Below are 72,089 nucleotides of genomic sequence, written 5' to 3' on the forward strand. Positions count from 1 at the left end.
CCATCATTTTACAATAGGAAGATGCCTTCTCTTTCTCTGTATGTTAGCTTTACTGAGTCAGTGTACAAAAAGTTCAGCACCTTGTGAATTGGCTTACAAAGTCTGTCATACTCAACTTATCCAAACAACACATTTGATTAAAGTAATGTAAAGATAAAGATATGGAAGTCCATTTTCGCCAATGTGATGAAAAAAAAGTTATAATGAAAAATTATAATGAGAAACTTTCTCAAAATAATGACTTTGTAGCTCAAAATATCAACTTAGTAACTCTAATAATGACTTGTATCTCAAAATATTAACTTAGTATCTCAAAATAACGAGAAACTATCTAAAAAATAATGACTTATCTTATGACTACTGAGTCATTATTTTAAGCTACAGTATGTTATTTGTCATTACATTGGTAGAAACGGGCCTCTACATAAAGACCTGATAAGACTTCATAACAGTAGCCGCTTCACTATCACTCCATTGGCCAGTCCGTCTGTCAATCAACCGCAGTCCCGGTAAGTGAAGCAGAGCACGCGCTGGGTCTGGCAGTGAGCGGAGCGCGAGCAGCAGAGCGCGAGTACAGCAGCAGCGCAACTTGTCAGTGAAACTTGCCAGTCACAATGCTCCTCTCAGCTTCATCATCTGCCTCTATACTCCACCATGCTGCTGCGACTCTCTCCTACGTTAACTAACACTCATTCTCAGTCACGCCAATGTTTTATTGAAGTTGTCTCTCAGCGTTTAGTCACACGTGTCGTTTAATATTAGTGTCGCTGCTGTTTTTGTAGAGATATTCAGAGTTTTTTTTAAGCTAACTTTAACGTTTGAACGAACCGCTCCAATTTAAACGACGCCATGATCCCTGAACGTCCCGGAGCCGGGGAAGCGAGGAGCCGGGTCCGCCAGCAGCACAGCCCGGCAGCAGAACCGAGCCAGAGCCGCAGCGTCGGAGGCTTGTTATCCCAAATTAAGAGCAGCATCAGGAGCGAATCTTTCACCGAACACTACACTATCATCCCCGGTAAAGAGCTGGGAAGGTAAGACGGACAACTTAACGTTAAAGTTCATTCAGTCTACTGTTATTTCTGTTTATTGTTCACATTGCGTGTGTGTATGTGCGCGCGCGTGTGTGTGTGTGTGGGGGGACATGCTGTACCTGTGTGTTTGGGGGTAAACATGAGTCTTTAGGACAGTGTGTGCAGTCTTTTGAGCAGATGAAATACCTTGTTGTATTTGTTGGCAGTTAGACTGTTTATCAGGCTCCTGTATCCATGACAACTATGTTTGGAACTGAATGCCTCACTTTATTTTTTGATTATTATTTACTGTAGCCATATTTTTCCAGTTTATGTAGACTTTTCTGACTTTCCTCTTATCATGTATGCGGCGATTCATTGCTTTGATGTTAAGTGATATCTGTTTTTCTCGCTGAGTCAGCGTTATTGAATATAAATTGGAGTATTTTGATTGATTAGTTCATTAATTGACTAGTTGTTCAGTGCATAACATGTCAGAAAGTGGTGGAAAAATGTCTTTCACTGTTTCTCAAAGCACAATGTATTGTTCTCTAATTGTCCACAACTCAAAGATATTCAGTTTAATGTCATAAAAGAAACCATAAAATAGTCACATCCAAGGAGCTGGAATCAGAGAATTTGGAAATTCCCTTCTTAAAAAATGACTCAAAATTCAAATGAACTATTACCAAAGTTAGCAAGTTATTTTTTTATCCCTTGCATACTTTTTAATTCTGTACCCTCACCAAAGTCATCACATTTCAGACATTTGGGATGTTTTTACAGCTGTCAAATGTCAACAGAATTTAAGAGTTAGAAATCAGCAACTAACTTCATTGCATGCCTGTAACTTAGACATTGTATAAAAGTCATCAGCTCAGAAACCTAATCTGTACATATCCTGTAATATTCCATTCAAGACCTCAAATGTTTATTCTCAGCGATACAGTCCAGAGACAGACCGTCTCTATTTGTCTTGGACACTTGCAAAGTTAAATCCAGTCCATTGTTTGACACCCTTTTCAAATAGCTAATGTTTCACAGGATTTATTTAAAGGTTAATTATTATAGGAAATGCCCTCCATCTCCATCCTGTAAGGCTCAACTCATCTGTGATACAGGACCTTAACAAAGTCACAAGGCCAATCCATTTTTGATTAGAAGATGCTTTTACCATGACTAATCAGCCACAGAGGGACCAGAGTCACATTGTTGGTGTGAATTGGTTTTCTGTCGGCTTTCTGACAGAGAAAACAATATTGTGTGTGTGTGAGTGTGTGTGTTGACCTAGGTACAACCTCACAGATAGGACCTGAGTTTAGACTGGGCTCAGTCAAAGTTATTTCAGTCAACAATCTCCAGTTATACAGCTCTCTCCCTCTGTGTGTGTGTGTGTGTGTGTGTGTGTGTGTGTGTGTGTGTGTGTGTGTGTGAGAGAGAGTCTTAGAGGGCCTCCACAAAGGTTGAGTTGCGTGTGCTTTGCGTCGTATGACCTGACATTGTGACTGAGATTAGCAGCCAGAACAACATGAAAGGTTACATTAATCTGCAGTACCACTCTGATCTAAAGCATTGTAGTCGGCAGATCAGCTGACACAAGTTCATGTGTTCAAACTCATATGCACCAAAGTACTTCATTGGGAACCCACTTTTTCAGTATCAATTAATGTATGGATTATTTTCTTAATTAGTCAATTAGTTGCTTGATCCATAAAATGTGAGAACAGTGTGTCCTCTATGATTTCTCTCAGCAGTGCAGACTGTGACGCCACCGGCAGTGGAATAACTTCAAACTAGCTCAGATCTGTTACAGAAAGGTTTATCCATGTCTACAGAGTCGTGTGTGTGTGTGTGTGTGTGTGTGTGTGTGTGATCATTTACAGCAGCCTTTGGCACTAACAGTGCTCTGGAGGTGCAGATAAGTGTCACTGTAATAAACCTTGAAAAGTGAAAAACCTCAACACAGTCAGGAGGGTTTGGATTTCCTTTCCCAATAAAATGTTATTTGAGTACAATCTAAGCATTGTCACATCATGGAGCATTATCATTACAATATTATTTATAAATGAGAGATTTATTTCACGGTAGAGTCAGACAAGAAGACTGAAGTAAGCACTATGTCTTGAGGTCATCCTAATTCACAGCAGGATTAGATTTTTTAAATTATTATTATTATTATTATTATTAAAACTAAACATTGTTCTAGAGCAGTTTCCAAGAGCAAAATCATTATCATAATATATATATATATATACAGTCAAGCCCGAAATTATTCATACCCCTTTTGGACATGCCACTTTTTGTTCAAATGTAAATAAAAGCTGACTGAAATATTTTTTTTACCACAATGATGCCTTTTGTACATCGTCTTTTTATCTTCTTGGAGACGCCTGTGTCAAAAGTCAAAATTTGCCAGGGGTATGAATAATTTCGGGCTTGACTGTATATATATATATATATATATATATATAAAACTCGATAATATCTCACTGGAAACATCTGAAATGTCAGTAAAATACATTCTATTCCTGACATGAAAATACAGAGTGAAGTTTAGAAAGAATGAAGAACACAGACATCAGTCAGTATGGGTCATTCCTGCTGTCCTCTGTCCTCACTGCTGTAGGTACTGATAGTAGAGGTAGGGGGCGCTGTTATCTCAGCCAGTAACCAAGTTAACAAGAATTTGTCTAATTCTTCGACATGGCAAACTAAGCTAAACATTAACAGAAACTACATACCAAGAACAGCTTTTAAGCCAATTTAACATAGTGGCCAAACAGTGTAATTACATCCTGTGATGCTACTGGACCATGTACATCTGCATTATAAAAGAGAAGTCTGTGTATCAGTGGAGCATTAAAATGTGATCAACTTTTCAAAAGTCCACAAAAGCCACACAGTTAAATTGTTTTATCCTCATTTAAGTTAACCAGAGGGCTAAACTAGAAGTAGCCAACTTGTCCAGTTTAAATTGTATTAGCGCCTGCTCTATGGGCCCAGCGATACAGAAGCTACAGTAGGTGGAGAAGGACAAACTTTTTTGGCCTTATGCACCACAGCTTTCATAGCAATGAACAGAACTCCACCTCCAACACTGTATCCAGCTCTGTTTGTACATCCATGCTACACACAGACAGCTCTAGTTCTAGCTTGTTTGTAACAGTTAGCTGTTAGCCTAGCCTGCGCTTTGGTTGTGTTAAACATGGCGGAGGTGGATGGGAGTCTGCAGGCAAAGTAGGTGAAATCATTTTACTACATGTTTCTGCTTTGTTGAACAGGTAATTTGATAAAGAATAAAAGTATTAATGTTTAGTTTGTTGCACCACTAGGTGGTGCTAAATCCTAAACACTGCACCTTTTTAAAAGAAGTGTTATTTGCTTATTTATTTAATTTAGTTTACTTAGTTAATGTATTACTGACTTTCATTAGCTTCTCGAATCCCTCATTTTCAACAATGTGCATCATCATGCTGGGTTTTAGAATAAAAAAAAAGCAACAGCATGTGTTAAGTTATGCTATATTGTTTCAAGCATCGTCATGGTGATGTGCACGTTAAATGTCAAGTAGATCCACTTTTTTGCTGTATCTGATGAAATTTCCTGCATTTTTCAATGTCAGTTTTTTTCTACATCATGCAGGTCTAGCATGTATTTATATGTCAGTGGTTGTTTTTTTTGTTTTTTTTGTGGCTTTTTTGTCACATGGTTTAACCCTAGGAAACGCTGACAGGACAGTTTGTTGCTGGAGCTTTTCTCTGTAAGCGCCTGCAATCTGCCTGCTCTATTGGCTGATAATATATTATTATTATTATTATTAATGTTATTATTATTGTTAATATACAGGTGATGAAATAAGTCTGTGGTGTTTCCTGTTTCAGTCATTATGTTTTCTCATTTGTTATTATAATCATACAGATAGGTGACTGCAAGATACTTTCAAATTCATTCATTCAAACGCAACTAAAGGTTGCAGGCTATTTATCAATGTGTCTGCCAGTTATGTGTCATAGTGTATTTCAGTGGAATAAGAACTGTGCAAAAATATGCCTATAGATTCCCACCTAGTTTTCCATTGAATCCTCATAACTGTAAGACTATTAGCTTCATCTGGCTGCTAGGTTACAGCTCCACCTTCTTGTTGGAGCAGTAGGAATCAAACCAGTTTGGGATGCAGTCCAGCTCTGTTCTCTTTGGTCCAGTAGACTTTTCACTGTGAGTGTGTCTCAAAGTGTTTAGAGCGTTTAAGTTTTAGCAGGAACATTGTTCTGCTGCTTAATCAGTGTAATAAGATGAAGGGGTTACCGTTCTCTGGCCACACAACTTGTGTTTGACTCTCAGCCAGGTCTCTGCTTCAGCTCTCTGAACTCTGCAGTGGAATTCCATTTATGAGAGCTGTTTAAGAAAAGCTGGACCATAAACTGAGCTTCCATACACCTCTCTGTGCTGCTGTTTACTCACACTCACTACATGAAGAGATGTAGAAAGAGAGATGTTGTACCTTACTTATTCGTTTCCTGATTTTGGTCATTTATTTGGAGTTGAAACCTAATGTGTTCATCTTGTGTAGAAAGTTCTGTGAGTGGTTTGTCTCCAGCTGTACAGCAGGGCTTAAAACGGAAGCATGATCATCAAACAATCATGCAGAACATTCTGCCTGTTGCAGAGCGTTCTAGCAGCTTGTGTGTAGTGTGTTTGCGTGTGTTTGTGTGTGTGTGTGTGTGTGTGTGTGTGTGTGTGTGTGTGCGTGCGTGTGTTCATAAAGTGTGAAGTGTGATGTGCATGGTGAGCAGTTTCCGGACTGAGATGTTGGATTGATGCCTCTCTGCCCGATCGCCCTCCCAGCATTCCTGCCCTGTGGGGAAACTCCCTCTGTGTGTGTGTGTGTGTGTGTGTGTGGTTGTGTGTGTGTGGACTGAACCACAGATTTTCCTCAGTATTAGGTGGACCACTCAGTTTCTTACTAAGCCTACAAAGTGGTATGATCAAACTGTGAACACATGAACAAGACACTGTAAGAGACCTTTTACACCTTAATTCAGCCTGTAGAAAACAGCTGATCACTATTTTAAAGTGATAACACTCTTATTTTATTACCAGTTGATATGAAATAGCACCAGCATCTTTGATGTGTCTGATTGATTGATTGATGATATCCTTTGCTTTGTGGTAATTCATGTAAACAATTCATAATATCAGGGGATGATGAGGCAAAACTGATGAGCTTTTACAGGGGCCATGCAGATCCTTTATGTTATTTATTATTATTATCACTATTTTCTCATCATTAAATGTGCAGATGTACTGTTTTTAAAGTTTAAAATTTGAAGCACATAGAGGAGTAATATCAGTGAGCTACTACATTATTGTTGAATAGTTCTGAATCATTGACTAGCGCATCAAAGCCCACAATCCTCCCTCTGCTCATTCTTCAAAGGACATCAATGTGAAAGCTGCAGTTATAGAGAAGTGTAGCTGCTTTAAAGCAGTGGGTGTGTGTGTGTGTGTGTGTGTGTGTGTGTGTGTGTGTGTGTGTGTGTGTGTGTGTGTGTGTGTGTGCTTCAGTGAATGATATCAGAGCAGAGCGAAAAAAAATTAGCAGCAAGTTAATGTGTGATACTTTATTTATCTTGAAATAAATTGAGGCATCCAGTAGCTTATATGACACACACATATACGTATACTAATGCAAAAAGCACTCAGAGAATACAAAGGAAGCCTGCATAGTGGAAGTGGTGTAGTAGGATGCTGTGGTAGAATAGAATGTGTACCATGGTGCTAGTACAAAAAGAGACAGAGTAAGGATATTACCAATGCAATTACTGTATCTGATACAGAATACAAATACACAATATAACAATACAAGAATGTTAACAGCAACGACATAATACCAAATGTATCATGGTGACATGTAAGTGACATTCAGATGGTATTATCAGGGGCTTCTTTCTGGGGCTGTAATTTCACACTGACCTAAAAAGTGGAAGACTCATGTCATTTCTCCACCCACAGGCCATAACCATGAACACACTCCATCATTCTATAATTAAGAGGAAAGACAAAGAGAAATCCAACTTGCTGTATTACAGTATTTTACTTTGTGATGAATGTTTTTAAGTCTGCTCTGAGGGATTTGTTTCCTTGTACTTGCACATCAGACTGAAGTCATGTTTTGTTCAGTATGCTGTATAATGTTAGTACTCACACTTTGTGTTTTTAGCTTCAGCTGTTTTTTAGAAGCTATGATAGAAGATTTGAAAGGAATCATAAACAAGCTACATAATGTGAAATGTGTTGTGTTTGGTAGTCTCATGCTGTTTGACCCCCACTAGCTGACCGCTTGTCATGTTGGAGGATGGTGGGGGGGTTTAAGGTAATACCCTCCCAATACGTCTATGCAGTGGGAGTCCCAGATGGCTCTCAGCCAAGCTCATTTAGTGACTGCGACAATGGTGCAGCAGTCAGTGAATTCCATATGGTTAAGACCCAAAGCTTTTTCCAGGATGGGACTTAGTGACAGAAATGGCCACTCTCTTATTAGTCCATATGGCCCTGAGCAGAGCTCTTTAGTGATATCAGCCCCACCCCCCCACCCCCCACCTTGTCATCTGGCTAAGATATCACATTAGTAGCCCATCGTCATGACTACGGTTACATCGCTTTACTCTTTGCAGGGAAGTAGACCAATTACAATGAGATCTCTGTTGACACGTTGTGACATCATTTCCTCTTCATAACAAAATTCTTATCAGTTGAGTCTCAGTTCATCACGAGATTGTGCTTGTGAAATAGATTCTATTTATAAAGGTTAATTGCTTTATGCTTCAAAAAAAAGTTTAACATTGTGCATGTTGTGTATTAATTATTAAATTATTTTTTGAAACTTCAGAAAAAAAAATTGAAAATGATCACAGAGGAACCTGTTGTACAAGAATATGTTTGAGTTTGCTGATAACAATTTAATTAAGATTTTCATTAATTTAAGTTTTTTTTAAATATATATTTTTAAATCTGCCTATAGTATATAGTCATGAGTGGGATATTTTTCTGATGTTAGCATGTAATTATTAAAAATGCTGCAGCAAAACAACATGGGACATCATTACAGAGATAACTAGAGACTGATGAGTGATGCTAACAGGTTGTTTTAATTCATTTATGGCATTTTAAAAATGTGAGTCTTTAGCAGCAAGTGGCTGATTGGTTTTACTCTGCTGTGTGATTATTAAAACAATGCTGTAGTGACACATGTAGAGCCACCATCGATTTTAAAGGAGAGGGAGATCAATGTTAATACAGTGAGAGGCCGCCACAAATAAATCAATGTGTGGGAAACACTGAGTTGACAGGAGGATGCATGCTGTCACCCGGGCCGGGCGTGCACATGGAATCTGTTGATGCTAGTGGGTCAGTTTGGCAGCGAGCCAGCGAAAATCTTTATTTGATTAAACGCGTCCAGAGCTGGCGTGACTGTCACAGAGCCACCACACATCCACTGACTCACTCACACTACTGACAGATGATGTTTTGATGCAGGTGTGAATGCTTAGCTGTCCCTCAAGGGAGCTACGCTACTTTTATAACACATTTAAGTTTAGAAAACATTCTAAAATGCTTTTTTTTTAAAAATCCCTGGTGCTCAGGCCCAGCAGGGGGTCAGCTGAGGTCTGGCAGGGTGCCAGGTTTGCAATCCACTGATGTAAACCCTGAATATAGTGTATGAGATGCTTAGATTGTCCATTAAAGACAAGGACAGAGAAAGGCTTCCTGCTGCCAACACTTACTGTATATAAATATGGCCATCTTGTTTTGGAGCCACAGTCCCTTCTGCCCTCTCCTCTTACCCATGAAGGTTTGAGAGTGGTTGTCACAGCTGTCAATCATGACGTTAAATAACACAATAAAAACAAACCAATCAGAAAAATGAGCGCTTAAGAAGTGATAACAACGACCTAAATGGCTGAAACCATCTTTGAGAAATATGTATTAGACGTGTGCTTTGATTTTTTTTAGCTTGGCTCATGTCCCATCCGTTAACATGGAGGAGGTGGGACTTATGACCTATACTGCAGCCAGCCACCAGGGAGCGATCCAGATGTTTTGGCTTCACTTTTAAGGAGCTGTCATGACAACCATCTTACAGTGCATGGTTGCCAAGCATCATTGTATATCAGTTAATACGACAAGAAAGAAAAGAGACCACAGTATATTCATCATGTCAGTGAATGCAACATGAATGATGCTGGATTATAAGCTATGATGTATATTTCCACAATACTGACAGCATGGCTAATGAAGCAGCATGAGAAATATCAGCCTACAGGAGTCAATGCTACGTATAAAATCTAGAAAATAGACCTGCTGTGATTAGTCCATTAATCCATCAGTTGCCAACCATTAAATTCATCAATAAATTCAGCAGCTATTTTGACACAAAAAAAATCCAATGTCTCCAGCTTCTCAGATGTGAATATTTTCTGGTTTCTTGAGTCTTCTAAGACAGCAAGCTCAATCCGTTTTGGCCATGAACTGTTGTGATCAACATTTTTGTACTACATGCACACTAAAGATTTCCACTGGCCAAACCTGCTAACTTCCAGTTAGCACCCTGCTAGCTTGAATATGGATAAAATAATGAAATCATACAGCTCTTCTAGACTTTCTAAATGTTATCGGACTGTACGGTCAAATTCTGAGTCATTTCTACAGGAGCAGGTGTACAGGTGTAACATTCAAAACAATTTATCCACCGTTCACCAACACACTTTTAGCAACTGGGTATGCTATGGTGTAGCCCATGATGTAAGCATGTAATTACTTACACTTACCCTTAAACTGATAGACTTTGTTTTGGTTGCACTTAGAAAAATAATGTACCATAATGTCCCATATTTTAAAAGTGAGAACAGAAACATTCTAAACCTTTACTGATACAAAACTGTGATGTTTAAAAGCATTAATATAAAGGTTAATATTAACAGTTAATCGCTGCATCCCTACTGAAAAACTTCATTATGATTTGACACATGTCTAAGCACGATTTAATTTGTCACACTAGTCAAACTGGGGAATAACTCAACATTGTCACAGTTAAGCTCACTGTAACAACAGTGTGTGTGTGTGTGTGTGTGTGTGTGTGTGTGTGTGTGTGTGTGGTGCAACCTGTTTTAAGATCAGGCTTGTGTATAGCTTCCATTAGTGAACACTCCCACTATAACTAGGCCATGTTAGAAGCTATAAACAGCTGGTGCGACCCTGCTGCAGTTCTCCATTAGACGTATTGTATTCAAAGTTAACCAGCGTGTTAGCTGATGTTTAGCTTTCTGCTGCTGCTTCTCTTCAGGCTCTGACCTCCCAAAGCCTTCCATCCATTTACACTGCTGCTTTACATTAAATGTAACCCTGCCATCACCTCTGCTCCGCTCGGTCTGTGTGTACACAAATACAACACACACACGCACACACACACACACACACACACACACACACACACACAAAGCCATCTCTTTCAGGGTGTAGTCTGTGAATGAGGCTGCTGGCTTTGGAAATGTGCTGACGCGGCTTTAGAAAAGGCTGTGGTGGCCCAGTATGGTTTCTAAAGAGCAGGCCCAGACTCCCAAACCAAACAGCATGTATCTGCTGTTCCCAGGCACAGCCACACCCACACACACACACACACACACACGCTGTTGCACTACTCTTTAAACCACCAGCACTAAGAGAAGCATGTTACAATACTTGTGCTTTTTAATAACTAACCATGTGAAAACACAATCAGTCCAGATGTTCTACCAGCTGTGCAGACATATTGACTGGTAAAAGAATGTGAAATAGAAAAAATCAATTGAACAAGTGATGAAGTTGTATTCATTATATTAGATAGTAATGAAGGTTACTGTAGTGTGCATGCATTAAACACAGGCCTGCAGCAATCTCTCTCTCTCTCTCTCTCTCTCTTTCTTTCTCTCTTTCTTTCTTTCTTTCTTTCTTTCTTTCTTTCTTTCTTTCTTCCTTTCTTTCTTTCTTTCTTTCTTTCTTTCTTTCTTTCTTTCTCCTCTTCACCTCTTTCACAGTGTAATCATTAACCAGTCAGTGTTTAACGCACTCTTGACATTATTTGTGGATTATTACATTTAGAGATACATTTCAAACAGGGAAATAGAATTTGATGTGTCATTTTCTGGGCTGTCTCCGTTTTTTTTCCACCTCAAGTTAATGTTTAAAAGATATAGTTGCTTCACTTTCTTCTGACCAAATTCAGTTTCAAGCGCTTTTAAATCTGTGTTAAAAAAAGCACATGTAGAAACTGACATGGCCTCCATAAGCTGTGTGTTATGTCCTGTGTGTGTTAAAGGTGAGACAAGAGGCAAGTGAAAGTCACTTGTGTCTGCACTATATAAAGTCTACTATGTGTGATAACATTGTTTAATATTACTAAGTATTTAGTTCCTGTCTTTCTGATGTTCACTGCTAATATTGAGGCCAAACATCAAACAGCACATGTCCATTGAGTAAAGAAGTGAATAATCAAAGCTTTAACATTATAAGTGTGTGACTCATTGTTTAACATAGAGTCAAACAATGCCTGCTGCTTTCTCCTGTGTATAAATACAACACACTGATCCTTGGACTTGACCTGTTGACCAATCAGTAACCAAAGCTGCTGCCCTCTGTTTTAACTGTGTTACACATAATGTGAGGACTTTCAGTAAAGTCAGCTGATTAATCACAGCGAGGGCCAGGGTTCTACTTTATGGATTGTAATTATTCAATTTATTACCTTTGATGTGTCGTTTGTACTTCCTATTTGTATTTGAAATGACCTTAGTATCAAATTGATTAGGCCTGCAACTTGCTATTTTTTTTCATTGTCTATTGATCTATAGATTGTTCTCATCATTCAATGATTAGACCATAAAATCAGAAACTGAAAAAAAAAAGTTTTGTCAAATATATATTAAAAAAAAAAAAATTATAAAAAACTGTACTTTAAAAAGTCAGATGATCCAATCAATTATTGATTAATTATTGTCTTACCACTAACTATGAGTCTCTTTGACTTATCAGGAGTTGAGAATTACCGTAAAAACTGGTATATAAGATACACTGTTTTTTATTCCCTTTAATAATGGGCTGCATCTTACACACTATACAGCAGTAACATGAAGAGAAAGTTTGGATCTGGATATGTTATAAGTCTGTAAAGGAGCAGGTTTTTCTACTGGATGGAACAGAGGATGGTGCTGAGTTTGACTCTGAGGACAGTGAGCTTGATGAGACTTACAGAGACTTAGGAGCAATATTTACACACAGCTACAGCTCTGGTGAAGAGTTTTTAGGATTCAAGTAAGCATACAGCTACTCACTGTATCAAATATGTGAAGTTACTGTGTTGTTTTAAAGGTTTAATTCATACTCATAGCATTGCCTGAACTGTTATGAGTTAATAGCCTACCTACTGGTCCAGTTCAGTTCAATCATTACCAGACCATTAACCAATAACCTGACACACTGTTTCAGGTGGAATATGTGTGTTTTATTATGTTTCAAATAAAAGTAGATTGAAAAAGTGTTGGAGTAACTTTTAACACGTGTTCATAAATGAATAATTACTGGTGTGTTCAAGGGTTAGGGTTAGGGCTGAACATATGGTTTTTATCTTCACATATGTAATGCAGTTGAAATGACTTTAAGAGATGGGAAACACAGTTGCAGTGTTACAGGAATAGTGTGTAACAGGTCTGATATGAAAACATGTGTACATGCAGTAATGTGTGTGTGTGTGTGCCTCATGACTGTCACATGAGAGCAGCTGAGGAAGAATCAGCTCAGTGCAGAGCTTCAGGCTCAGTACTGCAGCCTCATACACACTCTCTATCATTGTACTTTCATATCTCAGTTTCTCTTCTTGCTCTCAGCTGTTTGATAAAGAACGACGTGAATGACTGTTTTTGGCTCGTTCTATGTTTTTACTGTCCCTGCAGCACACAGTGATTATAATACTCTGCTTTGTCAAAGATCTGCGAACCCTCAAGTTCTGTTGGTTTATCTTAAAGCCCTTTCATTCTGCACTTTAATGAGTCTCATTTATCCTTTTAATAGAAAAGACTTCACTTTACATCTGCACGTCACATCTGCCTGCACTTTCTGCCTGCAGTAACAATGATAGACATTGATTTCATCGGGCAGGTAGATAGTGTTGAAGCTTCTGGAGAAGGCATGGTTTCATTTCAATACACAGCAACTTGCACATGTAGTTGGAGAGGAGTTATTATTTTTTAGTAACAATTGAATGACTGAAAGAGTTTGAAGTATCAGTCATGCAGGTGAGCTGAAAGCAGTTGAAATCAGTTGAACTGCAAGCATATCAAATCTGTCTAAAAGTGTTGAAGTTGAAGCTATGGAGTCAGTTGAATGGTCACTTTGTATACTGTAAGTACTGACAGAAGTTGAACATTTGGAGCAGCTGGACAACAGTCAACAGACATGAAAGCAAATGAAGTGTCAGTGTGATGTATAAGAAGTGAAAGAAGTTGAAATGTAAAAGTAAAACCAAAAATAGTGTTTTAATGTCCACCTAGAGATCATGTGTTGTGTGTGTGTACCACTCTGACGCTCCTCTATATGGAATGATTGAATGGTTCAGCCAATCAAGTACTGAATCATTCAGTGCTGATACTCCCTCTTGTTGTCTTTAGGTCAGTTTTGATACAGGAGGACAACATGCGTTAAGTCAAAAATTAGATATAATTTCATTTAAACCAGGCACGTTGACTATAATTTCCAAAATATGCATAGAACCTGTGGTAATAAGTTAGAATTGGGTGATAATTTAAAGGGACTCAAGGTCTCTGGCAGCAGGATTGAGAACTACTACTCTACCCAAAAACCTCAAACCTGGCTACTTGTTCTGCTCATGCTGGCAGCAGATCCACAGTAGAGAGTAAATTTGCTGGGTCACAATGCCAGTGTGGATTCACCACTACCCCCCCCCCCCAGCCTGGATTATGATCTCACTGTACTGTATGAACTACCAAGGTCACATAGAAGTCGATGTGTTTAAGTTTCAGCTGCCCTGATATTGAAATGTGTCCTTCTAGTTGTTCTTTCAATGAATTTTCACATCGTCACTATAAATATCTACTGTAATGTATGATGTCATATCTCTTCCTTTATTTACATCAGGTGACAGAATGAATGTGAGCCACATTTACAGAAGCAGGGTGCAGTTTTGGCGTATCAGTGAGGCTCGGCTGTGGGTCAGTCAGCTCCAGCCAGGCTGCTCCTGCTGCTGATGATGATGATGATGATTATTGGAGCATTGACTGCTTCCAGTAGCCAAAGGGAAGTGATGATGTGAGCCTGTCATCTCCCATCACCAGCTGCTTTTTAGAGATTTCCCCCCTGGGCTTACATGCACATGTGCACAGAGCTATGTGGTCCTCACATGAGACCACCTTCCAGCCTGAGATGAAACTGGGTCAGTTGTCATGAAAAGGGAGCCAGGGCCACAAAAGATGTCTCACATATGTTTTATATTCAGCATTAACAGCAGACACACATCTGTGCAGCTTTTGCTTCACAGTTAGTCATCAGCTGTATTATTAACTGATAAATATCTGATGCTACAAGCAGTTAAACATGTTATAATAATAATTTAGTTTAAATGTGTTATTCCAACAATAAAGGAGAAATATTTTTCACATTTCAATATTTATAGTGCAGAACATTTTTGCACGATTTACAGTTTCCTGTTTCTTTAAGGCCCCCCTCTGTTCTAGTGGTTAGCTCCTAGAAGCCGGGTCCCACTGACCTCAAGTCTGTTGGGAGGCTACGTCAACAATCCATGAAGCAAACTATAGTAGTAGGATTTCACTTTTTCTCATGCTTTACTCAAAACTCAAACACATCTATACATGTTCAAGCTGAAATATGAACAACACATGGATACACTTTGAACAATGACTTAACAGACACACATTTATGAGAGTGTGCCAGAATGTGAGGTCAGCATGCAGACAAAATAGGAAAAAAAATCACATTATTACATATTGTTTAACATAAATATGTGACATCATAACAGGAAATAGAAACACAGAACAGAAAGAAAATTATAATGACTCCTTTTTAAAGAAAAGTGTTTTTTTTGTTTTATTTTGGAACAGTCTTTTAAAAAGCATCTCAAAGCCCATGTGTTTTCTTTGGTTCCTCACAATTTTATGATCTTTAATTTTTGGATTGTACTCTTTATTCTTTTTGTTACACATTAGCTCCTCTGTTACTTTCCTGTTTCCTTTTTTTTGTAATTGTGTGATTCTGTCCACTAACAGTAGTCATGTGCAGTGAGTGATCATAAACCTCATTTCTAACAATAACTAACTTCACCACACCAGGATGCACCTGCTCCTTTCACCTCATCCCATCATCACACACTGCACAGTTTGAAAACCTTGTCTGCCTGCTCATTTCAGTCAGCATCATTAGTGTGATTCTGTGTTACAAATCAGTCCAGTTAACACACAATCAAAATTTGTTTTATTTTCTGAACATCTAACTTTGTATTCCTCATCCAGTCATACTGGTAGCAGCTAAAGGGAAAATGCTGTGGACATGAAATCATTCAGGGCAGTTGGTCTTGTTAATTTAACATTCAACAGAATAAATGGGGGCATAAACAATTAGTGAAGGGACATTTAGCCCTGATTCATTATGTCTTGATGGATGAATTTCTGGGTTGTAGTTGCTTCTCTTCTAACTTGTATACTTTCAGGGATACTGTGTTATATCTAACAATGAAGGTAATGAACTAGAAGCAGAATTCAGAAGAAAGAAGTTGTCTTACTGAACCTAAACATGGCCCTTGTGTTTATTAGGCTTTACGCCGATCTGATCGGCTATATCGGATCGGCCGATATTTAGCATTTTATGCAATTGGTGAGATCGGCTGTAATGTCTTAATTCGCCGATCCGATCAATGTCGTCATGTTGAAACTTTTTGCAGATGCTCCCGTTGCATAGATTACAGATGGCTTGTGTTTTATCTGTCTCATTTACTAGAAGTTCCACACCACAGACATGTTTGTTTGAATCTGACAGTTTTGAGCCCTGTCACGATGTGAAGGACAATAAAGTTTTTTGAATCTTGAATCATGAGCTGTCGGATTCAAACAAACATGTGGGTGTTGTGGGCAGACAGATAAAACACAAGCTATTTGTAATCTGTGCAACACTAAAGAACCTCGTTGGGAAGCATCTGCAAAATGTTTCAACAGCACAAATGTACCTGGAGGGAACACGAGGAGGAGAAGCCGCGTTTAAGAAACGAAGCGTGGACAAAGAAGACGTGATCGGATCACTAATCGGTTTATTTAAACTCACTGATCGGTCATCGGCCCCAAAAATCCTGATCGTGTAAAGCCTAGTGTTTATAGCCCTACTGTTGTTCTTGTCTTCCAGGGGGAAGTTCGCCGTGGTCAGAAAGTGCGTGGAGAAATGTACGGGTCACGAGTACGCAGCAAAGTTCATGAGGAAGAGGCGGAAAGGCCAGGACTGCCGGATGGAGATCATCCACGAGATCGCGGTGCTGGAACTGGCCACGGCTAGCTCCCGCGTGGTCAACCTCCACCAGGTGTTTGAGATGGCCTCTGAGATGGTGCTGGTCCTGGAGTTGTAAGTATCCAACCTGTACAAAGTCACCCAGTGTTCTCCAGAGGTTCATGTTGGTGGAATAAGAGATGAAAAGCAATGAGCCTAAGACAACTGTGCCTGTCTACAATGAACCAAAAAAATAAAAAGTCCTGGTGGAATTTAGTTTGTAGCTTTTAGCTCCAAGAGCACAAAAAAATGCTTTCAAACATGAAGATAATCTCATAATTCAATTTTTTTCAATTCAGTTGTATTTACATAAAGCCAAATCACAGAGCATTAAGAGCTTTGTAGGTGAGGAGGATTTAAAGTTCTATTCTGGATTTTACAGTGAGCCAGAGCAGAGAAGCTAAAATAGGAGTAATATGATCTCTGTTTTGTTTTTGTCAGTGCACGTGCAGCTGCATTGTGGACCAGCTTTAGAGTTTTTAGAGACTCATTGGGGCAGAGCAGTGATGCAGCAGAAGTAACAAATGCCTAGTTTTGTACATACCAGTACTGTTTGTACTGTTTTGTACATACCAGCTTCCGTAGTAGCAGCTCTGCTTAAAAGCACAGAAGAAGAGCTTTGGTGCATCTATTGTTTATGAAGAAAATAGGGCTGGGTGATATGACCAAAATCCCATATCCTGATATAGGTCATTTCATATTTAGATAAGAATACCTATCAAGATATAGCACATCTTTATTCACGTAATAAACAGTTTGTCAGTTAACAATATATTCCACACAAAAGATGGACAAACCTCAAATAACGAAAAATACTCCAGTACAAAATAAATCATCACATGATATATATGGTCACATCACACAGCCCTACTTCTGCTTCAGACAGTGACCCAGCCATCCTAGCTTCCCAGCTGCTCAGGAACTACCAGAGGGATTGTAGGTGCTATGCCTCGGGGGGGGGGGGGGGGGGGACGACTGCACTGGGAGCTGGATAACTATATGCTAATGATGGGTTTCCATGGTCCTGAGCCTCGCTTCAAATTCACTGAGCCTCACCTCCAATAATACTGCCTGAATGGCTGATATACTACATTACGCTATATATTTTATTTTAGAAATCCTAAATGTCATATAAATTGTACATATGACAAGATGTATTTCTCTCTGTCACACTCTCTCTGTCACTTACACATGCACACATGTGATCCAGTATCATGTTTACTACAGTAACCGCACCAGTTGTCCATGATCTCATCTCACTGGTCATGCCTGGGCCATGCTTGACCTGGTTTCTACAGAGGAGGGGGAGAGAGTGTGTGTGTGTGTGTGTGTATGTGTGTGTGTGTGAGAGAGAGAGAAAGAGAGAGAGAGTTCATGGTCAAGAAGGTCTCTCTCTCTCTCTCTCTCTCTCTCTCCCTCTCTCTCTCTCTCTCCCTCTCTCTCTGTCCTTGTCCCTGTCCCTGCACACGCTATATTGGATTTAGCCTGCATCTCTTACCGTAGTGACATCCAACCCCACCCCCCTCCTCCTCCCTCCCTTCTACACACATGAACATCCTCAACAGTTTTCACACTGAGCAAATCATTTAAATGAGATCATATTGACACATTGTGTATCAGCTTCCATTTGTTTTGACCTGTGCACACACAGCAGTTCATCACTAACACACAGACATACAAACATCTGGAGGCAAATATCCCATCAAAAAAAGATCACACACATACAGTGTTCCACAAAATCAGTGTTCCTCTCTGCTTTGCCTCTGTGTTTACATGCAGTGACAGAGGAGTAGACAGTGCCAGTGTAGTGTGGATCATAGTGTTTTACAGGATTATGTGCTGTCAGAAGCACATGCCATACAGTGCAATCTGTCCCGTTAAGGAGATCCCATAAATGCCCCTTTAAATGCTCCAATCCCCCCCCCCCTCCCCCACCTCAGTCCATAATCCCAATCCCAGCCATTGTTCATAAAAAGGATAATCCTAGAATTAACTGCTGCCCTGCTTGAGGGTAGTGCTCCTAGCCACAGACACACAGTCAGCTGGCACATAGTCATACACACACACACATTCAAACCACACACACACACACATACACACACACATTCAAACCACACACACACACACACATATTCAAACCACACACACACACACACACACACACAGGAGATACTACACATACTACACATACAAAAATAATAACCATTACCCCAAAACTGAAAAAATGTAATCAAGGAATAATAGATGTGAGGGATTTTGGAATGGGGATTTCCATCTTGATCTCTCATAATTAGGCTCCTGTATCAGACAACATACTGTATATAAATTCATTCACTAAGCTCAGCTCTGTCTACGTGTGTTGATCAGTTTCGAGGTCCCTTAAAAACATGTTGCTGCATGTCTCGAGGACATTTCTGTAACGTGATCTTTCATTCCTTAGAATAGCAAGAGCTTTACAGGATGGTATTATTATAGAGTCTACAGGCTTTACATCTGCCTCCACCTACTCCTATGACATATATGAATTGAATTTATGAAACATATTTAGCCAATTACGTCTATTTATCTCCAGTTACACTTGAATGTTGGCTTATATTTTCTAACAGTAGAGTGACGTAAGTATACATTTCATTATGTTATCTACTTATCATACAGTAACATAATTATCAACATCATCATGTCTATATATGGACTTATCATATGATACATGGACATGACTTTGATCATTTTTTTGACCTCAGTATCACCACATTTCACATTAGCAGCTAAGAGTCTATTCATGTCACATTGGCTAAACAAGTAGTGTCCTCCATTCCTCACTGTGTACGTCCTGAGTGGAGACTGTAGAAGAATTAAAGGTAAATAACTCTGTCCCCAACCATAATGGTAGTCTGTTTTTACTCTCCACCCCCCTATTATACTATTATATCATCATTATATCAGTGGTATAAAATGATCTTCAAATGACAATAATATCGTTTATCACGATTATTTCTGAGACAATATATTGTTCAAACAGAATTACTTATCGTGATAGACCTAAACTCTTACACTCTTATTTTGATGACCACAATCACTGAATAAAAGCTGACATAGTAATTGAAATGGAAGCGGTGAGATGAGCCGACACATGATTCTCTAAAGTTAATCCATTCAGATACAGTTGAAGTTCAAACTGGAGTTTCTCCTTATTCTCCAATTAAATTCAAAAACTGCACAAATGATGGTGTATATAATCAATTAGCATCATATCTGTTAAATAGTAAAATAAGAAAGAGTAGCAGCATTATCAGCTTCTGTTAAGTAAATGAGCAACTTCCAACCTTATAAAACTTCTCAACAACCATTGGAAATGAAATCAGTTGAAGTGTGTCTGATATGAGGAAGTGAATGATAAGAATAAAGGGATGAGTGTCTCTATGTGATTGTCAGAGCTCGTGTCAGCACCATTCAATCCAGAGAATCACCACTGATCTACCCCCCCCCCCCCCCCCTCCATCCTTCCTCCTCCTCCTCCTTTTTTTAAATACCCCCCCCCCCCCCCGGTGCTTTTTATACCAGGAGGGAAATAGAGCAGAATGCTTTCATTCTTTCAGTGGAGAGATGTTGACAACATGCTCTTGTCTCCTTCTTTTTTTCTCTCCCCGTCTTTTATTCGGCGGACAGCTGACAGATATTTCGGGCAGTGGGGCAAATGGTGATGAAGGATAGATGGAGGAGTAGATGGATGCGATGGGGGGAGGAGGAGGAGATATTCTTCAAATGAGGGTCAACTGGACATAGAAAACTATTCATGCCATGATGGGAGAAAGGGGGGGGGGGGGGCTTTTTTCAGACTAGAAGAGAGAGAGAGAGAGAGAGGAAGGAAGAAAGAAAGAGTGAGAGTGAAGATGAGAAGCTAGGGGAAGAGACAGAGGTGAGAATGGTGTAAATGAGAGGGTGATGGAGAGAGCAGTTAAACAGAGAATGAATGAGAGCTCTGTGGCCTCATTGCTGGCTGAGCTCCAGCTGGGAGTTCATTATGTCAGTTGAGCCGCACAAGCGCACGTGAGCAGCCAAAGCATGGCCTCTCGCCCAGAGAGAGAGAGAGAGAGAGAGAGAGAGAGAGAGAGAGAGAGAGAGAGAGAGAGAGAGAGAGAGTCATACAGTGGGACAAACATTGGAATGACTTGTTAATATTCACAGTTCAATAACACACACTGTTATTGATGTTTCCTGTTAACTCCTGGTAGACTTTGTCACACATAAAGACTTGTATCCATATACTGTTTTAATTCTATTACATTTCTCAATTTATTAGGTAATAATAAAGATGTATTGCTTAAATATAAACAGTAAAGAACAATAAAAACTAGAAGGTAAAAGAGAATGTTTGATATAATGTTCACATGGTGCACATTCCTAAATAAATGAAACAGTGTCTAATCAAACTGTCACAAACTGTAACAGCAACCCTGTTGCAGCTGGATACTTTATTATATTATCAATCAATCAATCAATCTTTATTTATATAGCACCAAATCACAACAAAAGTCATCTCAAGGCATTTTACACATAGAGCAGGTCTAGACTGTACTCTTAATTTAATATAAAGAGACCCAACATTCCCACATGAGCAGCACTTGGCGACAGCAGCAAGGAAAAACTCCCTTTTAATGGGAAGAAACCTCAAGCAGAACAAATTATATTAATGTATTCTAATCAAGCTTTCAATTAGTAAGTTGCAATTTGATATACAGTATACTGTACATTTGCAACCACTGACCTTCACTTTAAAACACATTCAATTTCAGCTTAGAACCTTAAACATAAAAGAACACACAAAAAATAGAAAACACAATAAAAAATAAATCAGAAATAAAAATACAAGATGATAAAATACACAGTGACAGTTAGACACAGTTAAAAGCTATGGAGTAAAAGTAAGTTTTAAGGTTTTTCTTAAAACTCAATGGTGGGAGAGAAACGAATGAGGGGAGGAATAGAGTTCCACTGTTTTACCGACAGCAATGATGAAGACCCTGTCCCCGCAGCACTTGGTCCTGGATCTGTGGACAGACAGGACAATTATCTGCCAGTGTGGTATGGGGGCAGGAGTTCTGTTAAATACAGGGGAGCAAGTCCTTTCAAGGCCTTATAAACAACTTGACAATTGTGCCGTAAGTATTAAAACATCCATTGTGTTTTCAATCAGCGCCACACAGACATTAATGGGCTTAATGAATGAATTATCCCTATTTACACTGAGCTTTTTTACAGCTTTTTTACTCTGAGTGCAAACACAATGAATCAGGCAATGCTATCAAAGTATCAGGCCTGTGTCATATGAGGCACATTTTAAATATGAATAGTTATTTACAGACTGTGTGAGCGAAAACACACAATAATTCACTACATGTTTACAGTCTGGTAAACTAACTCATTAAAAATATGCAATCATTAAAATTCCCCATCTCCCATCCTTATGAAAGGTCCTGTATTCCAGCATGGGAATACTGATTAGTTTGTGAGGCTCTGGGAAAAATGGATTTTGAAAAACGTGTGTTTATGTGGAGGGGTGGCACAATAGGGGCCCACAGCTCATTTTTGGCCTGGGGCCCCATAGAAAGTTAATTTGGCCCTAAATATAATTACTGGTGATGTCAGATTTCAGGCAGTTGGACTAATGTGGTCAATGCTTGAGTTCTAGTTTGAGAGGACCACTTCTCTATTCTACATGGAGCCGTTTCCATGTGGGAAAGTCCAATTTGCTGTACATGAATACATGATGAGTGCAGGACGGAGGGCTGCTCCGAGGCATTCACTTGACCTCACTCTGACTTTATCCCTCCGCCTCTCTGTCACGCACGTTTGTCTCTTTGTCTCTGCTGTCCTTTGTAGATGTAGTTATTCTCCTCCACTTATCTGCTTCCGTTGGAGCATTTCTATCTACCTGAAGTTTGATGGAGGAATCAGAGTTTGATCATTCCCATATCTGCACTCAGTTTATGTGAGGCATTCTTGTAAAGGAGTGTCCAGTAAGTTCATACTTGCCCTGTCTTTCATAAGGGCTTCCTTCAGATAATAACACATTCCTACCATTGTTTTGAGGGTGTGTTTGTGTTTATGGTATGTCTGAAGTAGGTCAAATATGAAGCAGATTATTTAGGTCAGCTGACGTTCACGTTTGCTCTTTCTTTTCTGAGGTTGAGGGTAACGGGTGCAGATCAAAGCTGGATTGATCCATTCCCACAGTACTGTGCTGACACTAATTTCATTAATTACATTAGCAACTCGCCAATCAAACTCTGACTGCCCTCTGGCCTGCATGAACCTGACCTCTCACTGGGCTTCAAAGCTACTGTCAGGCTTCAGAGGAAACACACAGCCAGCAGGCCCATCTGCTTTTGTTTGGGACCATATGAATGGAGGTGATGTCTGTTTCTGGTGCTGTAGATTGCCCATTTAGTGAGCGTGCTCGGCCATTGAGGGCCAAAATGTTTATTCAAAAGTATATTAATTGATTGATTTAGAGAGTTTGCTTGTGTTTAGGAAGCCAACAATGATGAACATTATGAAGGAAATGTAATTACTGCTTTGATTCTGTTCACTGGCAATGCGTTGTCCAGGCCAGGAATTAATAAGTTCTTTGTACCACACAGAACTGGTAGAGAGGTGGTTGGGGATGCTGTTGGGAGAGTGAAGATGGCATCATGAATCTCACACGTGAGTCAGCCAGTGAATGACCATTTAGGAAATGGTTAAACAGTTAGGTTTGTGGTCCATTTTTTCCCCCAAAATGTAAAAGGATGAAAGAGTTTTTATTTATTTTTATTTTATGATCAATCTGGATCACTGCATCCAACTGTCTGAACACAGTGAGACAGCACATCCCTGGGCTCCATTCATACAGGGGATGCCCAAGTGTCATTGTCCTTGATTGGGAAGCTTTCCATCGTTCCTCTTCTATAATGAATTTTGACTCCTAAATTGCACCGGGTGATCTCTGCAAGCTCATCAATCAAGTGGATTTGGTTGCATGTTGCCACTGTGCTTCTGCAAGGAAATAGCCCAAGACACCGGATTCTGGATTGGAAAGAGTTGATGTTAATTTAAAGCAATTTTAACTGAAATATGATGTTCACCATTTAATATACTTTGAAAAACATTTTCCCTTACTTTCAACCCCCATTCATTTGTAATTCCAAGTGGACATCTTCCTGCAGAGTGGACAAAATACATAGAGATTTGAAACCACTGTATGATTGCTCTGAAATGAGTGCAAATCAACATATTTCAGCCTCAATACCCCAGAAAAATGTGGTCTAAAATGACCTATTCTCATCAAAGGGTTATACCTACACCTCTCAACCCCTTTGGAGGTATAAAAATTGAGCCCAAGGAGAGCATCTGCTCTAAAATGTGGGGTCCCTGGGTGCTTTGGAACCCATTTCCTGGTCGTATGAAATTTATGGCAAATTAGGGTTGGCAAGAACTTTTTTCTGGGGCACCCAGAGCTTCCAAAATCAGCACATTGTAAGCTCTGTCCCCATACATGAAGGTCCCACATTTCCGCTTTCAAATATCAATGGTTTTGGAACATTTCAAATGTCAATGTTAAAGTGCTGCCAGTGGACAGAGCAATACCTGAGCCATTAAGTTATTGCTATCAGTCTCCCCTGTCCAATACCTGGAGACTGAGCCATCTGGTGGATGGAGGACACATTGCGCCAAATTTCTCAACCTAGTCATCTAGGGAAAATCTAGTTTATTTAGGGCCTTCTCCTGAATTTTTAGGACCCTGGGAAAGCCCCCAAAGGGAACTGTTCAGCCTGCCCAATTGGGCCCCATGTTAAGGTATTTGAATTCTATGCCAGTTCCCTGAGGGGGGACATACTTGTATTAGAGACGCGTCCTTATTTCTAATGTCTTGCTCCTTAGTTAATGCAGATGTAACACTTCCTCCATGTTGACCTGTTGTCCTGATACAGCATCATACATTTCCACTGCACTCATTCCATCAGTGCAGCCACATCTGTGTCAGGTGTTCTACTTTGTCTTTGCTTCCATTAATGAACCATTTTGCTTCATGACAGTTACTTCATGTAGCATACTGTCTGTTAATACTAATTTAGCCAGGTAAACGGCTCAAAACAGCAAGTTGGAACAAAACACGTAACCTGCAGGTAAGACAAGATGAAGATGTATTAAAATATCGAAAAATGATGAAACATGCTGATTCGGTGGCTGGTGAACAGACACTAACATAGCAAAGCATTAGCTAACGTTAGCCAAGCCTCACAAGACACTGTTGTCAGCCGGATACCGTCTGCCCAATCAGCGCTGTTTTAATGACAAACCATAGCAATATAATCATCTTCAATATTTTGATAATAATGATAATTTAAAAGCCTGCCTTCTTTAGTTATGTGTTTCGGTCAAACCTCCTGTTACTGATGAAGCCATTGCAGACTTCAGAGTTGTTGCCTCCACTGTTGTTTATGTTGAGAAACTCTTCAAGATGTTCTGGAAAACTCTGGAAACTTGGAACCAAATGATAAGATGTTTTAAATACTTGATAGTATGGAAGCAGTTTGGTCAGTAAAGTATGGAAGTTTGGTGCCAGCCCTAACCTTTCATGTATTAAATATGTGTGTACACTACAGTGCTCTGGCAGCTTTCTACTACAGAAAGCTGTTTTCACAGTTACACAGTCTTGAACAAAGCAAGAAGACAGTATGGAAACATGAGGTTAACATTCAGATGTCTAGACTTTGCAGCTGTTTTAAAGATGGTCCCACTGACTTTAAGACTTTGTGAAGAGACTAAGATGTGAAAGTACACCTTTCTTTACAGGCTCTACACACAGCTAACTCTGTGTAGATACCGTCATATGTGAGGTAAATGGACCATATGCAGTTTTTAATCTGATCTCAGTGGTCACACTTAAATTCATCTATGTGTGTAGTATTTGCAGTAAAGCTCCTGTGAGGCAGACCTTCCAGAGCAGGAAGTGTTTTGTTGTTTTCTGTATGTCAGACTGGATTAGTTTCTGTCTGATCCTCTGAGGAATGAAATTACATTCCATCAGTTAATGCACTTGTAGAAAGCAGTTTCATGTGCAGGTGTGTGTGCGTGCATGCATGCGTGCACAGCGGTGACACAGATTATAAAGCAAATCACATCGCACACACAAACACACACTCCCTCAATTGCAGTTGATTTCTCATAAATCCTCTCTTCTCGTGCGCTCTGGTTTCTGATACTTCCTCCATTCACTCACTCACAGAAGTTGTAAACAAATCCAGCATGTTAATCCACTAACCACTTGTGTCAGGGTTGATGTATTAAAAGGTTTAATAGAGATTATGGTAGTGAGGCTTCAGGGCATCAACATTTAAAGAGAGTATCAATAAACATTTAGTATGTATGAGTCTGACATTGTAATTGTTAGTAGTAGAAGTAGTTTAACTTCCTCATTGCATTTAGCACTACACACACTACATTATTGTCTGGGTTTCAGCAGCAGATATCACAAAACTTAGATACATGAAACAAAATGTAAAGGGAAAAGTAAGCTGTTTTTTTAATTGGTTGAACTGACCCTTTATCTGGCAGCACAGCAGCTCAGGGTTTAGCACAGGACAATCACAGCAACAAACTACTGAACTCTATTGGAGGGGTGTTAACCAGATTGAGTAATTCAGGCTTAATCAGGAAATCTGGTTTAAATTTGAATTGATAAAAAAAAAAATCAGGATTGATATTTCAAAGCAGGAGAGAACAAGAATGGGTTAAGAAGTTCTTAAACTCAGACTTTATGAAACAGTTGATTCCTGGTTTAGTTTGTTAAACTCGAGTTGGTCAATTGAAGCTTTTCACAGTCAGCTCTGCGTTTCTGAGCTTTAATGAAACAGATCTTTTCTCTGTGGTTTGTGTAGTTTACCCACAGATATTAAAGGATAATTCAGGGTTTTTACAACTTTCTTCTTGTGTTTCATTAGCTAGGATCTGGAAACAGTTGAGCCATTGCTGCTAATATCACACATGTTTTGAATGGGTATTCAAGAAAAGATGAAAACAGTCTAATCTGAGAAGCGGTGAATTTCCCTTTTAATAATTAATAGAATGAACATTTACTCATTTATTCTGCTTAAATTATAATAAACAAGAACTGCCTCAAAATTGGTGTGTATCCACATTTTTCCTTTGGCTGCAAACTAATGGTTTGAAAATAGAAGTTTCCTGTCTTAATTATGAACTTAATTATGATACACACATAAAACTGTCTATTATTGTAAATTTTTTATCTGATAGCTGCTTGAATGAAGTCTGACAGTTTCCAAACAAGGTTAGAAACAAGCTAACTGATATCTTCACCACTGTATTTAGACATCAATGTCAAAGTAAAGGCTCCCAAAATGTTGGAAAACCTGAATCAGTGTACAACAACAGTAAGGTCCACTAACACAAACATAAGGCATTAATAAAGCAGAGTGGACTGTGGATAAAGTTTGCCTTGACTGTGAGTACTGACTGTACATCAGAGTCAGGACCTCTGTTTGGCGCCTAAGCGTGTACGGGTGTGTACAATGGAGGTCCTGTGGGCCGTTTTTCATTAACATGCCTCCAGACTGTTTGTATCCTCTGTACTCGGGTTAAAGAGCTTTTCTTTCTCACCTTGAAAAAGCAAAACACTGACTGATCCCCTCCTCTTCCTCCTCCTCCTCTTCCTCCACCTTCCTCTGAGATAAAGCCTAATTCAGCAGCACCCTGAGGGGACGCCTTGTCTATTCCTGACTGCCCTCTCTCTCTTTTCCATCATGCACCCGTTCTAATTGAGTTTATCCATCAGAGTTTATCTCAGGTCAGAGGAAATTACACATACTTAAAGGAGGGCTACAGTTTAGCTACAGTTTTTGTTTTTTTTTGGCTTAGACAGTTTTCATTTTGCTGTTTTTTTTTTGTTTTTTTCTGGTGTCAGAGGTGGAGAGAAAGTGATCAGTCAACACTACAAATGGCCTCGTTCAAGTGAAGCTCATAATTAGTTTGCTATGTTTGGAGGTCCTCTGCTATTTCTGCCAGCACCTCCAGCAAGTCGGAACACACGCACACACACACACACACACACACACACTCTCACATAGCCTGGTCTAGAGAGGGATTTATTTCCACATTGTCTTGTGGGATCTGCCATAAAAAGCCCTGACAAGTTTGATGATGATTTTGGTGAGCCTGCGGATGAAACGGGAACACACAGGCGGTAGTTTGGGTTTCCTGTGGTCACCCCGGTTTCCTCCTACACTCCAAACACATGCAGGGTAGGTTAACTGGAGACTCTAAATTACAGGTGTTGATATGTGTGTGTTTGTGTGTGTGCAGTGCGGCCGGAGGCGAGATCTTCAACCAGTGTGTGTCAGATCGAGAAGACGAGGCCTTCAGCGAGGAGGACGTGAAGAGGCTTATGAGGCAGATCCTTGAGGGAGTCTCTTTCCTGCACCAGAACAACGTAGTCCACCTCGACTTGAAGGTCAGCCGAGACACACAAGCCTGAAAAAACACATCAGACACTCTTAGTTTAGTGTGGAGAAGATCTGTAATAGTCTCTATAATGAAGGGAAAACTACATCACTATGATATTGTAATAGAAATGGCCATGGTCAGCTCTACATGTCTGATGGAATAATAAGATACACATGCTTACATTCTTTAAGCATTTAACTGACACTTTTAGAAAGAGCCTGAAGAAAGTCATCTGTCAATATTAACTCAGTATGATGTGAGAAAGTCTCAGATGAAGTATCTCCTTTACTCAGAACACGCTGTGATGAATTTGGGTAGTCATTAGACTTTCACTTTTCAAGGCAAATTTATTTACACAGCATATTTCAACGACAAGGTAATTCAAAGTACTTTACATAAAACATTAAAAGCATCAGGACAGAATATACAGGCAACGCATGGCAATATAAAGACATTTAAACACAATTAAAAGTTTTACATTATAAATTAAAGTAAGCTGAAATAGAATAAGATACTAAAATGTGCTTAATAAAAGGCAGCAGCAAAGAAAAGTTTTCAACTGTGATTTAAAGGAACTGTGAGTTTGTTCAGATATGTGGAGCATAAAGACTGAATGCTGCTTCTCCATGTTTGAGTCACATGCTATTCTAAACAAGCCATAACACAAGTATTACTTTTTTTATCAGCTATCCACCAAAACCTCAATCTCAATATATTTAAGATCTGCTTTATTTAACAGTTCATTTACAATACATGTTTTCATATTCATGTCTCTTAAATTGACAGTTTACCTAAATTATTTTCTTTAATGTTCCATTCTGTTGGGTTTGAGACAGATCATCATTACTACATACACCTAGAGGAAGGAGAGGAAATGTGGTTTTGATGTTTTTCACTATTTGGATGAACCAGCCAACTGTAACAAGTTAGTATCTGAACATCCACTGATTAGAAATGACCAGGCTGAATTGGTTCTTGGCTGTATTTGAAAAATAATATATATGAGATGCAGTGCAGCTGTTCAGTGTTTACTCACTCCACCTCCTCATTTAGCAAACTGGCAGTTTTGTAAAAACGTGTTAACATTCTGACACGTGTTAGAGAGGGAATCTCTAAAGGCCAGAATGTATCAATGGCTTGAGTCCAATGCACTACTTCAAATTTCATCCATCAATAATAATAAAAAGACTTTTGGTGTTTAGAGACTCATGATAGAAATGAAAGAACATGAAGCAGCCTTGTAAACATGTTCAGATATTATGCTCAGACAGAAAAAGTTTCAATATCCCAACCACAGCATGAGTCATTACACTATTTCAAGAATATTGAAGTCTTTAAATCTGTGAATTAACATAACCAGTTGACTGCAGGTGAATATACTGAGAGATAAACCCTGAATACTGATTAGAACTTACTACATATGTCTCCTGTATGAAGCTGGTGAGAGAAAACACACATTTGTTGCCTACATATGAAGCTCTTATGTGTCGTGTCTCAGCCTCAGAACATCCTGCTGACCAGCAGCTCTCCTCTGGGCGACATCAAGATCGTGGACTTTGGTCTGTCCAGGATGGTCTGCAGCCACCAGGAGCTCAGAGAGATTATGGGAACCCCGGAGTATGTTGGTAAGTTGATGCTCAGTCTCACTTCTACCACTGCAGTATTTACTCTGACTCAGTTGTGATGGATAACTAGTGTGTTTGTGTTCTTTCCAGCTCCTGAGATTCTGAATTATGAGCCAATAAGCACAGCAACAGATATGTGGTAAGAAAACTCTTCAGTCTGTTAGTGATGCTGCTGCCTTTATACTGAGTTCAACATGATGGAGAATGTCATGTCTGTCTGTATTAGTACAGGTTTGTTGTGTCTGCATTATCACATATGATTTCCTGTTAAAACTGTTACAACTTCCTTCATAAACTTTATTTCAGTTACAGATTTAAAGTGTTTATGAAGATGCTGCTCAGCAAACTGTAGAGTGTAATCTGGTGCCCCCTAGTGGCAGACTGCAACATTTCTTAGTTTTCCACTGTAATCCCATAAAAATCTTAGAAATGTAGGTTTCCGAGATTTTTGATATTTTGTTTCACCTCATTTGTGTGTGTGTGTGTGTGTGTGTGTGTTGCTTTCGGCCCTGTTGAAAATATAAAAGCACCTTGTGAAAAAGTAATTTTCTTTTTTCTGGGATTCCTGAGTTGCTGATGAAGTTATGTGTGTTTGTGTGCGTGTGTGATTAGAATGGACACATATCTGTTTTCACTCTGGTGGTGAATCACAGCATCTCATGACATTGTTTTGCTTTTTTGATTGTTCACTTTTACTAGATTTTATTTTGTTAAGTGAAAAAAACAGGAAGATTGACACTGTTGCCTGGCAACATCACATCCACAAAACAATCATTGAAAAATAAGAACAACAAAACTTTATCCAGATCTACAAAAACAGCTTGTGACAGAGAGGAGAAAGAAGGGTGTGGACAAACCAAACTACTCACCTTCTACATTATTAACACAATAGTTTCCTGTTAGTGTATGTTATAAATATTCTCCTCTCCTACCTTGTTTTGCTGTAGGTAGTGTATATTAAAAGATTAACTGTGTACAGGATGTTCTAGGATTTTGTGTTTGCAGCCCTAACTCAGTCTCCTCTGTGCTCTATGTCATGTGATCAGGAGTATTGGCGTTTTGGCCTACGTGATGCTGACAGGAATCTCTCCGTTCCTGGGCGAGGACAAGCAGGAGACGTTTCTCAACATCTCCCAGCTCAACGTGAGCTACAACGAGGAGGAGCTGCAGCAGCTGGACCAGGCCGCTCTCTCCTTCATGCAGACTCTGCTCCGCAAACAGCCACAGTCAGTACAAAGCTCTCTCATCTACAAGACACACTAACCTTTGTGGTTGTTTGTTAAATTGTTAGGATAGACACCAAAGAGCACAAAACACAATTATGAGTTTCATACCACATTGTCAGTAGCTGTGTGATTGGTAGGAAGAATGAATTATAGAAAACCTCTGATATGACCCCCTCATGTTGCTTTAAAAGGAAACAGACTATTTTGACAAGCAGTTAAGACAGAAATAACATGTTGAATGAGTGTAACTTTTCCTGATGCTGGCAGAGATTAGCAGTAGTCAGGTTCCATGTAGGAACTAGTTAACATATGTCACTTTGTTACTAATTCAACCATCATTTATCAATCACTGCTGTTATACTTTCCATATGTAAATAAAGTCATAAATAATACCTACTGTATATTAACCTAAAACTCTGCAGGCACAAGTGTAATGATGCATTTCACACACATAAAACACTAGTTAGAAATAAAAGCCAACATGTTAGAATCCAGAGTATCTGCTGATTGCAGCCTTCCTGTGTTCTTCATGCTTGTACTTGTGCACATATTGAGCATTTTTCTCTTCTTTAATTCTGAGTATTTCACCAACTTGCTTAGGAGTCATTTATCCAGTGTTTGATTCCTAAAAAGAACACATACACATTCTGTCCACAATGACGCAGGCTGCAGCCCCACTCTGCAGCATAAAATCACACTTGTGACATCATCATCATCATCATCATCAATACAGTCCCACTCGACGTTGTCTCTCACAGACAATGTGCTCTCAGTGTAAATATCAAAGAAAACATGCATGTCATTCCGTCTTTTTAACTGTTCCACTAATTATACAGTAAAGTATTAAAGAGTACAGTCTAAACCTGCTCTGTGTGTAAAATACCTTGAAATGACTTATATCTTAACTCTACACTGTAACTGTAAACATATCATTCTCACACTGCATTCAAACATAAGCATATATGGTGCAGCAGGCTGCAGTGTGTTCAACTGTAATCTACATATTTTCCTTTGACAGTGTGCAGGCAGAAATCACACAGCATGACTCATGTTTATGCTTCACTTTTCTGCCTTTTTTGTTCATTACCTAGCCTGAACAGTATACACATCTAGCATGACAAGCAGGTTTTTATTATCTTTTAGCATCCGGTCACATTTTGCTACATGTCTGAAGCATGTATCCTATTTATCAATCTATCTATTTATTAAAGTCATCTCAAGGCACTTTAAGGAGAGAGGAAGAAGGAGAAATAAAGAGATCGAAGCACATTAAAAATCAACATATCATCAGCTTAATAATAAAGAATATTCTAACTGTGTGTGTGTGTGTGTGTGTGTGTGTGTGTGTGTGTGTGTGTGTGTGTGTGTGTGTGTGTGTGTGTTCAGGTTTCGGGCCACAGCTGAGCAGTGTCTCAAACACCCCTGGCTTCAGCCCTCAGAGACTCAGCAAAGCCAGACACTGGAGGAAATCCCTCCAGTGGAGCTCCAGGAGGCCTCCAGCACCACCAGCAGCTCTGTCAGCAGCCCCGAGACTCCCAGCAGCACGACCACAGCCGAGGAAGAGGAAGAGGAGGAAGAAGGCTCGGTGACGGAGGAGCTGATAGTGATGGCAGCCTACACCCTGGGCCAGTGCCGCCAGTCCTCCACCTCCACCTCGGAGAAGGAGGTGCTGGCAGCCGAGCAGAAGGCCATCTCCAAACGCTTCAAATTCGAGGAACCCTTCAGTGCCCTGCAGGAGGTCCCTGGAGAGTTCATCTACTAACCCCACCATCATCATCACCACCACCTCCACTACCCACCACCAACCTCTTACTGTCTGAAGGGGAAAAGTTAGTGTTGTCACAGTAACCGAAATAAACCCTCTGATTATACAAACTCCCCTCCATATATATTCTATGTGTACACATTTTTTTATATACGCACCTACTCATATAATCCTCCCAGAATGCATCAAGGCTAACCTTGCTTGACACGCACTCACACCCCCACCCCCACCTCCACCCCTTAAAACAGCTCCAGTAGATTTATGTATCTTGGTGTTTCATTTGGTTTGCTGTTGTTCTTTCACCCTTCAATAACTGAATAAGTGGCCAAATGTAGACAGAGTGATACACAGAAGTAGTTCCACGAGCTACCAGTAGAGTTTGGAAATTGAACTTCATCAACTTTTTTTGGTGTTGAAGAGTGACGTCTTCTTTCTATAGCTGCTATTTTTGAACAATTAATCAGAGAGAAATCCATCGAAGAAGAGGCAGAGAGAGACAGAGGCTCAATCCAGATGTGCACCTTCTAGAGTGAAGGCACAGGAGGAAAAACGTACCATGAGACAGGGCTTTACATGTGAACAGATGCCATAGATACCCACCACTCCCAAACTCTGGACATGTATTATTATAATTCTATATTTATGAACAGAATTGACATTTTATGTGCAGCGTCAAGCCTCGAAACATAAACAAAAACTTTAAAATATTGAGATTTAAAAGTGAATTTTTTGACTTTGAAAACAGCACTTGACTAAACAGCCTCACAACAAAGTCTGTTTAGTAGTTATTCTAGAGCTTTCAGTCTGTAGATAGAGTTTGCACAGCTGTCTTGGAAAGGACTCGGAAAAAATTAAAATTTCAACTACATTTCCATGACAACCAGGTGAACTCTATTCATAAAGAATGTGTGATATTCTAAAAAGCTCCAGAACAGCTGGTAAATGGCTTTGTGAGAGATTGTTTTTTTCCAAGAATTCTTCTATTCTAATAAATATTTCTGCTGTGTATCTAAATTGTGTCTAACTTTTTGACACTTATTATTCTTCTTATTATTGTTGTTATTATTTTTGTAAAGGTGAGTCTGCAAATGCTGCATTTGATTTAACCAGATTCAAACCAAGAAGAGAAGGAAGTGAATGCAGCCACTAGACTGATTAACATGTGGGTCCAGTTTCAGTGTTAGCCACCAGAGCCTCAGACAGCAAGTGTTGAAGGACACATACTTGAAGCTCTTTACACACACGCACCCACACACACTCTGTTATAACCTGTAATTCCCCAGACTTCACCTGAAAGAGAAGAAAAACCTGAAAGCTGAACTCATCCAGTCCTACGTATGATATGATCTGACCAAGTTACTCTAATTAGAGCTTTGCTGAGACTGTATTCTGAAGGCCAGTAGTGATAAACAAAAAGTCTGCTATATTTATCAATATCAGTTTTTTACTTAAACACATAACTTTAAACTATCGTGACCAAGATATGTGCTGAGTAGCGATAAACCTGTCAGTGCCCTCTGGTGGACAAACTATGTCATAGAGACACTGTTTCTAACTGACCTCACACACATATCTCATATTTCTCTGCTGACATTTATCAATTATTGGTCAATATACAATACATAACTGGTTTTACATTGGGTGTTCAGATCAGCCATTACAATCATGGAATGTAGAGCTTTGTTTGTTATTATTCAGCATATACCATGGTCACTTGGCAACACAATTTAATATGTAATCAGATATATAATAATAATAACAAAGTTATTTAACTTCTATAACTAATTTTTAATCTTGCTTTTAAATCTCATTAAATATAGTTCCTGTGCCTCAGAATTCCTGATGCTGGTGTTACTAGGCAACCTTGAGCTAAAAAAAGAAAATATCTTGATACGCTGACGACGATGTGTTTTGGCAGTGCTAGGAGTGTAAAACTGTAATGAGATGATTTTTTTTTTTTTTAAGTATTACACAAATGTTTTTTGCTTCAAGACGGTTTCCTTACTTTTAGTTAATATCAGTAAAAAGAAATGAATGAACGACTGCCTGCCAATCAGAATGGAGAATTCTTTGCAGCTATGGTCTAAAGATAGTGATAACACCGATTAGTCATTCTGTGAGGGTTTTGCACTCAGGACTCAGGGTGGAAACTGAAATTGAATCACCATGTTTTCTCAGTGATGTCTTGTTTGTCAGAATTAACTAAACCAGATATGTGTAACTTGTAGAATTGTACCAGTATGTGACAGGTGACAGGGTTGGGCGAGTTGAGAGTTCCACTGTGCTGGGTTTAACTCTCTATACAGTATGTAAAGCTTCTGTATATAGATCACACACAGTTCCAGTCATCATATATCTGCATTTATACTCATGACTGATGGGGCTGATTTTGCAGTTGAGATTGTTTGACGCACTTATTTAAAATATAACGGGAAAAAAAACCAATACAAATATTTTTCAAAGTTTTTCCATGATTTTGTGAACTCATAAGCCAAATCTTTGTTTATTTCTGTCCATTTCCTCGTCTGTGCTGCTTTCCTCTGAACAGAACCAGCTCTTCCTGACTCAACCTCATGCGGTTGTTTGTACATTCTCTTTATTTTGTATTTTTGGTGCCATGCTTTGACGAAAACGTGATGATTTTAGCTCTTGCTGTTTTTATATTATTTCAGGTGTTTCTGTGTAATATTGATGCTCTCTTTAAAAAAAATAACAGCATTTTGGAGTTTTCTGATTCTGTGTATATGATACAAATCGTTAAGTTTTATTGAACAGTATTGTTAAAAATAGCCATGTGACATATTCCTCTTGATATGAAGGACTCACCCTAGTGGGGTTCCAGTCCTTCTTGAAGCGATACATGACGGATCATTCTAAACTTGTACATGTAGACGGTGAGCACTCTAGACTTTACATTTGTATCTATGAAACAATAAGCTCTGTTACTATTGGAACAGATTTGTACATGAATGTCACCTACTGTAAATAAACGTCTCAAAAGTGTGTGGAGAGTCATTTGTGATCAGAGTACACAGTAAAAAGTCTGTTTATAGCTCGATACGTGAGGAATAAATGTCACTTTATCTTCCTGCAACCCTGCGCCCTCATGAGGACATTACATTTTGGGTTTGGTGGACCTTATACTTAAAGGTTGAATATGTAGAATATTTATTAAAAGCTTCTTTTTTTTAAGGGGGGTACAGAATGAACGTATTGCTTTTCCATTAAAAAAATTATTTAGTCTGAATTCATATTTTTACAATGTTTTAACGGGTTCGACAATGACGTTCTGACACGTTCTGTGTACACTGTACCAGCCAGTTAGCGGCCGGAATTGCGGGTTGCCAGGGTTGTCTGTTGTTCCGGTGCAGCTACTGTAGGCTGGCACTGGGTGAAATGGAGTTGTAAACAAACACAGCCATGTTGGACTTACTAAAACCAGCGTTTTTTGCTCTCAAGTACAACTTTTCATCACAAAACTTCGAAGGTAAGACAGAATATCTGTTAGTTGCTGTAAATAAGTGGTTGTTTACCTTTGTATTCTTTGGCTGGTCACTGAGTTTTTAGCGCAATAATAGTGGTACTGTTGAACTCGCCCAGGTCCTAGCTTTCATATGAGATGCTATTTGTTTGTGTACCATGAAGTATCAGAGCGGTAGCAATGGATATGTGGAGAGTGGGTTGACTTTCTGACGCTATTCGGATTTTGATATTTGGTCATTAATATGCTTGATGTTTGAGTTGTGTTTGGTGTGTGTAAAAATGACGTGCTTGTAGCACAGTTTCTCCTATTTAATTTGATGTGCAGTACGACTGTATTGCTACATAATTAGGGGATCATCCCTATGTTCCACGGATCCTATGTCCCTATATCCTACACTTTGTATGTGACTGGGGAACATAGGGATGATCCCGTCTACAGTTAGCTGCTGAGTTAGCAGCCGTGTTAGCAGATGAGTTAGCCGCCGAGTTAGTTGCCGCATAGAACATAGAACCCGGGGAATATAGGTACGCTTCCCAGGTTTAACTGCTACTCCCACTGGCGTTACAATGTAATGTACCTCTGTGGTTTCAAGTCAATTACAGCGAGGGTATGTTCGCTTCCTGTTTTCAAAGTAAAAGCACCAACTCTATCGTTATGGTTTTCTTAATAATAAAAGGCAACGGGTGTTTTATTTTGTGAAAAGGACCGGAAGTGCGTTACTCGCTACGGCTAGCTTGAGTGGCTCCGAATTCGCAGGAACAAAACTTTAAGCAGGTGTTATTCGGACAAATTAGCGTCACATTGTGGATCTAAAGGGCTACTTTCTCGCCTAAAAAGCTTAGAAATGTGGATAAAGTGGTATATTTACAGAGTTAGAGCTAAAATAAAATCCGCTTCAGCCTGCTGATTTCAGTTTGGGTAGGAACGAAATGCATTGTGGGTTATCGTGTAGTTTACTGACTGGTCTGCTCACGCCGATCAGGCTACAGAAACAAGCAATCATTTTGAGTTGGGAGCCAGCTAGCTAATCGATTACACACCACTCAAAGAAAGACTTCCAGTTGAAGACTGGCTAACGTTAAATACTATTGTAAAATTAATTGGTCGAAATTAGTCGTTACCCTGTATGATTTATCACTTGACATGGCACAGGCTGATCGATTGACATACGAACCTGGCAACCCGACTGCTGGAATAATTTTTAGTTGTTGCGACTACGATCTCGAGACACTAGATGGTGGTGTTCTGCTCACTCTCCATATTCAACCTTTAAATCTGCCTAACTTGGACCTGTTGTCCTCATTCGTACGCTTGTTTTGTGCCACCTGGTGGTAGCAAAAGCACATTACATTAATCAATGTAAAACACCAAATGGCAGGCGTCTTGGCCAAGTCAATGCTGCAAGCTGATCCCCAAACAAAAGAGAACCAGGTACAAAACTATCAAATTTTATGGTTCAGATTTGTTTAAATAAGTAAAACCGTATCAAACTACAAACATTATTAAACATAAATAATTTAATATTAATTTTAGCAATATCAACAAGCTACATGACAGGTAAGGGAATAAATAGTCTTAGACACTGGTGAATTAATTGTGTTATACAGTAAAATAAATCCATTGTCCCCATAAGAGGACATTATTTTTCCAAAACGACTTCCTGTTCAAAGACAATGCTTAGTTTTTGTACTTATCAGGTCCTACTAATCCCAAATAAGATAAGATATTCCATTATTAGTACCACAATGGGGAAATTTGCAATATTCAGGAGAAATTAAAAGTGCATAGCAAACAAAAGCTCAGGTCTCGGGAGGTTAAGCCCCATGCAGATAAACTAGGGCAACATCTTTAGTCATTTCAATTATACTGTCATTATTATCATAATTACATCAACAGTTTTCAACTTTCAGCTGTATGAGGCTTATGCTCATTGTGACTAACCAGCACTTGGCCAGGTTTGAGCTTTAAGACTGACTGCTGTGACAACCAATCAGAGACACAGTCATGACACTTAAAACCAGATAGGGTGAACTTACTTTTTTGTTTAGCCTCAGTCATTCTACTGTAGAGGATGGGTTGGTGCTGAGCTGAAAATGACACCCAGTGACCACTAGATGGTAGCAGTGGTCCTTTTATATGGCATGTGGAGGATCTCATCATAAAGCTCAGTGTCCAAGTCAAATATTTGCTAGAACAGAGGAAAGTATTCAGAGGATAGTCACACATCAGTTTCAACAATTCAACAGTATCAAGTATAAATTCATGAATTTAAAGTTTGAAAGTGTGAATCACAGTTACAATGACTGTCACTGAACTGTTTGTAGACAATATGGATGAATGATACATAGACACTTTCTTAAATGAATAAATACATTTCTATAATGTGAAAACATTGCAGCAGGCCAAGGTGTTGCAGTGATAATAACTGAAGCAGAGATGTAGATTCAGATATTATAGCAGCCCTTGCATCCTATACAGTACACCTCTCGAATACAAGGTGTTACCATTTATTTTTTAACAGAATGCTCCTCTAACACGACACCCTTACACACAGACAAGATGGAGGTAACTAACTGTGCACAGTGCACATAATCTCACTCATGGCAGACTGTAACTTACTAGGAACATTGTAGCAGTTAGTGAAGAACAGTAGCATTAATCACTGTGTAGAACATACATGGTGATTTAGAACACATTTTATCTTAACTTATGTCTGGAAACACATTGTCTAAGGTATGCTATGAACTCTGACCACCTATCCGCAGCATGTTACATTATATTTAATATAGACAGATGACAGGATTGCAAACCAATTGTTTTGATTCAGCATTTAAACATGAAGAGGTTTAACCCTGTAAAGCCTGAACCATCAAATAATTGCCAGAAAATTCTAATTCTATGTTTATTGGACCTTCTGACAAGTAATCTAAAAAGAAAATTCAATAAAATTTTGCATCTATGAGTTTTGTTTCATAGAATAATAAACACAAAAACATATTTAAAGGTCCTGCATAAAGCTCATATCACCACCTTCAAACTTTATGTATGATACATAATGCTTCTATACCTGCTGTATCTCATTTGATACACACATTTTCAAGAATTTACCTCAAATAAGCTACAAAATATTTAGTCATTCAACATTGCATTGGTTTTATCTGTGAACTTTATGTATCTGATTGTATACATCAGTTTTTTTTCTGATGATTTTAAGATCTCTAAAACTCATGTATCAAATATGATTGGCGTGGCATTACAGGGTTAAAAGATTTCACGATTGCAGTGATAATTTACAGGAATTTCTGTGCAACCCATCTACGCCACAACATGACTAACTGAACCAACAAACAGGGAATGCTGAGAAAGCAACACCATTTTTTTTTAAATCACTACAGAATTTCAGCAGGACTTTCTCTTCAGTTGCTTATCTATCCTGCTGAGACATGGTGTACTTCACACTAGGAGCTGCTCATGTTGCTTAAGTGTGTGCAACTTCTCTGAGATGTACAGTATGTACCCATGGAACAGTAGGAGTGATGCTGCCAGACAGCCGTGGAATAAAATGATGCACAGATGCACTCACACACTCAAGTATCATCATGAACCCTTCACTGTGGGAGACAGATGCTGGGAGTTAATGCGTAGAAATGCTCCTCTCCATATAGTGTCACTAATGAAGCAGAACTACATGGTGTTAAGTATAGTGTCACTAATTAAACCTGACAACAGTGTGACATGGAGCTCACACACACACGTACAGTGTTACGGCTGGTCACAAAGGCAGCAGGGTGACAGTGGGCATTAATCAGCTTCTGTCTCCTGACAACACTGCTGCTGCTTCACAGCTACAAAACCTTCCAGACATGACAACAAAAACACAAGTGATGCTTAAATAACACATAATTAATCTATGACTCACTGTTTCATCTTTGCACTGTAGCTAGAGCTGATTCAACTTTTCTGTCAGGTAGATATAGAAGATATTTAAAACCCCACAGTGCTGACAGTGTTTATCTAGTTACTACGTTCAAATTAGGGCTGCAACTAACAATAATTTATATTATCTACTCATTTGATCAGTTTTTTTTTTGTAAGGATAGGTTTTCTCCTCGATTCTGCAGCTTCCTTTAATGGTTTACACTGATACAGCTGTTGAATTGTGACAATATCCTGGCTGTGCAGTCGTGATGTTTCCAGATAGGCCAGACCGGAGCAGCAGCAGCACTCTGAATTACTGAAACTACCACACAGCATTCCCAGAGATGATAAGGCAGCCTGCAGAGAAAAATAGAGAGTGGAAACAGTCATAAAAGCAAAAGATTGAATCAGCTTGACAACAGGACAAACAAAAAGATGAGTGCTGAAGACCACCAATCATCCAACAACTGGTGAAGAACAGCAGGGGAGAATTTGAGAGGACACAGCACAAACAAGTCAACAAGAAAGAGATGGCTGCTCGGTAACAAAACAGAGGGAACATGCACTTTATGTTTGGGAATTTTATTCATCATTTTATTCATGTTTACTGTGGAAATCACCTCTATACGTCCTGAGGGGCCAGATGTGCAGGACAGATCAGAAGATATTTCATGTGCATTAACAAGTTCTGCAGGTATGTTAATGTTATTTCATTGTTTCTGTTTAGTTAACCCAACCTCCACACACCTTTTTCCTACCAGTTGGCTCTGTTTTTGTTCTGTATTTGTCTGTTAGCTGAACTGCAAACCAAGACTTAAATACAGAATTAACAAGTTGATGGAGAACAGGTGACAAGATCAGACTGGGAGTTGATTGGCTGAGAGGACACTGGGGACAGGGCAGGGCTGATGAGAGTGATATAGGACAGATGTGAAGACTGGGGGGAAAGCCGGTGAAGAAGATGTGTGGAGAAGATGGGCTGGAGAGCAGTGCAGGAATACCCAGAATAACTTAAACCATTAAAGAAAAAGCCCATGAAAATAAAGCCATGTAAACATCAGCTAACTAATAAATGAGCAGGTTGGCACTCTGTGTGGTAGCTCCTGTCATCAGTGTACTGTATGAATGGGTGAATGAGATGTAGTGTAAGACAGCTTTGAGTGGTCATAACGACTAGAAAAGCGCTGTATAAGTACAGTCCATTTACTATTTAATAATGTGAACAATAACCTAAATATAAACAGGCAAAAACAAATGACCAATAGGGCCGAACGAACAACAGAGGTATTACACCCAAAACCAAGAGAACAAACACAGCGAGTCTAAAAACCATGAGACACTGATATGTTATTATTTAAATGTATGTCCTGTCAGTTTTAATAGCTTTCAGGTAGATATGTTTCTGTATCAGGAATATTGTGTTGATCTGCATAGTGCTGTTTCACATTGCTGAGTGGCCAGATGTACAGGACAGATCTAAAGGTCATTCACATGAATGACCTTTAGATCAGTCCTGTACATCTCAAGTTTCTTATTTGATATTTCCTGGCTCCTTAATCCTCGCTTGAACCAGAAGTCCTGGCTGCCTCAAAGAACTTATTTCATTTCTTTCTTCTGTCTGCTTTCCAATTCCAAACAGTACTACATTACTTTTTTAACTCAACGAGTATTTAAACAACTCGAGTGCAATAAAACACAAAACAATAATCATCACAACCTGGCATCTTGTCAACACAAATATGCATCATATGCCGTCTCTAGTTCTCTCATTTAACTACAGTCGTGGCACATTAGCTTACTTAGCCACACTGTTAACGCTACCCTTACCTTTGTTACATGTTTACACTTTTTTTTGTTTAGGTTAAAATGCTATTAATAAGGTAATGGCACTCTAAAATGTTAGAGATCCACCAGGCGTAGAAACTCATCATTATTCCATTCTCATAATATTCTGTGAAAACTCTGACCAATCATATCATTCAGACCGACCTGCCCGTTTTCCCCTACCGCATTATGTAATCGTGGGCACACCCCCACCCGGAAGAGAATCTGTTGTGGATCCACGGCATTATAATACATCCATGATACACAGAGATGGCGGGAAACGGACAGTAGCGACTGACAATAACAGACAAAAGCGGGCCACAGCTTCCACCTCCAGCCGCTCCTATATCAGAACATTTTATTGTAGTACACGTTCGTGGAGGAGGAGTGCGGGGGTGGGACATAGGAGGGAGGGATTTATGCTGTTCAAGTTTTTTCAAAGTGCTGTGTGAAATGCAAGAAAGGTAAAGGCTGATTTATGCTTCTGCATCGGGCCGACGGGAGTGTAACAGATATATGCAAAAGTTTATAAATGTCCTCAAAGGAGTCTTTGTAAGGTTTAAGCATGGACAGAAATTCCAGTGTGCTACTAACTGTTTCAACTTGTTCTTTTTTTCTTTCCAAGAGCATTTGGTGCACCTTGGCCAGCAGGTCGTCCTTTTTGATCCCATACAACTGTGCCATGGGCTCAAGGTTCTCCTTCTTAAGGAATGTGGCATTTTTGGGGTTGAGGGCTGACGTACCCATGAGAACTGCACCCATTTTTGTTGAAAATCGTTGTGTCATTTCATTCACTAGTGGGTCAATTACAGGGTAGAATAAGGATGTTCGGAGTTCATGGACATAAATGGATGCTCTGTTTGAATTGGAGCTTCAACTATATAGTCCTGCAGATGGCGTGGCTGTTGGGATTGTCTCTTCTCTTGTGGAGGCTGCAGTGGTTTTGCGACACCGACCTTTGCACACAAGGCCTCTGCCTTGCTCCATATGGCTCTCCAAGAGTCCTCTGTGCGCTTTTCTTTTAGGCCCGTGATGGCCGAGTGCCTGAGGTCGGTGGCAGTCTCCAGCAAAAGATCGGGGGACTGTAGAGTGTCAGACATGAACTTTGCTGTACGAAAAAGATCCTCAAACAGGATAAGGTGGAGGATGAATTCAGCATCAATGAGTGAAAGTAATGACCGTGCATCAGTGGATCTGCGTGGATTTGGTTGTGCCTTAATGTCATTTAAGGTTGCAATGATGGCGGGAAGGGTTTTTGCCCATAGCGAGTAGTACTGGCAGGACCAGCGTGTATCAGACAGTTTCTTAAGTTCAATGGGCTGCTGAGAAGGCTCAAACTCCCTTTGCTTCTTAATGAAATGGGCATGGACAAATGAGCCTGAGAAAAAAAAATGAAAAATGTCTTGCACAATAACAAAAAAATCCCCCGCTGGCTTCACATTTCTGACACAGTCCACCAAAACAAGATTGAGGTGGTGTGCATGGCAATGAATGTAAATTGCCTGAGGGACCTCTTCTCTGAATTTCTCTTGGACCCCGTTGTGAACACCGGACATTACTGCAGCACCGTCATAACACTGACCAATACAGGCAGTGTGATCAATGTTACATTTACTGAGAGTGGCTTTGATCGTAGCGAAAAGTGACTCTGCATCTAAACCGTCAGCTGGCGTGAAATGGAGAAATTCTTCTTCATTTTTCATGTAGTGCACCACCACAGACACTTTTTCCGTTTTACTCAGGTCTTTACTTTCATCTACCATCAAAGCAAATATTTCAGCATCTTGTATTTCACCACTCATCTGAACCCTAATCATATTTGCCATAATGTCCAGTATTTCATTCTGTATATCATGATGCGTGTACTTAAAATTTTTTGGATTATCTGATATTTTCTGTGCAACTGTTTTGTCAAATTAGCCTATAATCTGTAAAAGTTCAAGGATGTTTCCCTGGTCGACAGCTGTGAAAGTCCCTAGTATGCAGTGAAACGCAATGACTCCACAACTGCTCTCATATACTCTCTGTTCTCTCTATTTTTGCATGTCCATCACTCAGAGCATTACATATTGTTGAGCCAGACTCTTTCTGAATAGTCCACTCATTCCATGCTGCCATAGCATATTTATGCTCCACACTAGCATTGTGTGTCTTGAATGAACTTGTCTCCTTCTTCCAGTTCTGGTAGCCAACGTGGGTAAATGCTGCCTTCTCTCCATGGTTTCCTGGACATTGAAAGTGGCAGCGTACAAAGCAGAAAACACGGTCTTTTGAAATAGAATATTCCAGCCATTTGTAATCCTCATACCATCTACGATTAAAGTAGCAATCCTGCTGTCCAACCTTCGTGGCTGGATAACGCCGAAGAAGAGGCCGCCTTGGTTCATCAACAGGTGACTGGCTTAAATCAGAGGGACTGTCAGCAATGCAGGTAACAGGAGCTGTAGAGCAGCTAGCAGCGATGGACTGCTGATGTGTGTGGTTTGATATAAATGAGAGGGCAGAGCTGAGGGTCAGCACCACGGACAGTAGCAGTAGATGCCAGCTTTGCCAGAACATGTTTAGCACCTTGGTCAGTGACTGCCACACTTGGTCGGGACTGGCATGATGAGAGCAGTATGACCGTCAGCATTAATACTACAGGCCAATTAAAAAAAAAACAAGAGCATAATAGTTTGAGTTAGAGCAAAAACAAAAAGATCTTGTGGTGAAAAAGCGAACATTTGAACCTGAAACACCTCCAGAAAGTATCAATGCTTGAACATCATTCAGAAATGTGTTTTATCACTATTCCCCCGACAGGATAACCATGTGCAATTAGCTGATGGATTATACCAGATTGGCTTTCTTCCTGTCTGACCACATGCATATAGTCTAGCTGCCCACTGCTGCACTGAGGACACGGACAGCATGTGATGAGAGGAACTTGTAAGAACAGGCTTTGACTTTTGTGAAGACTAAAACCAAAGGTGCCGACCCTATTTGTTCCTGCTACTGAGTAATGAGATAAAATGTTAGCCTAACATTTCCTCATCTCCTCTCTTCTCATATAGTTTACTACTATCTCTCCATGCATGCTATGTGGGAGGGACTTAGACACAAAGAGAAGATGGAAGTGAGGGAAATGTGGATGTAAATAAGACACTTGACACGTAGCCACTGTCTTTTAGAGAAGTAAATAAATAAATAGTATATTCCTGCTCAGTACCATAACTTCACAACATCCTGACTCTGAGCTCTGATTGGCAGGGGCTGTAATATTTTCAGATTGCTGCACATCCTTGATGCAGCAGCCTCGTCATCATTGATTCATCACATTGAAACTCAGACCTGATGATGGTGATAGACGAAATTCTGGGAAGTGATAATTACCCTGAGGGGGACATGAAAGTTTGTAATTCATCCAATAGTTGCAGAACCACAATGGCAGCATTATGTAGAGTGATGCACTAATCCACATGCTATAGTCTGTGCATTGGAATATGTTTTAATAATCACATGGCTTCAGGCTGAGCACCGTTCATAACTAATATATGTGTAGGGGGGCTCAGCGACTCAGAGACCTGGTTACTTATAAAAGTGATTTATTCTGAACACTACAATCTCTCAAACCAACAACTCTTAAAGGTCCAGTGTGTTAGATTTAGTAGCATCTAGCAGAATGGACTTGGCAGAAATATCTAATATTCACAAGTATGTTTTAATTGTTGGTTAATCCCATGAAAATAAGAACCACTGTGTCCATATTCCATAAAGGTTTGTGTGGCTGCAGATTTTCATTCAGCATGAGCCTTTGCATCTCTTCCACAGAGACTGCCATGTACATTCTCCCTCATACTTGGTCCAACCTATGACATCAGTAAATATACACAAGTTTAATTTTTAGTTTTCTACCATCGAGGTCCCCTTTCTGCTCAAGGGCCCCTGGACACTTTCCCAGATTGGCCCGTATGGTAGCTCCAGCAATGGGGACAAATGGTGTAGTCTCACTCTCTTTATCACAATATGTAAGATGGAACACAGGCAGGGGCCATATTAGAAACATTTTATTTTTTATTTGTTTAAATTGTACTTCATACAGAACTGTGTACAGCTGGTGTATGTGTTGATCCATTTAACTTCCATACACACAAAAAACAAGTTAACTAAAAATGTCCAATTAGGCAATCAATGAGCCCCTAATGAGCAAGTTAAGTTTATGATATTGGTCCCCTTATTATTAACGGTACTCAAATCTGCAATAACACAGTTTTGGATTACTTTTGGTATGATAAAGATTTTAGCAAACAGTTCTCTGTGTACACCTATAGAAGATATGGAAAACATTACCATTCAGGTGGAGTCATATTTGTGTCCACCATATTTAAGTCCCATAGTTAATGTCTTTTAGCCTTGTAGCTCTGGTTTGGTCTCCACCAGCTACTGGCTGTTTAGCTGTTGAATGTTCCACTATGTTCACCAGCTATTTGCCAAAATGTCTAGCGTAGCAAAAACGTTAGCTGAGCAGTAGCAACATCCCCCCTTTTCTATACTCTTTCATTTTAATCAAACCAGATGACAAGTTTTGACTTCTATAGGCCCTCTTGTCTCTTAGATGTATATTATTGTTGGAATGTGTTGAATCCAAAGTTTTGCTTTAAATCTTACAGATTGTCACCAAATTCTGTCAAAAAACTGCCAAATGGATCCAGATATGCAGCGTACATCAGCATTTCTGTTGGTGTATTAAGTGTAAGAGGCTTAAAACATCCTGTTACTAACATGAAGACATTTGTATCCAACAATTTCATGCGTTCACATGGTGGAACTGATATTGCTATCAAATGTGTGTGTGCGTGTTACTGATAGGGGAATTGTCTGCTGAGCTGGTTTTAGTCTGCTGCTATGAAGTTTAATGGGAGAAGAGGGCTGATTTGATGTGGCTCTGCTGCTCTGTTGCTCTGCTGCAGCCACTTGTTATTTGGCAGAGAGATTGTTTTGCATGGGAATCAGCTGTAGAGTAGCGCTAATAAGAAAAATGTTGAAAGGAGACACACACACACACACACACACACACACACACACACACACCCTCTCACTGTTCAATCTTTCAACTGCTCTGTTTCCAGTTGTGCCCCCACACAAATGAACCCTTATGTAGTAATTACAGGGTACCAGATGATGTAAACACTCCAGTCCCTGTGGCAGAGATTTACAGCACAATTCAGGGATATTAGTCAGCTTTTCTCTGTGTAATTCAGCGGGTAAAAAATTGTAAAGCATCAACTGCCAAGTACAGGCCTAATATAAGACAAGGAAATCAAGACAAGAAGATTAAACATGCTTACATAAAAACAAATCACAGAAATAAAGTGATATACAATGTTTACTTCTTTTTGTATATGCCTTTACTGTGTCAGTAATACAATACAAACATATGTTAAAAAGACAATTATCCAGGTTTTGTCTTTTATTAATGGAATTAATTATTTTTCATTTTCACATGAATTTTCCATGACACATTTAAATCAAATCCCAGCACAGGAAACAAAGTTAAAAGGCATTTTAGTGTTGTCCAGCAGGGGGCAGCGTAAATCTGCCAACACTTACAGAGCACAACATTATCACTGATTACAGTTGTTGTTTGATTTTAATTTATGGAAAATTTATGTCACAATTTAAGCAACAATGTATGTATTAATGTCTTATCAAAAACAAAAAACAGAAAATTTGTCCTTTAATATTTTTTATATTTATGCAAATGCATATATAAAAGGAAAACTATGTATATGCACATACTGTTTATGTGATTGCATTCATTAAGCCATTATAAGTCTTCCATACAAAGGTAATAAAAATACACATGAAGCAAAATACATAGATATAAGCATACAGAGAGTATGCATCATTTATATAGTCTTCATCTGATGTATGATGCTGGTATGAATGGAGGCAGCAGCATCAGGCTGATGGATGAATGTGACCTTGAATATGATTTTGTCATTTCAGATGATTTGGGAGCTTTGTCATATTATTCATAATAATGTTTGATTTATATCTCGCAGTCTCAGGGAAAGCCATTCATTGTTGCCAGGTAATTGAGAAACAGAACATAAAGAACTGCTGATGACACCAACACTGTCTTTTATAAATTGCAATCTACATGTGTGTTAAGATAAGACAAGATAAGATAAAGTAAGATAAGATAAGATGAATATTCCTTTATTAGTCCCACGCAGAAGCAGAGTGGACGGTAAAAAAAAAAGCTTCAATGAGAAGAATAATAAATAATAAATAATAAGTAAGTACAAAAGCAATAAAAAAACAATAGTAGTACCAAAACAAAAGTAAATAATTGTAACATTATGTTACATACTTTATGTAAGTTTGGGTATGTTTTACAGATTTGATGGATATCATTTTAAAAATATTTATATACTTATACTAAATGCAAAGTATTGACTAATTAGATCAAAACTATATGTGTGAATGATGCCCCCTGGAGGTAAACTTTCACATAGCACCTCTAGGGAGCTCACAAACACACATGAGCATTTGTTCTATTGATTGGTTGTAGAATGTAGAATTGGTCCTATCTAAAATGAGCCTGTTAGAGGGCAGATGGCAGGAGAGGAGAAGAGAAAGAGAAATAGAGAGGAGGAGGTAGAACACATCAGCACAAGAAAATGAGTGAATGAATGTGCTGCAGTAAATCTGTTGTTCAGACTGTGATGGACAATGACTGATAATCCTCATCCCTGAAGTGTTTGAGTAGTTTGAACCTTTTTACATGATAACATGAAGGATCTGAACTCCATTCATTCCAGTAAATGTCACAAAAGAAAATAATTTAAAGCTGTTTTTTGTCATAATTGTTTTTATTTATTAGGTCAGTGTGTTGTGGTCCACTATTCTGACTGGAGGCCAAATCACTGGTTTCTGATTGGCTGGACGGTACATTCAGACAGCATGTTTCCTGCTTCTCTTTGATTACGCCGGCTAATCAGAAAGCCAGTGCTGCAGATTGTGTCGTGTCTCCTGTCAGCACCTGTCCTGGCTGTCTCCTCTGTCTCAACCGCTTGGCTCAGGAAACAGGTGCTGTCCGTGGTGCTGAATCTGAAACACCCCGCTGGAGTGTCACAGCTGACATATGAAGATGCCCTTCAGAAATCCACAGTGCACAGAGGAGAAAGACTGAAAAAAGAAGAGCAGGGAAGCATGGACAGAGGAGACAATACAAACAATGAATGTCACTTTACTAAAGCAGACAGACTCTAAGTGCTGCAATACAAACACTATAATGGATGGAGTTTAATGTATAACGATCCAATCCATCATTGCTTTGTAAACTAAATACATATCTAGCTGTGTCTAATTGATTTCTGTCAATCAGTCGGCATGTTTAAAGGATAAGACTGGTGCTACTGAATTGTTAATTGTTGGTCTTGGTCTTGCTGCTACAGGAGTGGTGACAGATGGAAGCAGTGAGACCAAATTTATTTAGCAAATGTGCCGTAAAATTAAAACAATAATCTAGAAATGAGGTTAATTAGTATTGTGTAGCTGAAGTGTTGGGTGATAACAGTCTGTTTGCTACAACCCTGTGGCATTCAAATAAATGATTCCATATTATTTTCTCTATTTATTTTTTTCAATTATGTCTATTTATTTTTGTAGCATTAATATATTTGAGTTTTGAAAATGATTCTTTATACACTGACAGTATTTTCAATTGTTGATCACATCATCTGGTATTCCCATGTAAAATTTAAATGTTAATTCCCACGTGTGATCATACGTGTAAGTTAAATGCAAAAGGGAAGAACTGAGAATATGTCCACTAGCTGAAAACAACGTTGGTACATAACCGCACAGCAGCAGAGATGCTGTAAGAATTGACTGAATCATTTTCACATGTATGGTTTATTTACCAGACAAAAACAATGCAGTTCAGACTTGTTTTGTCTGGGTCCAAACTATACAGAAATGGAAGGAAAAAAAGGAAAAAACATGTCAATACCTGAGGAACCTGAGGAAACTCAGCAATCAACAAATGAAAAAGATATTGTCTAGACATTAGTTATCTAAGCTGAACTGAACAAACTGACTCAACTGTATACTGAACTACTGCAGAACTTCTTTTTGTTAAATGTGTGTTGTTTGTATCATGATTAACAGTTGGCTACACATTAGTGCTAGGGCTGAGTGTTGTGTTTGATTTTTGTTTTCTTTATAGCATTTCATATTCATTTATTCATCTCTTACTACTTCTGCTTCTTCTTTGTATTTTATAGTGCTATGGACCTCCAATGAGTTGAGTCCTTAATATAATCTGAATTGAATTGAACTGAATAATGTTCCCAGCTGTTCAAATGGAAACAATAAAAGTCCTTCATTTTATGAATGCTTAATAAAAAGAAAATATAGGAATCTTATATTTACAGTAAGAGTTTGTTTAACTCGTTTATTCTATGAGTCTTTGGTTCTGGGAGAACTGGAATTTGACTTCAATGAATGTTTAGAAAATGACAATAAATAATCTGGAATCTTGAATTGTGATCGGCTACAATCACACAATACAGATACATTAATTTAAAAATATATATAAAAACTTACATATAACAGAAATGATATTATATCAGTACTGATAAATGTGTGTGTGCTGGGCGGGGGTAGGGTGGGGGTGGCGAGGTTGGGAACGGGGCGTGGAATAAACCCACATCACAGTCTAATGCAGCTTCCCATCATGCCATTAATCTCCGTCTGTGAACCGTCTGAACCGTCAGCCAGGTCTGCCTTCATCACCCGAGCGACTCCGCGGTCGGTGCGGCTGGATGTGATGATCTCTGTGTGTCTGCAGTAGCGGGGATGAAACCGATACAGTGATTTAAAAAAAAAAAGAAAAAAAAAAGAAAAGGAGCATCTCCTCCAAACCTCTTCCTTTTTTTCTCCTCCAGAAGCGGAGCTCGGCTTTCTCTCTCCTCCGGCGGAGATATGAGGAATCCAGCGGCAGATCTAGCGCTGACATTCTGGCTGTTAGTAGAGGTGAGGATGCTGCTCTTACTATCATTACACACTGAACTATTAAAGAGCTGCTGCTTGTAAAGACACTGTTTAGTGTATTTAACATGTATCGAGTAAGTGGTTTTGTTTGGGGCTGTGTGTGATGGAGCTCTCTCTCTCTCTCTCTCTCTCTCTCTCTCTCTGTATTGTTTTGAGAGCGCCGCTCGCCAAATTCAATGCATACCTAACATTATTCAATATTTCCTCGCTTGCTGCAACATTTACACACATGGCAGAGGACAAACTGAGGTCTTTATATAATAAAAAGCATCTTCTGGTAACTTCGGCATGCCGGTGACCCACAAAGAACCACTTCATATCAATAAAATCTGAACTTTTCCATCGGCTGACGGTGTTTCAGTATCTAGCACCATCCTGATGGGGATGTAGAGAGTCATTTAAAGAGCCCCTATAAAGACTTTTTTTGGTGACTAAAACCACACTGTTCCAAGTAGGCTACCTGTGATTCTATCATCCTTTGTCTTTGTGCCCAGACCCCCATGACTCCTCAGTGGGTTACTGGGCCTGTAGGACAGATGCTCACTGTATAGGTATACAGGAGATATGAAGAGGCTGAATCCAATTGTAGGCAATTATATTCCTTGTTTCTTTGTTTCATTATGTTTCATGTGATCTGTTTTCACAGATTCGTCACACCTTGATGTATTTATTCTTTTTGTGAAGGCACCATTATGTTCCTCTTTTCTTTGCATTATCACACAGGCTCTCTTCAGTTCTTAAAATGAGTATAATTGGAAGTCATGGGGACGTTCTACATGTCATTAGGGGCTTAAGGATCATTTAAAGAAGATGAGAGGACCACAATGAGCTCTAATGTTATTTTACAGGGTTCTGAATGCGGTCACGATCTCCACTCTCCCTGCCTGTCCAGCACCGCTGACACTCATGTCTATTCATGTATTATTAACAGGCATCATTATTATTTTATTTCATTCAGCTGATTTAGTGAGCACATCCATTTTGAATGTGAGCAGGCAGCCTGGAGGGAATCCAGCTCGTAGACCTTGTATCGGTGCTGCTGTGTTCACTTTGATGACTTTTGGAGTACGTTTGGAGTGAAACTGCTGGTGTTCAGTTTCATTTTTAACATCTTTAACTCTCAAAATGATCAATAACTTTGTGTCAGTCATGGTGGAAAAGCCTGTGTGGCAGCAGTCAGACACTGGGATAAAACTCTTGAGTGAAAGCAGGATATTTGATTTAGAATCAATAGCAGTTTGGGTCAGGGGACACAGGTTTAGTCTAGAATTTCATGGCTTTCAGTACTGCTGTTTTATTTTTAATTTTTAACTCTCATCTACCTATGAAACCTTGTGCACCTAATGCCCCATCATACGACAGTCTTGGCATGAGGTCCAAAAAGTCGCCAAGCTGCTGGAATAACTTAAAAATTGTGAGGATGACCCCCAAAAAGCTGTGTTCTAGATCTAGCCAAAAGAAACTGCTTCCCCCACCCCGCCTCCCCCTGTAGTGAAGCTTCAAATACATTTGAATAATTGCTGATTAAGCTTCAAAGCCCTAGTCTTTTTTTATGGTCTAACAAGTTTAAACAAGTTTTATAGTATCTTCCCACATTCTTAACTTACACTCAGTCTTATGGAAACACAAATGAAAAAGTATGTTCTCCACAACTAATGATATGTATATTGTGTATGCCTGGCAGGTTTAGCGTGTTCAGCAGATTAGAATTTTCAGATAATAATAGTTTATGGTTCCTTTTCATGTGGACTGACAGAGCTTTCCACAGGACTTAGAATATCTTCGTGCCGAAACACTCGACTGAGAGACTGAGAGAATCCAACTAAAAAGAAAGGCATTCTTCATCCCCTGATTTTGGCTGAACTGTTGACTGTGATATAAAGGCATTTACGCATGGACACTGGTTAACAAGTGTTGGATAACTGATGGAGCTCAACCCTTACATAAACCTAAACATTACACAAATATAAATACCTGGAGCATTAGTGACGTGAGCCAAACGATGAAGACAGCTTTGCTATGTAGTTGAAGGGCAGCTGGAACACGTCACATGATCATGTGATGGAATCTAACCAGAGAGACAACGAAACATTTTCAAGCCATGACAGGCTGTCAGTCCATGTTGTGGTCTTCTGTTTGATGGCAGTGTAAGAAGTAGATCTCAGTGCACAGTAGGCATGTTACAGAGACTGGATATTCTTTGGATGTATTCAGTTTGAACCAGTTTGCAACATTTTAACACTTGAACAATGTATTGTCCTAGGGGTGAACAGCAATTTGCCAAACCAGACTGTGTGCTCTCATTTGAAAAACGCACTCATAGTGAAAACCCAGCGCAACAGTGTTCATGGGTAATTGTGCACTAGTGAGTCTGACTGGTAGCAGTGGTGGGTAGGACTCTGTCATGTGTTTAGCCCCGACTTCAGTTGATGAGCTTCACTGAGAATCTTTACATTAAAACCATCCATAAGCAATTTCCCCAGAGTAAGAGAATGTGTGGGTCTGATCTGTTCTGGGTCTGATCTGATAAGATGGAGATGACAGATGGACTTTAATAATAAAACATTGTTAGTTTAAGTTGTTTGCCAGTTTCCCTGAAGTTGAATCACAATAACTGCGATGATGGTCTACGTGATGAATTAATGATACTTAAGTTCTAAATAACCACAGCTGTGTGTAATGACAGCACTCACTGTTAGATAACCTCATGCTGACGCAACACAATCTGTTGAATTTAATTTGTATTTGTTTATTTATAGGAGACAATGCACATTAATCAAATTTGATTTAATAGAATTGATACAAATATGCCAGGGTAAGCTCAACAGCTAATTTACACCTGTAGTTCAGACATGGAATAAATAAAACTGATATAAATATGTAGTAGGAGTAGGAAGTGTATTATCTATCTCTGAAGAACAAAATAAATTACAGTTTTTAAAGACATTTTACTCAAAGTTTATCCAGTGACACAGTATTGGTGTAGTATTAGACTAACATCACCCACACACCATGGCACACAACACCACTAAGAGACGTGAAACTGCAGCATCCACGTCGAGGCCTAGTTCACCCCCTGCATCCCCAGGGCTCCCAGTGTGGAAGAACATAAACATGAGCTGCTTTCCTGTTTGTGTGCAGACTTTGTTGCTGTGTCTCAGGAGGTAGGGTGGGTCTCCACCAATCAGAAGATCGGCCGTTAGATTCCTGGCTCCTCCAGTCCACATGTTGATGGGGCAAGATACTTAACCCCAAATTGCTCCCAATGGCTGTGCCAATGATGTGTTAATGTATGTGAATGTTAGTTCCCTCTGATAAACATCAGTGATAATCATCAGTGTATGAATGTGTTTGTGAATGGGTGAATGAAACGTGTAGTGTAAAAGAGCTTAGAGTGCTATATAAGGACAGTCCATTTACCATTTGAATGATGAAAACAGAGGTCAGAGGGTCTTCGAGAGCAAAATTGGATAAGTGGAACAGATGTTCTTCCTAGTAGAACAGGGTTTGGGGACCTTAAAACAGCCATGAACACGGAATTAACCACATTAACCACAGAGCCTCACCCTGAAGATGTTGAGACTCTGAAACAGGAGGTAAAATGGATGGTAGCTCTGACTGACTCATTACATTGTAAATGTGAAGATCTGCAGTCTAGATCCAGGAGGAATGACATTAGGATCGTTGGGGTACCAGAGGGTCCCAATAGCTGCTCCTCAGATTCAGTCGCAGACTTGTTGCAAATAAGTATTCACCTTAGGTACATTGAGATGACTTTTGTTTTGTTTTTGGTGCTATCTAAATAAAGATGAATTGATTAGATGATGCCCTGTTGATAGACAGATCCCACAGATCACTACAGCTGATGCCAAAGCACTCCACGACCATTGTAGCACACTTTCATTATTATAGTGACTGTGCAAATATACTGTGTCTTGCCAGGTAAAAAGGATTAAGGTGAACGACCCTGACTACACTGCATGAGTGTCCATTGCTTTGGTAGCCTTCAGTGGTGTCAGAAAACAGCTCAGAGGATTAGAAAGAACCTGGCCTGGCATGTCCCACCTAGCTAGACTTTGAGTTACCTATAATGCCATAGAGAAAATCTTCCTGGGCCCAACCTACGTCATGCAGACCATCACTCCTTATGTGGTTTGAACAGGCAGACCTACAGAAAAAATAAGAAGCACATAAACTGATAATGACACCTTAATGTTCTTTTCCACCTTTTGATACTTGAGAACATAACTGTGCTTGCTGATGCCAAAGGTGCACACAACCGTTATGTAAGAATCCACTCTGGACTGTTCCATTTCAATATTTTATAGGTTTCGGGCTCTTTTTTAAGGGCTATATTTTTATATGAATGCTTCTACCTCAGGTTTGATTTTTTTTCTTCTGATGTTGCTATTACTGTTATTGCTGTTGTTATGGCTGTAATTGACAATACTATTTCCATTTGCTGCCATAAGGTTTGTACTATTGGGACTATTATTACCTTTTGTGCCTTAAAAGTCTGACAAGAGATGTCCTGTAGACCTTACTTGAGCAGTTTCATTGACACTAAGCACCTTTTTATGTGCTTTTACTTCATTAGTGTAGAGGAGGTTAGTGTAGTCGCCTATTTGGGGGATATCTGCATAGGGATTTAGGACTTCCTTTTTTTCTCTTTTTCTGTTTCTTTTTGGTTTTTCATTTTGTTTTTTTATACTCCTTTTCATTTCAAGGTGAATTGACTCAACATGGGGATTATAAATTATCCAGAACCCAGCCACTTAATCCCATTACACAACTTTTAATATAGTATGGCATCACCTAGTTCTAGTACTTTAGGCTCTATTCAGCTCACCAGCTTGAATATTAAAGGAATCCACCATCTAATTAAATACAACCATGTGTTTGCTCACCTAAAATATCTGGGATTCCTGAAATGATTTTTCCACAAGAGACCCAACCCTGCACTAATGACTATTGATTGGACAGATGTTTTGTTCCAAATACAAGGAGAGGTCCAGAGGGTCAGCCATACTGATCAAAAAGGGAATTCCTTTTGTTCTAACTTAAGTAAGTGCCAATAATAATGGCAGATATATATTTGTTACTGGCAGTCTTTTACTATTATATCTCTACACTCACCATTCTGGTTTTGGGATATGAGTTTAACTCTCTAGTCTAGACCCACCCTGAAAGTGCAATTTCCTAATTTGGTAAGGTTCTTCTATCATTTATTGACTCATACAAACTTACAGATCCATGGAGACATGAGGAGCAACATTACACAATGTTCACTGCTTGTATTCACAAATTCAATTTTCCTTGCTTGATAACAGATATCTCCCATTATTCACAAACTGACAGTATCATAGCATTGTTATCTGTGACCATAGCCTAATTCATTTAGATATGGATTTCTTCAATAGTTTAACACTGCAGCACCCTTGAGGACTAGATCCTTTGTTGCTGTCCAGTTATACATTAATCTAGTTTATGATCAAATTGACACTTTCTTAGACATTAACTCAAGCCTGAGTATATTGCACACTATAGTCTGGACAAAGCAGCAGGGTCAGGATACCACTTTATACATCTTATGTCGTGTACACCAAGAAACTCTAAACAAAAACTACCTGAAACAATGACACAGGCAATCATTTCAGTTCTATCAAATAAAAAAGGTAGCAATTCCTTAGACTGTGGTGCCATCTGCCTTTAAGCAGGTCTGACTCTCTAAATACACTGAAACAGTGATTCCTATCATTGCATCTTATCAAACAGATTTTATACCAGGCAGGCAATCATTTTACAACATGTGTAAATTGTTCAATGTGTTCTACTCTTCTCATTCTGCCCAGCAAGCAGAAGTTGTGCTCTCCCTAGATGCTGTGAAAGCCTTTAATCGATTAAATGGAAGCACTTTCTTGCTGCTGTGGAAAGATTTTCATTTAGCCCACCATTCATTACATGGATCAGACTACTTTATGCAACCCCAACGGCATCAAGTGTGAACAAATTCTATATGTTCAGATGACTTTCTCTTCCACACAAGACTGCTGCATATCTCCATATGTATTTATTATTGGTACTGAACACTTGGCTGTAGAGCAGAAAAAAGACTGCTGGCATCATGAGAGGGGGCTCTGATGTGCACAACCTCCTTCTTTACGTATCTAACCAAGGAGAGTCTGTAACCTCGGTTTATAGATATGTTTCACCATTTTGAAAGCCTGACTTTTCCTATTAACCAAATAGCATCAAATCTGAACTAAAATAACTTTCCATTTACAGTGGAACAGCATTCATTTACCTCCAGGAATTACTTTTATGTAATCATATAAGGATTTTCATGGCCATAACTTTAAAAACCTATTAGACCATAGAAAACTGGACTTTGTACAATGGGCATCACTGCTGGTTTCCTTGGTTGGCAGTGTTATCACAATGAAAATGACAGTGCTGCTTCATGTCTTCACATAAATCTATGTTTCAAGACTTTGGAATAGATCCAACAACTGAACCTTTTTGTAGATACCTGGGTGAAAAGGAGGACTTGGACTACCAAAAGTTATGTTTTATTTATTGTTCAGTCAATATAGCTAAATTCACATGCTGGATTGCAGTGTTTGAAAATAAAAGGCTTAGGCTCTTAGGGAGACTCCTTCTAATCTCAAAGTCTCTCCGATATCTAGCTCTCCACTACCTGGGGGAGATATCACACATGTCAACAATCCTATGATAAAAAGTTCTCCCTGAATTTGGCGTCAGTACTGAAGACACCTACATTTCAATTGCAGATGCGACCATCTGCCCATCTTTGCAGTCTTTCAAATATAGTTCTTGTTTAGTGACCATTTCATAGATAGCACTTTTGCTTCATTTGAAATTCTCCAACAGGACCATAATGTACTTAGATACCTCCAGGCTCTCAGCTACTTGTTTTCTGTCCTGCTGGTATAAAGAGCATGTTAGACTTCATACTGGAGTGGGAACCCGTTATCAAAGGAAATGTTTTTTGTCCAGGCTAGTGATTCACATTCTTTGGACAAAACAAAATCAGCCTGAGAGCAGGATTTAAACATCAAGCTCACTGAACAGATGTGGAAATAGCATGTTTACACCCCCCTTCTTTGTCTTAGGCATTACCGGATAAAATTCAAGGTGTTGCATTCTTACATTTCACTTTAGGCGTCTCTTGAACCCAGCTAGAGTTGGGCACGTTTTGGGAAAGCCTATGTTTGTCTACATTTTGGGATTGTATTTTTGAAGCCTTTATTTGTCATGAAACAACCAACCCAGTCTCTGCTATTTATGGAGTTCTCAGTGAGGGCGCAGACATCACTACACCCCAAGCTAACTCTATATCATTCTCCTCATTTTAAGCCCTCAGACATGTTCCATGATTAGAAGTCTGATAAGCATCCATTATTCACAATTCCATCATTGGATCAAAGTGCCATCCTTCATTCCATTAGAAAAATGAGATAACAGATGTAAGTCCCATCAGAAATTGAGGGACGTTTGGTTTTAATGGGATTTTATTCACTCTTATACAATCTTTGTCATACATATTATGAGGACCAGGAATGGGTAATGCTTTAATAACTCAGGATTATTTGGCTGGAATTAATTGTGTATACATGTGTCATCATCTTTGTTTATGAAAGGAAGGTATACATATCTATGTCTGTCTGTATTTAAATCAATCAATCAATCAATCTTTATTTATATAGCCCCAAATAACAACAAAAGTCATCTTAAGGCATTTTACACATAGAGTAGGTCTAGACTGAACCCTATTAAGTGGTCCCAAATGTAAGAAACTTATTTATTTTCACGTTTAATTTGTGATTTTATTCATTTATTTCTTATTTTTTATATATGTATTTTTATTGTTTTTCCCCTTCTCTCTCTCCAATTTGTGTATGTTTTGGGTGTATGGGGGAGTTGTGTGTTTGTATATTTTCCTATAAATTAAATTGTATGAATAGCAAGGTGGCAGTCAATCTGAGGCAACGTATCACAACTTTGTCCTAACAATCTTAAATAAACAACTATCAAACAGGTATCAAACACTATCAAACAAATGATCTATATCTATAAAACAGCTTTCTTGACTATATATCTTATTATAATTTAACCATATGATTTTAATTTCTAAAATACTGTATGCAGCACAGTTTTTCACAGAAAAATCTGATCCCCCAAGTTTGCTGCATCTACAGGTGACAGTACTGTTGTCATGGCAACTGCACTTGTTTTCCTTGAGGCAAAGTCTACACTGTATGTTCATTAGTGGCTTAAAGGTGAAGGTGCCATTCTACGCAGAATTTGAAAATATGAGACACAACTCAAATTCCATCCAACTTCCATCCTTGCCGTTGAGTATGTATGTACAGTATATTACTGTGTCCACATTAACTGCAGGTAAACAAATAAGAGGACCACATTACCTTGGAGATTTAACATTCCAAATTGGGATGATAATGGAGGAAAGATGGGGAGAATATGCATTAGGCTTACAGTTGAGCATCTTGGTAATTTAACCTGATGCATAGAAGTGAAAGTGTGGAACATCCTCAGGGCTTAACTGCATTACCTTCCAGAAGCTTTCCACTCTATGTTTGTGTTAAGTAATCCATCTTGTTGTTTGGGACCTATGTGAGTGTCTAAGTGGCTTTTCTCTGGCTTCTAGCAAACAAAAAAAATGATGTACGAGTATGCGAACGAGACGAGCATGCACACTTTCTAATGGTTCAGGTGTTGTGTTGTATTAATAGGTCAAACACAGACACCATGGTACTATAGCTTACAAAGTACTCGAAGCATCAATCTTAAGTGGCAATTTCATGATGTTAATTAGTGCTAAATACAAGGTTAGGCTTTGTTGTCGGCTTCCCCAAAAAGAGAGTGAGAGTGAATTAGCTGCATGAGCAAAAAGATAAGCAAGAGAAGGGAGCAGTAGGCGGGGTACTGGGGAAGTGATAGAACATAAGCACAATTTAACACACTCCTGTGAAGAGCTCTAATCATGCATAATAAGGTGTGGGTGTCCCATGGCTGTGGAGGGCCTTTAGACTGAACCAGTGTTTCCTAATCATCAGTTTAACAAAAAGTAGTATGTAGTTGGAGCCCCTAATGTTTCAGATCTTTCCTCTAAACTTCTCACATGGGTTTATTTCATTAACAGTTCAAGGCCCAGACTTCCAGTTAAGACGGAAATGTGAGAGGACTGATTACTTTCTATCTTTAAGTAATCACTCTTAATCATAGACAAAGCTGTTGCTAAAGTGAACTGAAGGCACAATTGATGTAATGAGCGATATCCACACTCTTAGCTGTAAGTATGTCTATGAAAGTGAATCGTCATTGTAATTGTGTCAGACAAGCTACGAACAAACCACTCACCCCAGTCAATCTGTATGCTCCTATAACTGGGACGACAATCAATTCTTTATTATTCAGTATTCTCTGACATAGATACCCACTCACTGATCCTTGGTGAGAACTTTAATTGCACTCTTCATCAAGCTTTGACAGGTCATCATCCAAAATAATATCCAAATTATCTTCTAGCATACAAACACAATGTAGTCCATATGGTCTTTCTGATCCCTTCATCTAAATCTTTCTCATTTTTCTCTGTAGTCCATCACTCTTTGATTATTTTCTAATAGACGATCATTTGCTCGTTAATTAACAAATGTACTCACAATAGTATTGTTATATCAGACATTGCTCCGGTCTCTTTTGAACTTATCATAACTTACTTCTACTTTCTGGTGATACATTCACATCATTTTGAACTTTATTTTGTACTTTATTATTTCTCAGTAACTGTAACAGATTACACTTACATTTATTTTATAATTAAATATTGTAATGCCATTATATGTAACCAGTGACTCCCCAACACTGTGTATAAGGAAAGGTTATGCCTGCTATCAACCTCCAAGGAAGAGTGATTGCTATTGAAAACTCATTAGAAGTTTTATGAACATGGAGAGAAAGCTAACAAGCTTCCCCCCACCCCAAGCTCAGCAACCTGACACCAGATTAATACCCCAAATTAAATCCATCACTGGAACTATATTAACCAACCACAAGGATTGTGCTTGATGAATATATTTAATATACTGTTAATATACTGTTAATATACTGTGGAAACATTTTAGTCATCCATGTATTCCTCAGAGTGCTCGTACAGCCCATCTCTGATCGACTCCTTTAGACCTGCAAATGTAACATCATCCCACTAACGTAATAGAAATCTGCAGCTTTTAATGTAATAATCCCACTAACGTAATAAATTTCCCACAAATGTAATAGCAGTTGTCTACCACAAACATGATATGTAATTTCCTGCAAACATAATAACTATTATGTTCTCTGTTCTGGGATAGCAGACTTCTTTACCTCAAATTTCCTGTTACACAAAACAGAGTCTCTGTCATCACATAAAGAATACTGGTGTCTGTTTCTCTGTGACCAGAGCTGACTGTTGAGTTCATGTCCTGTCTGCAACAGGGACATCAGATTCTCCCTTGAGTACCTTCAGTGTAAAACTGAGGGTCTCATTACCCCTATGCAGTGTTCTAACTGCATTGAACATATATCATAATTTAGAGTCTAATTCTAGTTGGTCAATCCATTATTTGTCAAGGGTGGCTGTGGTTCAGGAGGTAGAGCGATTGGAGGATTCGTGGTTCAATTCCCAGCTCCTCCAGTCCACATATAGATGTGTCCTTGGGCAAGATACTTAACCCCAAATTGCTCCTGTTGCTGTGCCAACAGTGTATTAATGTGTATGAATGGTTTGGAATGAGATGTAGTGTAGACTAGAAAAGCACATGAAGTACAGTCCATTTACCATTTTATTTCTCATTTATGACCGCTGAGTCTGTCACAATCAGTGTTGTCAGTCACAACCCCTCCTGTGAGCCTTTGGAGGGGCCCGACCCCTAGGTTGGGAACCACTAGACAAAACGACTTGACTGTATATAAAGTAGTATAAACTAGCTCCACCTCCAGCAGCTACAACAGTAACACGCTGCTCTAACACTGATGCTTCAGTATATATCATCACAGGATCCATTACACAATGAGTACTTATACTTTAAGTACATTTTGATGATAATACTTAATACTTAAGTAAGGCTTTCAATACAGAACAGTTATTTTTTATGGAGTATTTGTAAAGTGCTGTTTTAGCACTTTTTTAGTGCTGGTGAGTGAATGAGAGAGGAAGTAGTGATAGAGAGAATAAGAGAAATACAGGAGAAATAAAACTTTATTTGTTTATGGTTATGTTGTGCTTTGTGTTCTAATCTAATCAGATATATAAAATACATCAGTCAGCAGATTGTCTATTTTGCAGAAAGATGCTCTGAAGCTTTCAGTGTTTCCTCCTCTGTGTGTCTGTTTTTTATTCATTCATTAAATTTCAGTCAGTGACATTTAACATTGAGGAATTGACCATTTATAGAGAATGCTTACATAAGCCCCTTTTATACATGCACTGTAAGCCTTACTGGCTCTACTGCCATCCCCAAACAACACAACCTGTACTGAATCAAAATATGCAATGCCACTAGCTATGAGTGAAGCACTAGCAGCTCAGCAGTGGATCCTTACAGTAGGTGGTGATAATGGTGAGTTTAAAATTGGTGAACAGGCCCCCTAAAGAAGTATTTGTGGTCTGACAGCAAAAACGCAGGAAAACTCAGCGTCTGTCCTTGACACCAGTTACTTACTTCTCAGTAAAGTCCACAATCTAGACTGGACCATCAACTAGTCAGCTGTAACAGTGTTGGCAAGAAGATAGTCATCAGAGGGAACATGTGAGCAGTGTATAACTCTATGAATGTGATTAGACGTTACCAGCCAACCAGCTGTGGATGAGTCAGTGATTGCGAAGCCTACTGAAAACAGCTGAGGGCTTTCAGCTGAATCAAGTGTGACTTCATTCACCGAAACATCAGAGTCAGAAAAACATCATGACTCCTGCTGTGTTTGATATCACTCATCTGGAAATAATAGTCATAGTGACTAGCAACACCTGTAGTTTTAGATGACTCAAAAATAGGAAATACTGTACTAAACTCCATAGTGGATTTTTGTTGGCACAGTATAGTAGATCCATTTCACACTCAGAATTCAGACACTCCAAACAATGAACCATTAGACTATTGAGAAGCCTCAGTGGTTAAGGCTCATACCACTTAAATGCAACATCGCCACAAAAATATTCTTTAAAAAAAAGAAATATCAGCAATTCAAATGAAATGGTGGAGACATGTGACAATTGAGTTTTAAATCACTCACTTGTTTTTTGTCATCAGTCTAATTTGTATAATCTGCATTGTTCGTCAGATGCAGTGGAAAATGCAAAACAGGGAATGTGTAAAAAATGCATCGAGTGTTTTTTCTTAAGAAAGCATAACTAATTCCATTTGGTATTTCTGGCAAATTGAAGGATTCTGTTTAGTGTGATTGCCTGAGAAAGTGGTTCCTACTGATGGTTTGGTCCTTCTAGTTTATTAAGGTACTTGTAAGTGCACGTCTCAGCCAACAACAAGAAATATTCCTGACTGAGAGCATACTGAATGCTTACTGCAGTCTGCTTTTATACACACATACAAGACAGTTGCTTGGACACCTGTAGTACACACGTCACTACTCCCCACATGCCTACCTTATATGGCACTAAGCTGAGTTAAGAATGGACATGAACAGAAGGATGAGCGTGAACAAAATCAGCCGTGTAAACACCTCAGGCTATGTAACTGACCTAAATAGAATAATAATATATACAGTACATGCAACTTGCAAACATTCAGTTCATATGACATTTCACTCTAAGTGGTGTTGTAAATAATAACTGTTGACATGCTGTTGAGCTTCATTTATAGATCTGCAGAACTGGTAATATGGGATAAATAATGTATGTATATGGGTCAATGACAAATAAGTGTTCAACAATTCAAAAATATGTTAAAAATTGTTTTAACATGACTAAACCACATGGACAAAAGAACATATTTGGCCCATACACATGTGTTCAAAATCAGGTTCAAGTTACCTCTAATAATGGACTATTGCTGGCATCAGTGAAACATATCATTTACTGCACTGCTTTAAGCCAGTCCCAATTATCAACTGGAAAATTATACTTTTAGTCATTCCAGTCAGACATGAAATCAGCCTGACTGACCAACCATGTACTGCAAAAATGTTTATGTTGCCAAAGTCACTTTGAAATCACTGGAAAACAAACAAACATTTGAATAAGCAGTAGGAGCTTATGTATTGTATAAAACTGCATTTCATACAGCTGTTGGATTAATTTTAGAAGCTTCGGGCCTCTTTGTGCTGTGTGACAGATGGCAGGAGGGTTATGACATTTGAGCTCAGTTTGAAATATCCTATCTTACATAAAGCCCACACAACTGAGCTGTGTGGCTGCGATAGGCATTAGTGAATGAAGATGCTTCTTATTAATGGTAGTGTAACAGGTGAAACAGCTAAACCAGTGTCTGAGCAAGTGATATTAATTGCTGTTGTATTACTGTTTGGAGCTACAGCTTAAATCAAATTTAACAAAAACTAACATGTTCATCAAAAGGCTAGGACTTAATCAAAATCAGGGGCCAAAATGAACATAGCACCTGAAGTAAACTCCTGCTGTTCTGGATTTACAGTCAAACACTGAGTTGAAACAGCAGGCAGCTGGAGCTTATTATAAATCCTTCTCTCTGGTGTTCTGTCTTCTCCAAGTGTTGTCATGTACAACCTCACTAGCTCCATCAATTAACCTCTGCACCATCTGTCCCATCCTGGTTGACACTGTGAATGTTCCACAGCTGCCTTTAATGTTCTTGTTCACAGCTCTTTTCTAACACAACAAAGAAAAGCTCTGATCTTGATTTGACCTGTCCAGGCCACCATATCCCTCCCTGTGCTAGAGCAGCCTTGCTGTGTGCAGTCATCCGGTTAATAAACAGTCCATTTCCAGGCTCGCAGAGATGTTGTTTCTGTGCCTATAATTAGAATATGATTGCATTATCACACAGCCATATGATCAAGGGTTGTTTGTTCTCTGCTATTTGTCTTCTTCTATATTAAATTGAAGCTTTCAAATTGAATGACATCATGATATTCAACTGTTGTATGGTATGCCTTGATTTTCATGAAATCCCATTTAAAAGCAGATGGAGTGAAAATTGCTCCAGCAGCCTCTTGAATTTAAAAAGGTTTGAATCTCCAAATTATAATTGCTCTGTGTGATACTTACAGCTAGGACCGCAACTAGCAATTATTTTCAAGTTGATTATTACATCTGTTGATTATTTCCTTAATTAATTGATACGTTTTTCAGTCTATAACATGAGAGAAATTAGTTTCACGGCGCCTAAGGTGACATTCTTGAAGGTCTAGTCCAGTGGTCATCAAACCCTGCTCCTGGAGAGCTACTGTCCTGCATGTTTTAGGTATCTCCTCACTCTAACACCTAATTCCACTAATTAACTCGTTATCAAGCAGCTGAAACTTGTCAAAGGGATTAGAATCAGGTGTGTTAGAGTGGAGTGATATCTAAAACATGCACCATTGCTATAGACCATTCAGGTCCATTCCCCGAAACATCAACATAATTAAGAAAAACACCATGACTCCTGCTGTGTTTGATATTACTCGTATGTAAAGCATCTTTATATTGACTACTGACACCTGTAGTTTTTAGTGTGACTAACACATAAAAGTTGTTGAACATGGAAGTTATTGAGTCTGAAAACCACTTGTGTACAACCTCTACAGTCTGGATATGAATGTGTGGGAAATAATGAAACCCAGTCGATATTACTGCACTTACTATCTGATAGTTACAAAATCAAAGTTGCAATCAAGGATTTCTTGCATTGTAATATGATGAAATGGAATGCCCAGCTAGCAAGAGGTCTGCAGGCTGATACAGGCTTACCGAATGTTTAAACAACATTGCTTCTCCTCTGTCCTCCTACAACCTTTGTAATGGTCATCTTTTGACTGAAACTGTTTTGAACGACTATAAAAATATGATTTCTGATGTGGTTGGACATAACTCGCAAGAACCAGTTCTGATCGAACATAAATTGAGCTTCAGCTTGACAGAAAGCAACAGCTGTCAGCAGGTGTCCTGAGAAAGCTTGTTTTCCTTTTCCACGGTGGTACAACTAAGCTGTTTCACTAATAGTTTTTACTGCAGCAACTAAACTGTTTCTGTTTGCCGCTGAATGTCAATGAATGCTTTTAGTGTCTGGTGATTGTTCTGTGTGATTGTTCAGGGACCGCAGATGGAAATGAGCTGAAAGCGCTAAGTCTGGCATAAATCATCTCTTCTCATTTTGAGATATTTTGTGCATGGACTAATAAGGGCTAGAAAACAAACACATAACTGTTTCAGTTATAGTTTCCACTGCAGTACAACCAAACTTTGTCAGTAATAGTTTCGACCAGTAGTCGTTGTTGGATGGAGAAATTACCAACCTTTTTTGGTTTCTCTGTTGATAACATACCAAACTGTGACCCCAACACTGAGGTACATACTCAACTGTGAATTTTGTGTACCTTTACACTCTAAACATACGTTCTATTTCCATTGAGGAAGTTCGGGGTAAAATTTAGGAGGCAGGAACTTTACAGGAACGTCTTCTCATTCGGTCCTCTCATTGTGTCTCCATTGCAGAGTGGGACCTTGATAGGTCCCACTCTGCAGGTCCCCTAACCTGATCTAACCTAACTCAGCGTAATTGTAACCATAATGACAAAAGGTCTCATAACCTTTACCAAGTAGTTATTTAAACCCAAACCATGGTCTTTCCCAAAACCTAGCCAAGTCATTTCTGTGCCGAAACCTAACCCAGACCTTAATCACAGTGTAGTCACATCATAGAAACATATTTATTTTTCAGTAGTGAAAGAAAGCACAGACAAATAATGTTGTCCTGCTGTGCTGATAAATCAAATCAGGCCAGGAAACGATCAGTTCAAACTAGAATATATTCTAGATTACAACCTTTATTTTAGTGGCATTTTGATGATATTTTTAGTATGTAAGCAGATCCAGGTCATATTTCTTAGCAAAAGCTGCTCAAATGAAAAATCTGTTATTGTTAATGGTTTCCCAGTCAGATGTAGAAATTGTGACTGTTTCCTGCAGGTGTTTGTTCAGTGTTTGTCTGTTTTCCATGTATGAAAACAGACAAACAAACAAAAATGTAACATTTTACATGCAGTAAACAGTATTTAGATCATGATTGAACAATTTCCCACTCATACCTCCGGGCAGAACAGTACAGTAATAGCTGTACTTATTGTACATGACACCACCCACTGTCTTCCAGTCTCACACACTGACAATCCAATGTTCCTTGTTAGCCTATTGCTGCTCACTAATGGCAGAGGCATCTGTGTGGTCAGCAGAGATCAATAGGACAGGAAGGAGAGATGGATGGGAGAAGGGAAAGGAAGAAGAGTGGAAGAGATGAAACAGAATGTTAGATTCAAGCACAAAAGGAGATTGTGAGGAAACAAGGGAAGACAAATATGACCACTTGGGGAATTTAGAGGCAGATATTGATTCTAATGTGTCACAATTCAAAATCTCTTTTTCACAAGTTTTGCATGCCAAGATATTCCCTGAACATTCCAAGTCAGCAACTTGTTTGTAATTACAAAATCAGATTATAGAGTTGTCAGGGTGGAACAATTTAGACCAGTAATAGAGAGTAAATTGGCTGGAAACCTAGGATAGAACTAAATGTGTGAATGCCAACATGAGCAAAATGCCCCAGTAGAAAAGACAAATGTCTCTCTGTAAACAATACTAACACACTACAAGCAGGCAAAATTCAAATGAGTTTAAAGGCCATGCTTTAAAAAAAGCTGTGTTCAGTAATGTTTGACTTTTCACAGAGAGCTTCTTTATTGACCTGTCTCCTTTCACAATGTGATCCACAGTATCCTGCAACTACAAAGGCAAAACACACTCTGATCACTGCACACACACTCCTGCATCTAAAGGTTTAATGTGCACTGTAGAGCCATTTGAACTATTCATCCCCCCTGAATGTCCTCTAGCCAAAACCCATCTGAGCTGCTTTTAAAGCAGGAAAACACAATCTCTGGTTGCATAACGGTCATTTTTGTCCCGCGGGAGCACAGAGGAACATTTTCCTCTGCTGTCAGCGCTTTCACTGAGCTCTAATTAGAGAAAGACAATGAACAGAGCTGGACGGTGACCATTGCTGGCACAGTGTTAGGGACAGGATAACAATTAGGTCCAAACTAATGTAAAGGGATACCATAAAAGTCAAGAATTATGAATTTAAAGTGTTATTCTAGCTTTTGTCTGTCTGTCTGTAGCATATAAAAGTGTACTGATCTGCATCTGCATGCAAATAAAAGTGTCCTCATTTTATTTTGCCTACAGTCCATGTCTGAGGTGACATTGTTGACAGTGTCATAGAGAGGCTAATAACTGCCCAGATACTGTGAGATGAGAAGCCAAAAGCTGTTAGAGTCAGAGGATGATTGAGAGGGAGGATCAAGTGAGTGTTCATATCAGCGCCAGGGCTGTTCACAGGATCTGGATCAGTAGCGTAGGAGCCGGTGGACAGCATCTAGAAAGTGGACACATTGATGCAGAGAGGAAGGCAGATAGATGAATGATACTTGCATGAAGTCTCCTCTGAAGCCTTGATACAGTATGGTGGTTATTTAATGTCTCTAGCTGATGTTCTCTTTATCTTTATTACCATGCTTACCCTCTGATGTCAAAATGTTGTCTGTATACGCCTTCATGGTGTCTCAAAAACTAACTGCTGAATTCCATTCAATCATATTATATTAAATGATATATTCATGGTCCCCAGAGGATTAATCCTAAATTGTATTGTTTTTTTAGTTTGTGTGGTTTTTTGGGTGACCCCATCATACTTAAACTAGTACTATCATCAGGCCAGAATTGTTGTGCACTGTCAAGTTATGTGAACTTTGACCACAACTTTGCCCAAACTTGAAAAACTGCTTGGTTCACCGCAGGGATGCAAGGGACAACTCAACTCCAATCCATAGTTGTATTGTTTATTTTCGTTGAAGGTAGGTTTGGTTTTGAACAGAACAGATTATGGATGGATCAGGGTAGGGTGGAGTAGGTTGATAATCTATGATAACAACAGAAAATGTGAATTAGTTTCAAATCAATCAACAACATCTTCTTCAAAAGATTTCTAAATAAATGTAACTGTACAAGTATAAGTAATAACTCAAATTAACTTTCAAATTAACTTAAGTCTTGTTTGTTACATTAACTGAAAGTATTTCAGTACATTTTCAATCATTTCAGTACTCCATAAATAATATATAGGCAATAAAGTAAATCACTTAAATCATAACACAACCAATTCAACTTAATATACTTTGCCTACAAATTTCACAACATATCCGCTATTAAGATCTGATTTCCCCTACCAGTTGCGTCCTTTGGTCAACCATCAGTTGCGGTCGTGTGTGAGGTGAGAGGGCCTGACTGAAGTGCAGACAAACATTTAATACCTCATGGGTGTTCAGGTGCACTTCCTGTTCCTGTTCCTGATTATTTTGGTATTTTTTGGCTCTGGGGTCGCCCTCTGCAGGTTTGGAGGGATAGGGTTCTTTTTTTCCTTTTTTTCTCTCAGTTGACACAACACCTCCCACTTGACCTCCTGGTTCTTCAACCCAAGGAGGTCACACCACATTAACGATGTCCACGATCCAGATGTGGTTTTGTTTTCAGTTTTGCTCTTCGACTGGCAGCAATACGACTATCCGTCTGACATCCCTGTGAAGAACTGTTGCAGGTATTTTGGTTGATGGCTTTTTCAGCTTTTGAGTGGGCTTCACAGTTGAGACTGGGTAGCTGGGGAAGGTCCTGACATACACATCCCTTACAATTCCTTTCTTGTCAGTGTTGACATCACCCACTCTGGCAAGCCTGAACTGTCCTCTCAAGGCATTTTGGTCCGCCAGCCAGACAACATCTCCAACTGCCACGTTCCTGTGAACTGTGTGCCACTTGGTCCTGACAAACAGGTTTGGTCCTGCTAACTGACTCCATTTCCTCCAAAACCGGTCCACTTCTGTTTGGATAGCTCTTAGTCTCTTGTAGGGGTAACCTTCGAAATCAAAAGTCCCTGGATCTCCGCTGGGTCCAGTTCTTCCAAGCAGAAGTGAATTTGGGCTGATGTATTCTACACATTCTTCACGGCTCTGAATTCTGGCATCAATCGGTCTTTCATTAGCAAGGTTTGAGGCCATGTAAAGGAAGGTTTGAAACTCACTCCACGTGAAGACTCCATTGCCTCCCAGATTGTGCAAAGCCCTCTTCACGGTGCGGACAGCAGCTTCAGCAGCTCCGTTCCTGTGAGGTGAGTCAGCAGGGTGGATTTTCCAGCTCCATTCTGTGCCATGTTTGGAGGCTTCATTTTCAAGCTTTGATTTTTCCAGCCGGTCCAGAAACATATAAAGCTCCTTGAGGGCAGGTCTAGCTCCAACAAAGTTCTTTCCAGGATCTGACCACAGTTTCCTAGGATGTCCTCTTAGTGCTGTGAATCGATGGTAAGCCAGCAGGAAGCCTTCAGCTGACTGGTCACTGACAAGATCTGTGTGTATAGCTCTGGATGCCATGCAGCAGAAGACAATTCCCCACACTTTGAGCTTCACCTTCTTTCTCACCTCATCCTTAACTTCATAAGGTCCGAATAAGTCCACTGTTGTGTACTTAAATGGTTTGGCTGGTGTTATTCGCTCAGATGGAAGGTCACTCATGATCTGCTGGCATTTCCTGGCCTTTGCTTTTCTGCAGGACACACAGCTGTCGACAATCTTCTGGGCTAGTTTCCGGCCTCTTACCACCCAGGCTTTCCTCCTCATCCGCAGAAGTGTACCTGCTATTTCCTCATGATTTGCACTGTGTGCTTCTTGAGCTAGAAGAGTGGATATCCAGGATGTGCAGGGCAAGATCGGTACTGTAGTTTCCTCCTCGTTAAAGATTTGGAACCTTCCTCCGCAGAGCAAAAGTCCAGTACTTTCATCCTTGAATACAGAAAGTCTGTTGAGTGCAGTGTCTGGAAAGGTCGCCTCTTCCTGAGCTGCAAGGAAGATATCCCTGAGTGCATCTTCACACTCCCTAACGGTCAGTGCAGCTTCTTGGATTCTGGACTTGATTCTCTGGGCTGAAGGAATTCCCTCCCCTTTTGGCTTACTCGTGCCTGCAGTTCTGTCCAGCACCTTTCTCCACTTTGTGGCAGCTCTCCACACCCAGGCAAGAACTCTGGTCAGCTTAGTTAAACTGCTGAACTTGCTGATGTCAAGGATCCTCTTCACTGCAGAACCAGCAGGTGGTCTCTGGACTTGGTTTTCCTGTCCTCCATTAGGGCTGCTTTGCAGGTCCTTACTTTGGTCTGCTTTGGTCACGGCAGAGGTTGGAGACACTGGAGTTGCAGTGGTAGTTGGGGCCTGTTTGTTTCCTTTTGACTGTGCTCTGGTCAGTACCGCTGTGAAAGATTTCCTTTGGAGCTTATTTATACCTTCTCTGGCGTATGCAGCTACATCTTTAGCAGACTTTGTCGGCCATTCTTCCACAGGTCTTTTCAAAAACTCTGGTCCATTCTGCCACTCAGAGTCCTCTTTGAGGTGTTCTGGGTTTGCTCCCCTTGTTATGAGATCAGCGATGTTCTGCTCACCTGGAATCCACCTCCATTCTTCGACAGATGTGGACTTCTGGATCTCTCCAACCCTATTGGCGAAGAATGTCTGGTACCCATAGCTGTCTCTTTGGATTGCTCCCAGCACGGTTTGACTGTCCAGAAGATGGAGCCAGCGTTCAACCTGCATTCGAATGTGCTTTTCAATGTATTTTCTGAGTCTTGCAGCAAAAACAGCACCACAGATTTCAGCCTTCACTGGTTCTCCCTTTTGGTCAAGTGGTGTGAGCTTTGCTTTGGATTCAACCAGTCGAACCAGGATGCCTTGTTCGGTCTCCCATCTGAAGTATGCAACAGCTCCATAACTCTGGTCGCTTCCATCAGA

The 72,089-nt window shown here is 39.3% G+C and overlaps 1 protein-coding gene across 1 annotated transcript; it reads left to right on the top strand.

The window, feature by feature from the left end:
• The first annotated feature begins 849 nt into the window (after window positions 1–849).
• On the top strand, window positions 850–32,719 carry stk17a (serine/threonine kinase 17a). Its single transcript, XM_053342488.1, has 7 exons — window positions 850–1,031; window positions 16,467–16,679; window positions 27,966–28,113; window positions 29,605–29,731; window positions 29,822–29,870; window positions 30,778–30,957; window positions 32,344–32,719. Exons 1-7 carry the CDS (start codon window positions 850–852, stop codon window positions 32,717–32,719), a joined length of 1,275 nt encoding a protein of 424 aa, XP_053198463.1.
• Window positions 32,720–72,089: the final 39,370 nt, after the last annotated feature.

Source organism: Scomber japonicus, chromosome 21, assembly GCF_027409825.1.
Source record: "Scomber japonicus isolate fScoJap1 chromosome 21, fScoJap1.pri, whole genome shotgun sequence".
Lineage (NCBI taxonomy): Eukaryota > Metazoa > Chordata > Actinopteri > Scombriformes > Scombridae > Scomber > Scomber japonicus.

Excerpts from the sequence above, each read along its gene's own strand:
- stk17a (XM_053342488.1), top strand. The coding sequence starts at position 850 with ATGATCCCTGAACGTCCCGGAGCCGGGGAAGCGAGGAGCCGGGTCCGC. Across the intron at positions 28,114-29,604 it reads TAGTCCACCTCGACTTGAAG|CCTCAGAACATCCTGCTGAC; the intron begins GTCAGCCGAGAC and ends GTCGTGTCTCAG. Across the intron at positions 29,732-29,821 it reads GGGAACCCCGGAGTATGTTG|CTCCTGAGATTCTGAATTAT; the intron begins GTAAGTTGATGC and ends TGTTCTTTCCAG.